The sequence below is a fragment of the Rhineura floridana genome, chromosome 11, assembly GCF_030035675.1.
Source record: "Rhineura floridana isolate rRhiFlo1 chromosome 11, rRhiFlo1.hap2, whole genome shotgun sequence".
Lineage (NCBI taxonomy): Eukaryota > Metazoa > Chordata > Lepidosauria > Squamata > Rhineuridae > Rhineura > Rhineura floridana.
In genome coordinates, this window is record NC_084490.1 from 30,072,507 (window position 1) to 30,144,595 (window position 72,089).

The 72,089-nt window shown below is 42.6% G+C and overlaps 2 protein-coding genes across 2 annotated transcripts; both read left to right on the plus strand.

Annotated features, from left to right (window-relative positions):
• Positions 1-7,657: 7,657 nt before the first annotated feature.
• LOC133367709 (olfactory receptor 14A16-like) lies at positions 7,658-32,489 on the plus strand. Its single transcript, XM_061591807.1, has 3 exons — positions 7,658-8,589; positions 14,672-14,691; positions 32,395-32,489. The coding sequence occupies exons 1-3, from the start codon at positions 7,658-7,660 to the stop codon at positions 32,487-32,489; spliced, it is 1,047 nt and encodes a 348-aa protein (XP_061447791.1).
• A 324-nt stretch (positions 32,490-32,813) lies between these two features.
• LOC133367710 (olfactory receptor 14I1-like) lies at positions 32,814-33,761 on the plus strand. Its single transcript, XM_061591809.1, has one exon. It carries the CDS (start codon positions 32,814-32,816, stop codon positions 33,759-33,761), a length of 948 nt encoding a protein of 315 aa, XP_061447793.1.
• The last annotated feature ends 38,328 nt before the right edge of the window (positions 33,762-72,089 follow it).

Sequence of the window (72,089 nt, forward strand, 5' to 3'; positions counted from 1 at the left end):
TGTTTTAGACCCATTTCCTATTACTTCCAGTCAACATGGTCTGTGGTCAGGGATGATGAGAGTTTCAATGCTTAACATATGACCTTACCGCCATGGGTGACCCTGCTAGGAGTACATGACTCCTGACAGCATGACTCTTATGATTCATTGGGCGTACAAGCCCACTCACCACTGCAAGGTGATGATCCAGCGTGGGGGAAAACCTGTAAGCCTGATTCAAGCCGTAGGTAATAGAAGAATAAATCCACTAATAGGCAAAAAACCTTGCGGTTTAAGAATGTACCTATAGCCCACAAATATTTCTACCAAACTTTAAAAAGCATGGAAATTGGGTAGCTATAGTGAATGCACCAGGGGAGCAGGAGTCCTGAACTCCTCTCTGAGATATTGGACTGCCCTACAAAGTTGTCAAAATGCAAACACAATTTGGGTTGGTCTTTCACAGTCCAATCCACTTGCTGTGTAGCTTGGAAGAATTTGGAAACATGTGCCTCTGAGCATATGGTGAGTGGTGGCAACACCTGCCATCTCCAAAGATGGAGTCTTATATTTTTGCATGTTTGTTGGTGTTCTTCTTACTTTGCTTCTTTCCTGTGTTACTAATGTTTCTACAGAGAATCTAAACTAGAAAATTTTATTTCCTCATTATTCATCCTAGAAATCTGTGTCAAATTTATTTTTATTAATTTCAACGCCTTTTTATTGGTCAATGTCATATGATGGTGAAGATAGCCTTTTTTGTTTCAAACTGGAGGTTATGGTCTATTTCTATTTTGGGTGCATTAACGGTTGGATCTGAAACTGCAGTTTAATGTAAAATCAGACTGATTACAATATGCTGGTACTTTAGCAATGACTCTAGTTGTTGGAAAAAAAGAGGATGCATGTTTTCAGCCTGCTATGTTTAAACCACTTTATTTAAGGCAAGGTGTTCACGATCAATTAAAAGCATAGAGCACACCTAGAATTTTGCTAGAATATATTTCACCTCCCACTGTTTTATCTTGTGTAAATTGAGACACTTCGGAGGTCCACTGGAGACTATTTTGCAGAAGTCAGTGCCATTATTCCACAATTATGTTTGGAGTTGTTTTAGTATAAATTTTGCAAAGTGTTGCTGTACTTCACATATTCATAGAAACAAAAGCAAAAGAAAATTATTTCCTATAGAAAACTTCACTAAAATTGCAAAGGAAATCAGACATATTTAAAGTGACCATCTGAACGATATCAACTGTCTTAATAATGTTGCTTCCTCCCGGCTAAAACAAGATCAGCACAGGACATATCTTCTTACTATTATTTGGGCTGATTCCAGGTGTTGCCACCACTCACTATATGCTCAGAGGCACATGTTACCAAATTCTTCCAAGCTACACAGCAAGTGGATTGGATTGTGAAAGACCAACCCAAATTGTGTTTGACAACTTTGTAGTAGTCCAATATCTCAGAGAGGAGGTCAGGTCTCCTGCTCCCCTGGTGCATTCACTATAGCTGCCCAATTTCCCTGCTTTTTAAAGTTTGGTAGAAATATCTGTGGGCTATAGGTACATTCTTAAACCGCAAGGTTTTTTGCCTATTAGTGAATTTGCCTGCTTTTTAATCTGGGAGGTAAGAAATGGGATCCTGTGCAAGTTTGCTGAGAATGGATTGATCATTTGCATGCTTATTGAGTTAAGTGGGATTTACACACACACACCAGGCAATCATGTTTAGGATAGGTGAAACTGACCACAGGGGATGGGGAAGGGAGGAGGGGGAAGAGGGAGGGGTGGAAAGGCAGTGGGGAGGACTGGGATAGGAGACATCAGGAGGGGGAGGGGAGAAGAAGGACAGATGTGGTTGTTTACATGTTTATTGAATTCAGTGGGATTTACTCCCATGCAATCATGCTTAGGATAGGTAAAAATGTGTCCTTACTGAGCATGCTCTGTGTTTTAATAGGCTTCCAGCCAAAAATTCTTAAATTAATTAAAAATCAACCAGGCATGTTTTTAACTTAAATTGCAGTAGGTGAAGGTCAGAGTATGGGGCAAGGTCAGTATTAGGATTACAGGTACTCTGTGAACATGGCTGATTTTTAATGAATTTCAACAGATTATGAGAACTCGCAGAAAAAAGTCCAAAAGGGCTCTGAGTTTTTTTCTCTCTTTTTAGACTTTGAACTCCCGAATCTCTCTGACTGTTTTGTGTATCGCCATGAAAATTGACAGGGTTGTTAAGCAAGCATTTCTGAGTTTAGAACTATAAGTTTTGTAAGGTTTTGTTTTGAAATGAGCTTATGGGAAGCCTCAGAATGGCATGGGGGGATGTTTTCCATTTTACATTGCGGAATGTGAAAAATCCCCGCTGACTATAGCATACAGCCACTCTTGCGGCTGTATAAATTCCCTTATATATTTTAATTCATCACTTTAAATGCTGGAAATTTCCTTTGAAATCCATTTCTTCAACAATAGCTACTTTAGAGTCAACAGTAGACTGTCCTTTTTGGTTTAAATCTTTTACCACAGATATCTGAATATAGTTTGATTGCAGTAGTCCAGGTACTGATGATTTCAATATTAGATTCCTCCAATGCACTCTATGTAGGGCTGCTTGTGTTTGTTCTGGAAACTGCATTTAGTGCAGAAAGCTACAGCATGATTGCTGACAGGAATGAGACTATGTCAGCATATGATACCCCTCCTCATAGAACTTGCTCTGCACTGACTGCCAATTTGTTAGCAGGCTAAATACAAAGTGTTTTATATTAGCATAGTGAGCTCTCACCAGTTTGGGTTCCATTTAGCCCATATGTACCCACTTGACTGCTTCAGTTTGTGCAACTGCCACATTTACAGCTGCGACATTATTTTCATTTTACTCTTGCAAGAAATCGATCCCTTAGTGTGACAGCATCTGCTCTTTAGAACCCCCTGCCCATTAATATTAGGCACATAGCTTTGCTATAGTGTTTTTTGTGCCTATAAACTTTTTTGTTTCAGAAAGCCTTCCTGACCACATAATTCTAACATTTTATTTCGCTACGTATAATGATTTTTAAGATTCTGATTTTATATATATTTTTTAAAAATTATGTTAACTTTTTAACATTCGCTTTTAATTGTTATTTTAATGAATATTTTGCATTGTCCTTTGTAAACAGCTTATAGGGTTTTTTTTCAAATAAGCGGTATACACATTTTGTTAAATGGAAATAGAATGAAGAAGGTGTAAGACTGCAGTAACATTCACATATTCACATGCGTATATTTATATGGATAATTCACTAATAGGCAAAAAAACCTTGAGGTTTAAGAACGTACCTATAGCCCACAAATATTTCTGTCAAACTGTAGAAAGCTGGAAAATTGGGCAGCTATAATGAATGTACCAGGGGAGCAGGAGACCTGACCTCTCTGATATATTGTACTGCCCTACAAATTTGTAAAAGTGCAAACAAAGTTTGGCTTAGTCTTTCCAGTACAATTCACTTCCTGTGTAGCTTGGAAGAATTTGGTGACAACACCTGCTATCTCCAAAGATAGAGAATTACATTTTTGTATGTTTCTTGGTGTTCTTCTTACTTTGCTTCGTTTCTGTGCTACTACGATTTCTACAGAGAATATAACTGTATTACTGTACAGTTACTGTAAACCGCCCAGAGAGCTTCTGCTATGGGGCGGTATACAAGTATAATAAAATAAATAAATATAACCTAGAAAATTATATTTCTCTCATTATTCATCCTAGAAATCTGTGTCAAATTTATTTGTACTTATTTCAAAGTCTTTTTATTGGTCAATGTCATATGATGGTGAAGACAGCTTTTTGTGTTTCAAACTGGAGGTTAGGCTCTATTTCTATTTGGGGGCATTAACAGTTGTGGTGTAGTGGTTAAGGTGTTGGACTACAACCTGGGAGACCAGGGTTCGAATGCCCACATAGGCATGAAGCTCACTGGGTGACCTTGGGCTAGTTGCTGCCTCTCAGCCTCAGAGAAAGGCAATGGTAAACCCCCTCTGAAACCCGCTTTCCATGAAAACCCTATTCATAGGGTTGCCATAAGTCGGAATCGACTTGAACACAGTCCATTCCCATTTTCAACAGTTGAATCTGAAACAGCAGGTTGATGTAAAATCAGACTGGTTACAATATGTTACTACTTAAGCAATAATTCTAGCTGGTGGACAAAACAAACTTGGCCTGCCCATAATGCATCTTTTCAGCCTGCTATGCTTAAACTACTGCACTTAAGGAAAGGTGGGCATGGTCAATTAAAAACACAGAGCACAGTAAGAATTTTGCTAGAATATATTTCACCTCCCACTTTTTAATCTTGTGGAACTGAGACACTCGTCATGTTCATTGGAAATTATTTTGCAGAACAGTCAGTGCCATTCTTCTACAATTGTTTTTGGAGCTTTTTTTTAGCGTTGGAAGTGTTGCTGTACTTCACATATTCACAGAAAAAGAAGCAAAAGCAAATGATTTACTATAGGAAACTTCACTAAAATTGCAAAGTAAATCAAACATATTTAAAGTGACCTATCAACTGTTTTAATATTGTTGCTTCTTCCCTGCTAAAACAAGATCAGCACAGCACATGTCTTGTTTCTGTTATTTGGGCTGATTGCAGGTGTTGCCACATACTTCTGAGTGCTCCCACCAAACATCTCCACAACACTAGGCTCTTTTCTTCCTACAATAGCCTTCTGGTGACTGTCCTGGCCTGAGGGCACTTAAACCCTTTTTTTCCAGAAGCAAGTTGGTTAGATTAAGTGTTCCCTACCCAGGCTCCATCTTTTAGCTAAGACTTCCATCTTAATTTACAATCAGAGAAATGTTTTTGTGTGATTGTATGCACCAAGCAACTGTGGTTGATGCTTAATGTATCATGCTTAATGACATCACTCGGGCCTACCCCATGATGTCTCTCAGACCCGTCCCATGACATTACTTGGACCTGCCACATGATATCACTCGATCCCTTGGGCCACCCCCAAAATCTCAGGGTTTGGGACTCTTCTGACCTGGCAACCCTACCCAAGACCCTGCAGGCAGCAGCAGGGATCAGCTTGGACTGGGAACTCCATGAAGTCCCAAGACAAAAGGCCATGTGGGCAACTGCATGGTTTGGGGGGGGGTTGTGCATAAGCTGTGTACTGGTTTGCTGTAGGAATTCTTCCTGATGGTTTTAGTATTGCCCTTTAAAAGGCTTTCGATTTGTGCTTTTTGCATGCTTGTGGTGATAAGGACTGTATAATGATTTCTAAGGAATGATGCTGATAGGTATTTGCACTGCTGTACTATGCCTGTCAGATTTTGTGCATGTGCAACTGATGGTAAATTTTGTAGTTCATTCGGCTGGGGGTCCTTGAGTAAATTTGAAGACATTAGCTTGCAGCAAAAAGGTAGGCCTTTATTAAATGTCAAGAGTACGCTTGGTCAGTCTCCCTCTGAGTGAGTGGAGTACAGCAGCATGGTACTACTTGCCTGGAGTTTTTATACACTTCACAGCAAAGAAATTAGCATTAATGAATCAGGAGTGTAAACATCAGTATTACATAGGCATTACAGTATTACATAGGCATTGCATAGACATTTCATAAGCATTGCATGAACATTACACTATCTACATTATGTTCTAGTCAATTTGGCAATGCACAGTACTTTACATCTTAGTACCTTTTCTCTATGAGTTGAGTACTCCAGCTATTGAGCTAACCATATTAGCTAAGCATTTTAGCTATTGTAATTTTTCCTACATTTTGGAGAGTACAGATATGTTCAGTGTCTGTTCAGTGTTATCTTAATTGTTTAGAGTACAGGCTGTTCCAAACAAACCAGCACAGTCAGGGAAGACAGTTCCAAGTTCAAAATGGGTTCTGGCTAGCTACTAAACTTATTAAAATGTTAAACTAAGCTATTAAAATGTTATAAACCTTTATAGCTTTATAAAAGAATATATTTGCTTATTGTTTGTATATAAAGAATTTCCGCAACACAACTGTTTGGGGGAACAAGGGAAAAATGTGTGTGGGTTTGAGGACTGCTGTGCTATAGTGGCACAAGGCAGGACAATGAAGCTCCAGCACTGAGGTTGTAATCTGCCTTAAATAATAATAATAATAATAATAATAATAATAATAATAATAATAATAATAATAATAATAATAATAATAATAATAAATTTAATGTTTGAGTCGCCTATCTGGCCAAAACCACTCTAGGCGACGTACAACATTAAATTCAACAATACATAATAATACAATACATAATAAAATACAGCGCAGTCAACAATAACCATTTTAAAAAGTCCCAAAAATATGTTGGGACTTCACTATCTTGGGCACTGCCAAGTATGAGGACTGGGTAAGCGGTCTGGATGTGAAACTGTGACCGGGAGCTCAAGAAAGAAGAGGAAGCCAAAAGAGAGAGTAATTAATTGAAAACTTGCTGCAAAGGAAAGGACTGTTTTTGTACTTGTGTTGTGTGGAAATGCATTTGTACTGACTATGCTTTTGATGATGTATATTTCAATGTCTTATTAACCTGTATCTGTTATTTCTTTATAGGAAAAACTGTTATTCTGTTGTTTGTTTGCAGACCTATGTCAGGGAAAGGAGGAGTGTCATGGGTTTGGGGTTGAGATAGATGATTTCTATGAGTCCCTTTCCTTCCTCTGATGTGGGACCCTGCAAATGGAGGTGAGCTCTGCAGCTGAGAAACCTGCTCTGTTAGATGAATCTCCTTTGTTAGTCTAACAAAGGCAAGTCAATGGGTTTGTCAAGTGCCCATTAACTGGAGAATTAGCCAGGAAGATCCTATTGTTATTGAAACTCTCCAGGAGAGCCCCTCCTCCTGGGACCAAAGTGTTGTGAGTTTGGGGGTTTGGGATGGATAATTCCTATGAGTCCCCTTCCAGCCTCTGATTTGGAGACTTGTGCCTGGAGGTGAAAAACTCACTCTGCTGGTCAGATGAGTTTCTTTTGTTAATCTAATAGAGTGGCCCGGTGGGTTAATGGGTCTATCAGGTGCCCATCAACTGGTGAATGGGCCAGGGAGATCCTTTTGTCATTGGAACTCTTCAAGAGAGCCTCCCCCCTCCTGGGGCCTAGGAGAGGCTTGTGTTTTTAATTGTGTCTGATAAAGACTGGGAACTGGAGGCAGGCAGAGAGACTGGCTCTCTGCACCATGGCTTTGGGGGTGCCTCGTGTAACCCTGATGGAAAAGCTGGATATTGGACGGGCAATGCCTTGAACCCCTCCATCCTAAGCTCAGGTTGGAATGTGTGTAAATAAATAAACCACATTTCGTAAAGACACCACAGTATCCGCTGACCTTCTTCCCAAGGAAACCAAACCCAGGGCGAGCACAGGGACCCCTGGAGATCTCACAGCTTGGAGATTGGGGTGGTGCGCAACAAAAGAGAGGCTTGTGTTTTTGCAATAATGTGTCTTTGCATTGAAATGAGCACTTGTGATATCAGCAAACAGAGCAGATTCAATTTACCAACAGATTATTTTGCAGTCACCACTAATTAGAAATTGTTGTCCAGTACTGGTGGATTTTATAGCGAAACCTGTTTAAATTAACCCATTCATCAGTATTGGCAGATTAACAGTTCTTGGCTTCTTCCTCCTACAGAAACTATGCAAGTACTGAAGAACAAATGAGCAATTTTACTTTCATGTCCACGTTTCTGCTGTGGGACTTCTCAGAACGACGAGAACTACAGATCTTATACTTCTTTCTGTTTCTAGCAATGTACTTAACAACTATAATGGGGAATCTTCTCATCATTGTTGCAGTAGCCCTTGACCATCACCTTCATACACCAATGTACTTTTTCCTAACAAACTTGGCCATGGCGGACATTGGTTCTGTTTCTGTCATCATACCCAAATCTATATACAATTCCATCATGAACAAAAGGTCCATTTCTTATTCTGGGTGTGTGGCTCAAGTCTTTTTCTACAGCTTCTTTGCAGCTTCAGATATTTTCCTTCTAACAGTAATGGCACACGACCGTTATGTTGCCATTTGCAACCCATTACAATATGAGGCAATTATGCACAGAGGAGCCTGTATGCAGATGGCAGTCACTATGTGGATTAGTGGTCTTCTTACTTCCATGTTACACACTTGTGGCACTTTTGCAAACACCTTCTGTTCTAATGCTGTCAGTCAGTTCTTCTGTGAAATCCCAAAGTTACTGAAGCTCTCCTGCTCTCAAATTTATTTAGTTGAAGTTGCCCTTCTTCTGCTGGCCTGTATTATAGCATTGGGGTGCTTTATTTTCATCATTGTAACATACATGCAGATCTTTTCTGCAGTGCTCAGAATTCCTTCAGTGCATGGTCAGAAAAAAGCCCTCTCCACTTGCCTTCCTCACGTCACTGTTGTCTCTGTACTTATATTCAGTGTACTCTTTGCCTATGCAAAGCCTCCCAGTAATGATTCTTCTGGTCTGGACATAGTCTTTACTATGATATATACCATAATTCCTCCCATGTTGAATCCATTCATTTACAGCATGAGAAACAAAGAGATCAAGACTGCTTTGTGGAAGCTCTTAGATTTGGGACATTCTTCTAAAGCTATGTTTAGAGGTCTATAAAAATGGGATTGTATGCTGTTATGTGTGTGAATGGTTGACCCTGCAATTGTTAACCGTGTATTAGAACCATTGGTAGAGCAACTGCAGAAGATTCCTGATTGTGAGGCAGACTCAGGATTCAGCCTCCCATCAGCCATGGGAATAAAAGAGCCAATAATGATTTGTGGGTGAAAACAGGCCACATCTTTATTTGATTACAACAAGTAAGTGGGGTGGATTGGCATCAGGTTGAGGATCTGCTTTCATTCCAACAGCCCTTGCTGAAGGAGTGTTTGTCCCCCAAATAGCAACTCGGGGAGCCACCCTTGGGTATTGCTCTGCGTTAGACCCCAGTAGGGCACAAGCCAATGCCCTTTTGATCCCACTGCACAAAGAGTGCTGGAGGTGAGTGAGTGCTGGATGAGACCTGAGCTAAAGACGTGATGCATGGGTATCCCACAAGAACCCTTATGGTGGCCCCTTTTGTGTCTGATCCTGTCCAATGCCATTTTTATCTTAAGTTGTAACAGAAGCAATCCACGCATAACAGCTAAAGAAGTAACCATTGAGGAATTTGATTCGGTGAACAATTCATATGTGATCCTGTCAGTCAGCAACCCTTTTAAGAAAACTCAGTGACGCACAAAAACCAAGGGTGGGTGGTGGGGGTAGTAGCTGGTGCATGAAAAAAGAGGCCAGCAGCAGCAGGGCTGAGGCCTTTAAAGGCTTTGGTCTGCCCCACCTCTATCAGTGAGCTCTTGTGGGATTGCCTAGGACCATAGGTGGTCCCCTGAGAACTGGAATGTCAGTGGGAAGATTATCTCTTGCCTGTTGTTGTCTGGGGTAACAAGCTGCCCAACAACTATGCCCCATGATTACAGCATGGGGCTAGCATTTCAATCCCCAACATCTTTAGGTAAGAAAATACCCTGTCTGAAACTATGAAGAGCCACTGCCAGTCAGTGCTGGCAATAATGAGCTAATTGGACCAATGGTATGAACCAGCATAAAATAGCTCCAAGTTCCATATTCCTAAATCTCTCTCACAGATTGCTCTTTGATTCCTCTACTTACTCAGTTTTGCCTCTTTCTCGTCCTCCTTTTCACAAACACAGCCTATAGCAATGTTTTTAGACCAGGATGCCATATTTCTAGCTTTTGAGTATCCCTGTGTACAGATTGGATACTGCTGCAAAATAAAGAAATATATTAATTGATGGACCAAAGTGGAGCAAGAGAAAGAAAAAGTGTCCTAACCCTATCTTTTTAAAGAAGCCTTCATCTGGTGACTGGCCTAAAAGTATGAAAGAAGCTATTTAAAACAGGCCTTGTTGCAACCTTAATATTTTTACTGGTATCAACATCCCTGTGGCATATATTGAGCCTTCCCAATTACATTCTGCAGAAGACGTAGGGTCCACTGACACTGGTGGTGATCTCTTCCACCTACCCCTGTCTTTTTGGATTAAGGGTGCTGAGTGCTATGGATAGAAAACAGCCATTTTGACATTTCCTCAATATCAGTCACGGTATTTGGTGCAACACCAACTCAGACTGTAGGTGAGAGGCATGAGAGTAGATATGGTCTATCAGAATTCATTCTCCATTACAGAAAAAGTCTTCCTTCAGAAAATGGAAGTCTTGTCCAAATGAAGAAAATAAAAAAGAACACAAACCTTGGCAAAAGAAATGCAAGACGACAATAAGGGATGCTAAAAAAGAATTTGAGGAGCACATTGCTAAGAACATAAAAACCAACAAAAAAATTGTATAAATACATTCAAAGCAGGAGACCATCTAGGGAGGCGATTGGACCCTTGGATGATAAGGGAATCAAAAATGTACTAAAGAACGATAAGGAGATTGCAGAGAAGCTAAATGAATTCTTTGCATCTGTCTTCACAGTGGAAGATATAGGGCAGATCCCTGAACCTGAACTCGCATTTGCAGGAAGGGATTCTGAGGAACTGAGACAAATAGTGGTAACGAGAGAGGAGTTCTAGGCTTAATGACAATATAAAAACTGACAAATCACCAGGCCCGGATGGCATCCACCCGAGAGTTCTCAAAGAATTCAAATGTGAAATTGCTGATCTGCTAACTAAAATATGTAACTTGTCCCTCGGGTCCGCCTCCGTGCCTGAGGACTGGAAAGTGGCAAATGTAATGCCAATCTTCAAAAAGGGATCCAGAGGGGATCCCGGAAATTACAGGCCAGTTAGCTTAACTTCTGTCCCTGGAAAACTGGTAGAAAGTATTATTAAAGCTAGATTAACTAAGCACATAGAAGAACAAGCTTTGCTGAAGCAGAGCCAGCATGCCTTCTGCAAGGAAAAGTCCTGTCTCAGTGTCAGGATGCAGGATCGGGGCCCTGGCACTTCAGAGGATGAGGAGGAGATCATTTTCCCAGAGTTGTGTGAAGAGGGGGAGGGAGAACTCTCAGAGATAGTGTTGCCCAGCAGCAGTGGCCTTGGAACTCCATCAGACACAGATACAGACTCTTCTCAGGAATTTCCCACGCTAGCCCCCCTCCCTGAGTCAGAGCAGTTAGAACAAGAAGGAGGGGGGATTCAACTCCCTCAACAGCCAGAGAAAAGCCCACATGATGTTCACCCCCTCTTTCCCCAATACCAGAGGTAGAATCTTCAGAAGAGGAGGGGGCAGAGCTTCCCCCTTCGCCACGAACCCGGAGAAAACAAAAACGAGCAAAGGGGAGAGAGAGGAGGGGTGGGGAAGAGAGCATTCTAAGGCGGAGTGAGAGAATTCGCACCAGAAAACCCCATTTATAAGGATAAGGGGGGGCAGGAATTCCTTGTTCTGTCAACTCTCTTGCATGTCGCTGGACACGTGTATTCTGTTCCTTCATGAGAAGGCGCAGCCTCTGTTTGGATATTACTCTAATAAAGACTGAACTGCTTTCACAACTTAGTCTGGTTACTGAGTCCAGTCCTGGACACGACAGATTGACAGAACCACCTACTTCACCCTCAACGCTCCCACCGCTTGAATGTGACAAGATGGAGAAGGGAGCAGGGGGAACAAATCCCACTTCTGAGATGGAAGAAGTGAGACAGCTGAGGACTAATGTGGTGGATCTACAGGCAGATGTTCAAACCTTGTTAGAGGCTGTCAGAACTCTGAAGACTGACAATCAGACCTTGAAAACCATGGTAGATCAGATGCGAGCAGCCCCTCCGGCCGCTGTGGTGAAGATTCCTATAGGATTACCACCAAAATATGCGGGACAGAGTGAGCAGCTCTCTACTTTCGTGGCTCAATGTGAATTGTATTTGGACATCAGAAATGCAGAGTTTCCTAGTGATGTGGCCAAAGTGGCCTTCGTGATCAGTCTCTTACAAGGAGAAGCTGCCAAATGGGTGACTCCGTACCTGGTCAGAAAGGATGGCCTTCTGGGAAGATATAGAGAATTTATGCAAGCCATGACTGAGATGTTCCAGTACCCTCAAAGGGCGAAGATGGTGGCCAGGCAGTTGGGCGCCTTGAAACAAGGGAAAGGCACTGTGTCAGAGTACACTAACGCCTTTAAAATTCTGTCCCAGGAAACTGGTTATAATGATGCAGCCTTGATGTTCATGTATAGGAGTGGACTGAGTTCTGAAGTCCTGGATGACTTGGCTAGAACTACCCCCCCAAATAATTTGCCTGGACTGATTCGGCTATGCCTGCAGATCGATCATCGGTTGGAAGGAAGGCGCTTGGAAAAGAAACAGGAGATCCAGAGATACTCAGTTTCAGCATCTTGCAGCAAGACCCTTTCAACCCCAGGAACATCAGGCAACGCGACCGAAGGACGGGGGGGGGGCTAGGCCGAAGCTGTCGGAAGAAGAAAAGGAGAGGCGTCGTAAAGAATGTTTATACTTCTATTGTTCAAAGCCGGGCCACGTGGCTAGAGATTGTGGACTGAAAGGGGGAAAAACAGACCCGGTGGGAAACTAACGAACCCAGTCCATGCACAGGCCTGTGGACTGGGGGCTATGTTGTACAAAGGGCCTCCGGTGGCCAATCCTCCTTCAAAAGGAGTCTTGGTACTACCAATTCAGATTATAACTTCCAAAGGAGTGATGTTTAACTGCACAGCCTTAATTGACAGTGGAGCAACCACAAATTTCATTGATGCAGAGTTAGCAAAGCGTTATGGAATTTCCCAATGGAAATTAGACACCCCCTTGCTGGTGGAGACCATAGACGGGAGGCCCCTGAAAGGAGGGGGGGTAGCGCGAACCACGGAGGAATTGAAATTGCAAATCCCGGGGCACGAAGAGTTCATTTTGCTGTAAGTAACAGACCTTTCAAACTTTGATGTGATCCTAGGAATGCCCTGGCTAGTCAAGCATGACCCAAAGATAAGGTGGAAGGACGCTGTGGTGTGGTTCACTTCTCAGTATTGCCAGGAAAACTGTCAGGCAGAAGGAACCACCGGCACGTTGGCAGGAGCAGTGCAGGAAGCCAAGAAATTAACCCTTCCCTCGAAGTATGGGGAATTTAGAGATGTGTTCAATGAAAAAGAGGCAGAGACGCTACCCCCCCACCGTCCTTATGACTGTGCAATTGATTTAATACCGGGGGCCAGCATCCCATCAGGAAGAATCTACTCTCTCACAGAGAAAGAGAGAGAGGCCCTGAAGGAATTTCTGGAGAAAAACCTGAAGCGAGGCTTTATACATCCCTCACAGTCCCCCGCTGGAGCACCCGTTGTTCGTGAAGAAGAAGGGGGCGGAGTTGAGGCCCTGTAATGACTACCGTGCATTAAATCAAATCACTATTTCCAACAGCTATCCGCTGCCCCTGATTTCGGAGTTGTTAGACCGACTGCGCTCTGCAACGATCTTCACGAAACTGGACTTAAGAGGAGCATACAATCTGATCAGAATGAAGGAGGGACATGAATGGAAAACAGGTTTTTTGACCTCTTATGGTCAATTTGAATATTTGGTGATGCCATTCAGACTTTCTGGGAGTCCCGGCGTGTTTCAAAAGTTCATGAACGAAGTGTTTAGAGACCTCCTGGATAAGTGTGTAATCTGTTATTTAGATGATATTTTGGTGTTCTCAAAGAACCAAGAAGACCATGATCAGCATGTGAAAACTGTGTTGGAAAGACTGAGAGAGAACCATTTGTATGCTAAGTTAGAGAAATGTGTGTTTGACTTATCGTCTTTGGACTTTCTTGGATATCGCATCTCAGCAGAAGGAGTGGAAATGGACCCAGAAAAAGTGAGTTGTATATTGGATTGGGGGCAACCGGCCACTAAAAAGGATGTACAACGTTTTTTGGGATTTGCCAACTACTACAGAAAGTTAATTCCAGGCTTTTCCAAGTTAACAGCCCCTCTCACTGAGGGGAAAAGGGAAATTTCAATGGGCAGAGGGAGCTGCAAGCGCCTTCGAAGAGCTGAAGGAAAGTTTTCATCTGAGCCCATCTTGCGTTTTGTCGACCCTACCCGTCCTTTTGTCGTGGAAGCGGATGCTTCGGATTTTGCCATTGGGGGGGGTTCTCTTGCAGATGAATGAGGAAGGAACGGGGCTACACCCCTGCACCTATTTTTCCAGAAAGCTAAGGGATGCTGAAAGGCACTACACAGTGTGGGAAAAGGAGTTACTAGCCATCAAGGATTCTTTTGAGAACTGGAGACAATACCTGGAGGGAGCTCAACACCAGATAGAAGTGCGTTCAGACCACAAGAACCTGGAGAGTCTACAGACGGCCCGGAAGCTGAATCAGAGACAGATACGCTGGTCGCAGTTCTTTACCAGGTTTAACTTCAAGATTACTTACCATGCCCATGCAAAAAAACAGAGAGCAGATGCTCTATCCAGGCAACCACAATACAAAGGAGGTGAAATTGACAACCAACCCCAGTACGTTGTTCCACCAGAGAAGCTGATGTTGGGATCATGTCAACCTTCTTGGGAAGAGGAGCTCAGAAAGGCACAAAAGGAGGATCCATGCATGCAACAGTATCTCCAGGAGATGGAACAGAGCCAGGGCCCAGAGGTAAACTTCCATTGGGAAGATGGGCTGTTGTGGTTTAAAGCTGCCAGATATGTGCCGAAGGGGGACCTAAGACTCAGGATCCTGCTTCAATGTCATGACTCTATCACAGCGGGGCACTTTGGCATCTTTAAGACCATACGGAATGTAGCCAAAGACTTTTGGTGGCCTCAAATGCACAGAGACATTGAGAACTATGTAAAATCCTGTGCTGTCTGTATGTGGGTGAAGACAGACATGGGAAGACCCGAAGGACTGTTGGAGCCCCTCCCTACTCTGAACGAACCCTGGCAGGATTTATCCATGGATTTTATAACTGATTTGCCGAAGTCACAAGGCATGATGGCCATATTGGTCATCGTGGATTCTCTTAGCAAGATGGCACATTTCCTCCCTTGCCCAATGGCATTAGAGGCTAAAGAAACAGCTAAGCTGTTCATAAAAGAAATTTACCGGTTACATGGGTTCCCAAACAGTTTAGTCTCAGATTGGGGAACCCAGTTCACAGCTAAGTTTTGGACAGCAGTTTGGAAGCAGTTGCAGACGGAGCTAAAACTGTCTTCTGCTCATTATCCCCAGATGGACGGGCAGATGGAGAGACTGAACGCCATGTTAGAGAGGTATTTACGTTGTTATGTTTCTTATCAACAGAATGACTGGGTTTCCTATTTGCATTTCGCAGAGTTCGCCTATAATAATTCCGTGCATACCAGCACTGGGCAGACGCCCTTCTTTGCTAATTATGGGTTCCATCCCAAAGCCTTCCCTAGTAGTGCAGCAAGTGTGCTTGTGCCAGCAGCAGGGGAATTTCTGCAGGAATTACAGGCAGTGCAGCAGGTGCTTAAACAGCAACTAAACAATGTCAAACTGGAGTATTGCTGATCAACATCGAAGAGAGGGGGCCCCCCTCCAACCAGGAGACCAGGTGTGGTTGTCCACTCGCTTCCTCCAGATGCCGGGCAAGTGTAGGAAGCTGCAGGATAAGAGATTGGGGCCTTTCGAAGTGGAGGCACAAATCAATCCCATGGCTTATAGACTGAAGTTGCCAGCTACTTTCAAAATACATCCTGTGTTTCATCGCTCCTTGCTAACGAAAGCAGCCCCTCCCAGCGATTTACGACCACTGGAAGTCCCGGGGGCACCCATTCTAGTAGATGGACAACCAGAGTTCGAAGTGGAACAGATTCTTGATTCCAGAAGGAGGCATAATCAATTACAGTACTTAATTCACTGGAAGGGGTATGGGCCAGCTGACAGATCTTGGGAAAATGAGAGGGATGTGCATGCCCCAGATTTAGTGAAAGAATTCCATCAACGGTTTCCCCATCGCCCTAAGCCGACAAGTGGTGGGGGGCACAGCATGAGAGAGGGGATGGTGTCAGGATGCAGGATTGGGACCCTGGCACTTCAGAGGATGAGGAGGAGATCATTTTCCCAGAGTTGTGTGAAGAGGGGGAGGGAGAACTCTCAGAGATAGTGTTGCCCAGCAGCAGTGGCCTTGGAACTCCATCAGACACAGATACAGACTCTTCTCAGGAATTTCCCACGCTAGCCCCCCTCCCCGAGTCAGAGCAGTTAGAACAAGAAGGAGGGGGGGTTCAACCCCCTCAACAGCCAGAGAAAAGCCCGCCTGATGGGCATGACATTCACCCCCCTCTTTCCCCAATACCAGAGGTAGAATCTTCAGAAGAGGAGGGGGCAGAGCTTCCCCCTTCACCACGAACCCGGAGAAAACAAAAACGAGCAAAGGGGAGAGAGAGGAGGGGCGGGGAAGAGAGCACTCTAAGGTGGAGTGAGAGAATTCGTGCCAGAATGCCCCCTTTATAAGGATAAGGGGGGAAGGAATTCCTTGTTCTGTCAACTCTCTTGCATGTTGCTGGACACGTGTATTGTGTTCCTTCATGAGAAGGCGCAGCCTCTGTTTGGATATTACTCTAATAAAGACTGAACTGCTTTCACAACCTGGTCTGGTTACTGAGTCCAGTCATGGACACGACACTCAGTAACCTATTAGAATTCTTTGAGAGTGTCAACAAGCATATAGATAGAGGTGATCCAGTGGACATAGTGTACTCAGACTTTCAAATAGCATTTGACAAGGTACCTCACCAAAGACTTCTGAGGAAGCTTAGCAGTCATGGAATAAGAGGAGAGGTCCTCTTGTGGATAAGGAATTGGTTAAGACGCAGAAAGCAGAGAGTAGGAATAAATGGACAGTTCTCCCAATGGAGGGCTGTAGAAAGTGGAGTCCTTCAAGGATCAGTATTGGGACCTGTACTTTTCAACTTGTTCATTAATGACCTAGAATTAGGAGTGAGCAGTGAAGTGGCCAAGTTTGCTGACGACACTAAATTATTCAGGGTTGTTAAAACAAAAAGGGATTGCAAAGAGCTCCAAAAAGACCTCTCCAACCTGAGTGAATTGGTGGAAAAATGACAAATGCAATTCAGTATAAACAAGTGTAAAATTATGCATATTGGAGCAAAAAATCTGAATTTCACATATACGCTCATGGGGTCTGAACTGGCGGTGACCGACCAGGAGAGAGACCACGGGGTTGTAGTGGACAGCACAATGAAGATGTCGACCCAGTGTGCGGCAGCTGTGAAAAAGGCAAATTCCATGCTAGGGATAATTAGGAAAGGTATTGAAAATAAAACAGCCAATATCATAATGCCGTTGTATAAATCTATGGTGCAGCCGCATTTGGATTACTGTGTACAGTTCTGGTCGCCTCATCTCAAAAAGGATATTATAGAGTTGGAAAAGGTTCAGAAGAGGGCAACCAGAATGATCAAGGGGATGGAGCGACTCCCTTACGAGGAAAGCTGAGGGGCGCTCAGCTGGGAAACTTCAGGTTGAAAAAGTGGCATCTCTGGCATAGGCAAGGGATGTGTGTCTAATGGAGCAGTCTCTGACAGTTCAGGTTGTGCTCCAGTAGGGGGGGCAAGATTGGGGGGAGTTGAATGGTCAGGGCCACGGGTCTGGGCACACTTTGAGCTCTCCTCACTGCTTGACCCCTCCCTCAGCTTGTTGCCCCAGTCCTCAAAGTTGGTGTCACCCTCATCAATGCCTTCCCTCCCAACCTGGGTCACAACAATAGGAAGTGGCGTGGACTGTGAAAGACCAACCCCAATTGTGTTTGCATTTTTACAAATTTATATGCAATAAAATATTTCAGAGAGTAGGCCAGGCCTCCTGTTCCCCTGGTGCATTCATTATAGGTGCCCAATTCCCCTGCTTCCTAAAGCTTGATTAGAAATGTCTGTTGGCTATAGGTATGTTCTTACATTGCAAGGTTTTTGGTGGTTTTTTTTTTACCTATTAGTGAATTTCTCTGCTTTTTAATCCGGGAGGTAAGAAACTGGATCCTATGTAAGTTTGCTGAGAATGGATTGATCATTTGCATGCTTATTGAGTTCAGTTGGATTCACTGTCATGCTGTCATGCTTAGGATAGGTGAAACTGTCCATGGCGGGAAGGGGGAGGGAGGGGGCAGGGGAGGAGAAAGAAGAATGAATGGAAGGGAGAATAACGAAGGAGGAAGGGAGAGAAAAGAGGAAGGCAAGAGGGAGAAGGAGAGGAGAGAGGCGGAAGGGAAAAGGCAGGTCTGATCATTTGCTTGCGTATGAGTTCAATGGGATTTTGTCAGGCCCAGGATGGGACTCAGGAACCAGGCTTGTGGTTGAAAGCAATTCAGTTTTTATTAAGGTAACATCCAAACAAAGACTGCGCCTTCTCATGAAGCAACACAGAGTTATAGATCCTGCGATGTGGAAGAAAGTTGACAGAGCAAGGGGCTGCTTTCCCGCCTGTCTCTTAAGAAGGGGGCAAACGGGCGTGCAGCCTTTCACTCCTCCTTAATGGGCCCTCAGTCACTGCCCTCCTTCCTTCCCTCCTCTCTTGTCTTTTCAAATGTCTTCGAGTACGCGGCGAGGGGGGAAGCACGGGCCCCTCCTCCTCTGAAGTCTCCGACTCCGGTATGGGGGAGAGGGGGGAGCAAGTGTAAAACTCTCCTGCGGCTTTTCTGACTTGGACAGCCCTCCCTCTTCCCCCGCCTGTTCTGAGCTTTGGAGCAGAGGAGGCGTGGGAACTTCCCGAGAAGCGTCTGAATCTACCAAGCCTTCAAGGTTCCCGTTGCTAGGCAACTCTATCTCTGGAATTTCCTCTGCTTCGTCTTCACTCCATTGTGGTGAAGTTATTCCCCCCCTTCTCTCTAGTTCTCCTGAATCCCATTCCTCTAAATCCCCGGACCCCAACCCTGCACCTCGACATCACCCCTTCTCTCAGGCTGTGCCCCTCCCCCCTTGACTGGCTTGGGGCGATGGGGAAAGCGTTGATGGAAAAGTTTTACCAATTCTGGAGCATGCACATCAGTTTCAGCTTCCCAGGATCTATCTGCTGGTCCATAGCCCTTCCAATGAATCAAATACTGCAATTTGTTGCGCCTTATTCTGGAGTCCAGAATTTCCTCAACTTCAAACTCAGTCTGCTCATTGACCAGGAGCGGAGCCCCTGGAGGCTCCTCTGGCCGTAAATCACTGGGAGGGGCTGCTTTCGTTAACAGAGATCGATGAAACACAGGGTGCATTTTGAACGTGTCTGGTAACTTCAGTCGATATGCCACAGGATTGATTTGAGCCTCTATTTCAAAAGGCCCCACCCTCTTGTCTTTTAATTTCCTACATTTGCCTGGCATCTGAAGGAAACGGGTGGACAGCCATACCTGGTCTCCTGGTTGGAGGGGGGGGGCTCTCTCCTGTGCAGATCAGCAACTCTCTTGTACTCCGTCTTGGCTTCATTTAACTGCTGTTTCAACGTCTGTTGCGCAGCTTGTAATTCCTTCAGAAAGTCTCCTGCCGCTGGCACCAGCACCCCTTCTGAGCTGCTTCGTGAAGATTTTTGCTGAGCGTAGGCGGTCTAGTAGCTCTGAAATCAAGGGCAGTGGGTAACTGTTAGGGATGGTGATCTGATTCAATGCACGGTAGTCGTTACAAGGTCTGAGCTCCCCCCCTTCTTCTTCACAAACAACAGGGGCGCTCCAGCAGGGGACTGTGAGGGACGTATGAATCCTCGCTTCAGGTTCTTTTCCAAAAAATCCTTCAGGGCCTCCCTCTCAATTTCTGTAAGAGAGTAAATTCTCCCCGATGGGATGCTGGCTCCTGGCACGAGATCAATTGCACAGTCGTAAGGGCGGTGGGGGGTAGAGTCTCTGCCTCTTTTTCATCAAATACCTCTTTGAATTCCTCATACTTCGAAGGAAGGGTCACTTGCTCGCTCTCTTGTACTGCCCCTGCTAAGGTGTTCTTGATTCCTTCGGGTTGACAGTTCTCCTGACAATATTGAGAGGTGAACCACACCACCGCCTCCTTCCAACCTATTTTGGGTTCGTGCTTGGCTAGCCAGGGCATTCCCAGAATCACCTCAAAGTTTGAGAGATCTGACACGTACAGCGAAATGAACTCCTCATGCCCAGGAATTTGGAGTTTCAATTCCTCCGTGGCGTGTGTCACCCCTCCTGACTTCAGGGGTCTCCCATCGATGGTCTCCACAGATAGGGGAACATCCAGTTTCCACCTAGAAATTCCATAACGCTTGGCTAACTTTGCATCCATAAAATTCGTGGAGGCCCCACTGTCAATTAATGCAGTAGAGTTAAACATCACTCCTTGGGAAGTTGTAATCCGAATAGGTAGAACCAACACTCCTTTGGAGGGAGGTTGGGTCATTGGAGGGCCTTTATACAATGCTGCCCCCAGTCCACCGGCCTGCACTTGGACTGGGTGTTCTAGTTTCCCGACGGCTCTGCCTTCCCCCCTTTCAGTCCACAATCTCTGGCCACATGGCCCGGTTTCGAACAGAAAAAACATAAACGCTCTTGGCGGCGTCTCTCTTTTTCTTCTTCAGACAGTATCGGCCTAGCCCCTCCCTGTCCCTTGGGTGTATTACCTGCCGTTCCTGAAGTGGAAAGGACCTTGCTGTGGGATGCCGAGGCTGAATATCTCAGGACCTCCTGTTTCTTTTCCAGGCGCCTTCCTTCCAGCCTGTGATTGATCTGTAAACATAGCCAGATTAGCCCTGGCAGGTCAGTGGGGGGGGAGGTCCTGGCCAGCTCATCCAGGATTTCAGCATTCAGTCCACTTCAGTACATAAACATCAGGGCTGCCTCATTATAGCCAGTTTCCTGGGACAAAATTTTAAAAGCATTAGTGTACTCGGAAACAGTTCCTTTGGCTTGTTTCAGTGCGCCTAACTGCCGCGCTACTGTTTCAGCTCGTTGCGGGTCTTGAAACATCTCGGTCATTTCTTGGATAAATCCTCTGTATCTTCCTAGGAGGGTATCCTTTCTCACCAGGTACGGGGTCACCCATTTTGCAGCTTCTCCCTCCAGGAGGCTGATCACGAATGCCACTTTAGCCCCATCACTCGGAAATTCTGCATTGCTGACATCCAAGTATAACTCACATTGAGACACAAAAGTTGCCAACTGATCACTTTGCCCCACATACTTTGGGGGTAATCCAATGGGAACCTTCACCGCCGCGGCTGGAGGGGCTGCCCGCATCCGATCGACCGTGGCTTGCAAGGCCTGATTATCCGTTTTCAGCGCCTTGACAGCTGCCAGCAAGGTTTGAACATCCGTCTGCAGATCAGCCACATTAGCCCTCAAAAGTCTCACTTCTTCCGTCTCAGAAGTGGGATTTGTTCCCCCCGCCGCTCCCTTTGACATCTTGTCACGGTCAAGTGAAGAGAGCGTAGAGGGTGATTTAGGTGGCTCTGTCAAGCTGTCAGGCGCAGGATGGGACTCAGAAACCAGGCTTGTGGTTGAAAGCAATTCAGTTTTTATTAAGGTAACATCCAAACAAAGACTGCGCCTTCTCATGAAGCAACACAGAGTTACAGGTCCTGCGACGTGGAAGAAAGTTGACAGAGCAAGGGGCTGCTTTCCCGCCTGTCTCTTAAGAAGGGGGCAAACGGGCGTGCAGCCTTTCACTCCTCCTTAACGGGCCCTCAGTCACCACCCTCCTTCCTTCCCTCCTCTCTTGTCTTTTCAAATGTCTTCGAGTACTCAGCGAGGGGGGAAGCACGGGCCCCTCCTCCTCTGAAGTCTCCGACTCCGGTATGGGGGAGAGGGGGGGAGCAAGTGTAAAACTCTCCTGCGGCTTTTCTGACTTGGACAGCCCTCCCTCTTCCACCGCCTGTTCTGTTCCCGAGAAGCCTCTGAATCTACCAAGCCTTCAAGGTTCCCGTTGCTAGGCAACTCTATCTCTGGAATTTCCTCTGCTTCGTCTTCACTCCATTGTGGTGAAGTTATTCCCCCCCCCTTCTCTCTAGTTCTCCTGAATCCCATTCCTCTAAATCCCCGGGACCCCAACCCTGCACCTCGACAGATTTACTCCCATGAAGTCATACTTGGAACAGGTAAAATAGGAGGAGGAGGGGGTAGGGGTCAGGAGACAGAAGGAGGAAGGGAGGGGAGGTGGGGAGGGGATTGGAAGGGGAGGAGGAGGGGTGAAGGAAGGGGAAAGGGTAAAAGGGAAGGGAGAAGAAAGAGGGGAGAATAGGTTTGATCATTTGCATGCTTTTTGAGTTCAGTGGGATTTACTCCTGTGCAACCATGTTTAGAATAGGTTAAACTGACCTGGGGGAGGGGCAGGTATGGGGGAGGAGAGGGAAGGGGAGAGAAGAGTATGAAGGTAGGGGTAGAGAGGAAGGTGGAGGGGAGAGGGAGGTGGAGGAAATTGGTTGGGAGTAGGGTTGCCAGGTCCATGGCCTGAGACTGATCCTGTATCTTTAGGAGAAGAGAAAGTCACCCAAGTACAGGTGTTCTTGCAACTCTGTAATGGGAAAAACCACAAGGTGGAATTGTGTTGGCATTTTAACCAATTTGTAGGACAGTCCAATATCTCAGAGAGGAGGTCAGGTCTCCTGCTCCCCTGGTGCATTCACTATAGCTGCCCAATTTCCCTGCTTTTTAAAGTTTGATAGAAATATCTGTGGGCTATAGGGACATCCTTAAACCTCAACGTTTTTTGCCTACTAGTGAATATACCCAGTTGATCACTGTGGCTCTGCAGGTGAGGGCCTCCTGCAGATACCATCTTATCAGGAGGTCCATTCTGCACAATATAGGAAACGGATCTTTATTGTGGCCACACTTATCCTGTGGAATTCCCTCCCCTTAAATATTACGCAGGAGCCATCTCTGTTATCTTTTTGGTGCCTTTTGAAGACTTTCCTCTTTCAACAAGCCTTTTAAGTTGAGACCTATCCCAGTCTGTGTCTGTGTTAGAAATGCTTTTTTAATATTTTTAACAATATGTTTTTAACCCTTTTTAATGATGTTTTTAAAGCCTTTTTTAAAATGTTTTTATCGTTGTTTTGTTTTTAATGTGTTTTAAGGTCTGTTTTTATGATGCTTTAGGGTGTTTTTACCATTTTTGTTTGCCTCCCTGGGCTCCTGCTGGGACGAAGGGTGGGATATAAATAAATAAAATAAATAAATAATAAATAAATAATGATAATTGTTAAATCATCCTGCAATGTTGTGTTTTTTCAAACAAGACATCTCAGAGCATTCTAAATCTTCATCCTCTTGCAGGGGAAACATGATGAAGATTATTATTATTATTATTATTATTTATTAGACTTTTATACCGCCCAACTAGCAATAGTTCTCTGGGCGGTGAACACAGAGAATGATGAGAGAGACTGACCCATGCAACCCACCCTGGCCCTGCCCCACTTTCACTTCTGCTGTCCTCAACTCATCATAGGCTGTTTCTCTCTGTCTCTGTGCTAAATGTGTTTGTGTGAATAAAAATACAAGGTGGCACTTGTGGTGGTAATGATGATGCTGGAGTGCTGCTGACAAACTCATTCAAGAATAGTGAATAGTGAAAGGGAGGGGAATAATTAAGCAGCACATTGGTTAGTCCAAGGCAAGATTATTTGTTTTCAATGTTTTTAGCTACTATAAACCGCCCAGAGAGCTTCGGCTATGGGGTGGTATGTATGTGTATATATATATATATATATATATATATATATATATATATATATATATATATATATATATATATATATATATAAATAAATAAATAAATAAATAAATAAATAAGAGACAGACTCAGGTGGTTATCTGCCTCATTGATATGTAAATAGGGAAATATATGGAATACCTTGATGATTTACTAAGCATTTAAGTTAAAAATTACACTTTTTGCCACAAAAACAAAAAGAAAAACAAACCCAGATCGAATCACACACACCCCAGAAAAGAAGCAGATTGAATCGGCAAGTGCCAAAGCAAGCAGGAACAAAAGAAGGCACCAGCCTAATTAGGGTAGTAATGCAACAAAGCCAAAAGCCTCCAAACCCTAATTGGGGTGGGGGCCCTTACTCAGGGGCTGGCCACCAGATCTAGACTTCTTCCCATGCTGTGCCCCTTTGAAGCCGCACACTCTAGGGCAACCTGTAAAGGAGTGGGAGCCAGCACAGGTGAAACATTCATGCCTGAATTTACAGGAGTGCCTTTAGCACTGAACTCCCAACAGAGCAGGGGGGGTTGAACCCCCTGCCCCGTGGACCATGGGAAGGCACCAGTGTGGGAGACTTACCCAACAAATGCCCACTGTCAATTCTGTCCCATTGAACAGGGCCACCATCATATACTGCAGCCACAATTCTGGGTCCTTCCTGTCCCTCTTCAAATTCAAATCAACTGCTGCCCTCATCCAAAAAGATTCATCAGAGGCCAGCATGCTGATCCCATAAAATCAGTGTGAGCTGTGAAAATAATATCCAGATATTTTACCAAAGTAGAAACCCACATAGGCTGCCACTGAAGCAAAACCCTGATGTAAATCAGAAACCCTGCAAACCAATTGCCCCATCAATCTTCTTCTTAAATTTCTCATTGTCCCTCCTGCTTATCCTTGTCCTTCTGTTCAGGCTCCTGATAGAGCAAGGAAAAGACAAGTACATATTCATCTTTCCAAATACACTCTATTGGTTGCCAGAAATAGATGAACCCCCAAAGGAGCAGATGTCTCACCCAATGGAATTGTCCCAGCCTGAACAGAGCATCTACAACCCTTTGAGCCACTCCTGAAACATGTGGTTGCCTGCATGCCCACAGGTTGCCTTACCTGTTTACAGGCATCCCAAACAGGCTGCTGTAATGAAGGGGAAACACCCTGCCCATGCATAGTGGGAATTGCTCCTGCCTAAGCAGGGTAAGTTCATTCCTGACCAGTATCCCAAGGCATGGACTAAGAACTCTTGCAAGGCCACCTGGGAAAACCCCAAGATTGACCCTGTGGAAGAGACTAATCTAACTCACCCAGAGCAGATTGAACAGCACCCTCTACTTCTGGGATCCCTGCAGCCACAGGTTCTACTTCAGGTACTGCAGTCTCCAGAGCAAACTGACCAGACAAACCTTCTAAGGCAGCCAGATGGTCCAAAACACATTCCAATCAGTATCACAAATAACCTTTTTAGTCTTCTTCTCCTGAACCACTTTAGTCCTTTTTTGTCTGCCCTCTGAAAATTGACGGTTCAGTTTCTCCAAAGACTCAATGTGTGCTAAAACTGACACCTTTATTTATTTATTGTTGTTATTGTTGTTTTCATCCCTGATGAAGGCCCACAACATTAACCAAATAAATTATTGTTGCTGTTGTCACTGCTGCAGGCCTGTTGTGGAATTTTCTCCTTAATGGAGTCCTTGTCCAGGAAATGACACTGAGGCAGGTTGAAGCTTACAGCTGTTTATTATACTTACAATTACAAGGAGCCCCGGCCAGCGTGCGCTATGGTGGGAGACTGCCTTCTTCCTCACATAAAGGGTCTTTTATAGGTTTGTACAAGGTACAGTCATGTGTCCCAAGATACCCAATAAGGGGCTTTACCCATTTCCCACTTCTACTTAGCTCTGTGATTCGCCAGGTAATTCTCCATTACAGGGAAGTAAGAATGCACATACTTATCTTTTGTCTGCCCAGTCCTGTTGCAACATCCGTCCCCTTCCATCTTATCGATATACCAATAACAACTACCCTCAGAGATGGAATTTTCCACTTTAGGCCCACAAAACTAACCAAATAAACTGCCCAAAAGTTGAGGCCTTATAAGGAGTGCTTAATCAAAGCCAAGCCCCCCACTGAAAGTCCAAGGCCTTCAAAACCCAATGCAAGTAAAATTAACAATCCACAGAATAGGGGGGGCGAAATTGCCCACCAAATGGCCTCCAATGCCAAAACCCTATTCAAAATGGCCACTGAGAGCAAAAAGTCTACCCAAAATGGCCACCAGAGCATGAGGCTTTCAAAATGGCCTGCAGAAAAAGGCTGGCTAGGCCCCAAAATGGTTACCAGAAACTAGGCCCTCCAAACGACAGCCAAAAGGCAGGCTTATCAGTTTAAGGAAAGGGGCTTATAATGCCCGGAACTTATACCACCAGGGATGATAATGCTCAACCAGTGGGCCTGCTAGGCTCCCAAAACAATGACCGCCACATCGACCCCAGCCCCCCAACTCCAAACCGTACAGGCTTGCACAATCCTGCAAAGTCTGCTGGCCACTGCTATTCACAACATGGCCACTGCCAACTGCAATTGTGCACCTCATCCAAATGTGATTGCGCTGCTCACTGCGATCACTACCTTTTCCCGACCTGGTCCACCACCAAACAGAGCACCCAAATCCAGGCAACAAAGCTTTGATGAAGGCATCCTGCCCCAGCTCTGTGTAAGGCTGGAAAGACACATGGGGGGGAGCAGGGCTTAAATAGCTACCCTGCCACACCCCAATGCCACACAACATGTGTGGCCAGGCTAAGGGAGAAGTTTCGAAGCCAGGCCAGGACTTCCCCTGACATGGCTGCAAAGGCCTACTATTGACAGAGCCCTCCGGATCAGTTGGCAAGGCAGGAATTGGTTATTTCTTGTGTGCTTGCCATCCTTGGCTCCTTTTGAAGGAAGGGACTGTCTTGCCTGAAGCTGGGAGACTCAGACTCGACAGTGGTGTTTTCTGTTTTTATTAAAGTAATAGACAGATGCAATGCAGAGTGCCTCATGTAACTAGCTATTCTTTCTAGGAACTCAGCTTATCCTTATCACTATCTAAGCATGACTTTGTGACTCCAAGATGTTGACTCAGCAACTGTTTTCCCCCAAGTCTTCCTAAGTAGGTTGCGAACGTGCGCACAAACGGAGGCTCCTCCTTAGCTGGGTGTATTGAATTTCCCGCCTCAAGTATCTTTGGGTAGGGGGCAAAGGTGGAGCCTCAACCAGTCTCTTGTCTTCCTCCTCCAACAGAGGGGGGCTGTTAACTGTCAGTTCAGGCAGGGAAAGTGGAAGTCCACACAGCTGGGAAGCACCTGACAGGTCAGACTGAGCTCCCGCAGGGAAGTCTGGAGTTATGGGGGCTGTGGTGTCAATGACAGGGGTTGGGGCACCCTCTAGGTCCATTCTGCTGCTGGACCCCTCCTCAAAAGATTCATCCCAGTCCACGTCCTCCTCCTCTGTCTCACCCTCACCCATCAACCCCTCTCGGCAGGGCTCACAATAGGGATATATTATAAAGCCAAGAGTCCTGTTACTGATCTTGCCCCATACCCTGACCTTCATCTTCCGCAGTTCAAAAATAATGCCTGGCAAATTTTTAATTAATATAAGAAACTTAACATTGGAGTCTATGATACTACAGGCATGCTGAGAAAGAACCAACTGTCAGTGTTCTAAAAGCCAGATTTGTGGCTTTATAACTACCAAGATGTTGCATCTTGATTATTATTTGGATATTCTGCTGGTATCCAAAATCAGGTTTTTCATGCATAATTTTAAAACAGAGGATGCTATTCCATCCATATTCTTCCATCATCACTTAGAGGCCTGGCATTTTCTTCAAATGCCTTCGGGACAGGAAAAGGGCCCCACTTTTTTTTAGTGAAATGGCCCTTCTGGATCACATTTCAGATATCATGCTCTATCCCACTCTTTCAAATAGGGGCTTCCCTCACCGAGCCTATCCTGGCACCTCAGCACTAAATCATTTGAAACTGTACTTGGATATCTGAGATAATGTTATGCACAAGTTTCACCCACAAATGTAACTGTTTTTCATGAATTGAGAAGATGTATATATGATCCAATAATTATTTGTTTAAATTTGCTAGAAACATAGAAGAAGCAAAACACAGCAGAGGAGATTCCACTACATTTTCTGATAAGGTATGCTGTACTCTTCGGAGTAAGATCCCCAAAGCCCAACAGACTTTAACAACCCCCTTCCCATGCATGTTATCACTATTTGCTGATACAACATTTGGCAACTATCATAAATACATATGCAATCTTTTAAAGGCAAAAATATCAGCCACATGTATTGTGTAAGTGCCAGAGGAAGATAAAAAGTACTTGGTTACAAGGATGTATGACCTTGACAGAGCTTGGAAAAGTTACTTTTTTAAACTACAATTCCCATCAGCCCAATCCAATGGCCATGCTGGCTGGGGCTGATGGGAGTTGTAGTTCAAAAAAGTAACTTTTCCAAGCTCTGATCCTTGCACATAAACAATACATTGCACCCTAAAGCAGCTGGAGGCGAAGTTGGATCTTACAATTAAAGGTATTCCAAAACTTTAAGGGGACTGGGTTGCTTCGTATTATTTTGCTGCAATCTAGAAGTGTTTGTCAACTTTTCCTTTTCCTGTCACCTATTTTCAAATGGTCTCATTAACATGAACAAGGGTAACCTGATACAGTTGTTGTTGTTATGTGCCTTCAAGTCAATCATGACATATGGCGACCCTGTGAATTGGCGACCTACAATAGCATCTGTAGTGAGCCACCCTGTTCAGATCTTGTAAGTTCAGGTTTGTGGCTTCCTTTATGGAATCAGCCTGATACAGTAAAAATGTTCAAAACAAGTATAATATTATATATGTGCAAATGCAGGAATTATTGTATCTCATGAATGCCCTGCAAAAATAATGTTTATTCTACGGAGTTGCATTTGTGTGTGATGATGGAAGAATGAATCCATGCAAATAGCATCTCCTCCTCCATGTCTATTCTGTGCTGCATCTCTGGGTGACTCAGAGCTGAAAAAGTGGGAAGACCCATATCTGAGGAGCAGAGATATGATGTCATTATCAATTTTAATCCCTGGCATCTCCAGTTACAGAAATAATTAGGTAGCAGGTCAGTAATGCGGACAACATATGCCAGAGATGGTGGGAATCTAATGAGTCAGAGTAGATCAGCCTTTCTCAACCTAGTGCCCTCAAAAAGTTTGGACTTCACCTCCCATCAGCATCAGTTAGCATTGGCAATGGTCCAAAACATATGTTAAGTATCAAGTCAGGAAATACTGGAGAAGGTATGATATGGGAAATGGTTGTAGCTCAGTGGAACATCCCATGCTCAGTGCTGAAATCTCCAAGTAGGACTGAGGAAGGCTCCTGCCTAAAACTCTGAAGAAAATGTCCAGACAGTGTAGACAGCATTAAACTAGTTGGGCCAATGGTCCAAATTGGTATAAAGCAGGTTCCTTTGTTTCTTTGAACTTCTTTCACATAGACTAGTATTGTATTTGAGGTGATATGGAAGTTTTGGGGTGATAAATGAATTCTGACATGCAAATTATACAGCCATGATAGTGCCTGTATACTATCGCCAGTAAGGAATTTTTACATTCCACCTTGTTAAATAAAAATACCCCCTCCCTTGAAAATACCCCCATCCCTTGAATTACTATGCTTTGATGTTATGCACAAAGTTCACCATCTCTTTGTTGACTTGGAGTATCTCCTTCAGGTTAAAAACCCTTTCAGCAGCTTCTGGGTTTGGTTACTCACTTCAGCCACCAGTTGCTAACATCTTAATGTTTCCCTCTCATCCACTGTTTGTAGTTTGTGTAGGTTGACTTTTGGGGTCTGTGTTTGAATTAGGGTTGCCAGGTCCATGGCCTGAGACTGATCCTGTATCTTTAGGAGAAGAGAAAGTCAGCCAAGTGCAGGTGTTCTTGCAACCCTGTAATGGGAAAAACCACAAGGTGGAATTCTCCCTTCCCCCTGCACAACTTTTAAAGATACAGAAGACCTCTTGGAGGCCTTTAAAGGCAAACTGAACAAAAGTTCTCCCACGTTTCTAGGATCAACTAACAGTTATTGTTTTTTTGAATTCAAGGCAAACTATACTTTTCTTGATTTCCTTATCTAAAGTTTTTTTAAAAAATCATAAGCCTGAAATTGACTGATACGAGGCATAGCTTAGGACCTGCCCTGCCCACTTGTTTGTTCAGCCACCATCTCTCTCATGCACACAAACTGAAATCTCCCTCATAAACATTTTTTTATGTGGTAGCTGTCACTGACCACAGGGCTATGTAGCACTGGTAACTGAGCAACAGCTAGCATCAGCGTAGCAGATAGGTATTACCAAGTTTGGGATAACCATGCTTGAGCCAAGCTGCTGTTAGACCACCACTATTGGAAGAGCTTTGTTGACTGTTGTTAGTCAGGAGAAGCAGACGGAGCCCAGTGTACATCACAGTCACTTCTTTCAGGCAACTGTTCTAAAGTGTACTGAAAGTGAATAGAGAAAAAAAATCTTACTCTCTCATAACACTAGAACTTGGAGACATGCAAAGAAGCTGATTGTTCAAATGTGACTGTTTCATGCATTAATGAGATGCATATTGCATGCACTAATTATTTGTTTATATTTGCTAGAAATGTAGAAGAAGCAACACAGAGCTCAGGAGGTTCCAACTGCATTTTCTGATTGGGTGTGCTGGACTCTTGGGAGTAAGATCCCCAAAGCCCAAACAGACTTTAATAACTCTCCTTCACAAGCATGCTGTCACTATTTGCTGATGCAACATTTGGTAACTATCATCATTACATATGCAATCTTTCAAAGACAAAAACATCAATTACATGTACAATGGTAAGTGCCAGATGAAGATAGAAAGTGCTTGATCACAAGGATGTATGTCTTAGCACATGATCAATACACTGTATCTTAAAGCAGCTGGAGAAGACATCTGATCTTACAACTAAAGGTATTTCAAAGTTTTTAAGGGAATTTGGTTGCATCCTATCATTTTGGCGTAATCTAGAGGTGTTTGTCAACTTTTACTTTTCCTGTCACCTATCTATTTTCAAATGGTCCCATATAATAACATAACAAGGGTCACTTGATTCAGTAAATAAGTTCAAAATAAATATAATATTATAGTATGAACCAATGCAGGAATTATTGTATCTCACTAATACCCTGCAAATGACTGTTTATTCAACAGAGATGCATCTTGTGATGATGGAAGAATGAACCCATGCAGATAGCAGCTCTCTTCCATGTCTATTCTATGCTGCATCTCTGGGTGACTCAGAGCTGAAAAATGGGGAGGACCCATATCTCAGGGGCAGATATATGTTTTCATTTTCAGTTGCAATCCCTGGCATCTCCAGTTACAGAAATAATTAGGTAGCAGGTCAGTATTGTGAAATATCTTTGCTAGATCGGGGAATACTGGATAAGACAATACTAGGCAAGATAGATAGGAGAAGGTTCATACCTTAGTGGTACATCCCAGGTTCGGTCATTGGAATCTCCAGGTAGTACTGGAAAAGACTTCTGCCTGAAACCCTGAAAAAAATGCCCAGCCAGTTTAGGTATTATTAAGCTAGTTGGACCAATGGCATGTACAAGGTAGGTTTCCATCTTTCTTTGAACTGCCTTCATATAGACTAGTATTGTTTTAGAGCTATTGGGTGATCAATGATTTCTGACATGCAAATATTCACTTTATGTTGTAGTCATCAGATTGTTCATGTCCATCACACGTCATCATTTTCTTGTCATCCAAATCACAAACTAGTAGCACCGCACATGATGAATCTTCCTGCTCTCATTGGGGTGGGGGGAGACAAAATATCCCACCCTTCCTCTGACATCTGCTGACCCTCTACATAAAATAGGATTTAAAAAACACTTAGAGCCACGTCCTGAGTTTCTTTGGGGATGGACCAGGGTGGGGATAAAAGACTGGCCAAATATGGGCTAACAGATCAGGGCCACATGGCAGATGGGGGAGCTGTGCACATCACTGGTAAAAAAGTCCCTAGGAGTCCCATTTTAGCTGGCACATCTAACACAAAATCAAATTGCATGTGCATGCCATAGAAAAAACCAGCTCCATTTAGCACATGCTAGCATAAAACATGGAAGTCAGTTTTAGGGAAGTCAGCTAGGATATGTGTCAAACCATTGAAATTTTCTCCGGGATTCTGTGGGATTGCTTCTCTGGGACCCATCCATGGGGATAGTTCCCATACTGAGAAGGTATGTCTGACCTTGAAAGATATTTGCTCTGGCATCCTTTTCTGTAATAGATATATCTTTTAATAAAGCTTATTGATCATCAGCACTACTGACTAATTGCAGTAAAGGCGCCTCTACTTTCTATGAGATCTGGTTTCTATAGAATGACTTGTGACAGGAATTTAATCAGTAATTTGGCCCAGTCAGGTACTCCATTAGGGAGTAGAGACAAAAATAACTTTAAGTTGCTAGTTCTGCCTGAAACTACAGCTATGTAGCTGCAGTTTCTATTTGAAATTTATTTCCAAGTGACATCGATGGGAGCTCCCTTTCCAAGTAAAAGAAATAAAGAAAATGGTCAGTTGACCACCTCATATGTCTATTAGCATGTTAACTACGGAATCCTATTTCCCCCTGCCGAAATCATGTAGACAAAGTGTAGTCAATGTCATATTCTCCAGATGATCTTCAGTTACAGTCTCCACCAACTCTGATCATCCTGGCTGCAGCTGATGGGAGTTTCAGTCTAAAAGCATCCGGAGTTTGCTATCCATGAAGCAGAGTATGCAGGAATAGAAAACATGTTAACATAATCAATCTTACTTTGTATTACAAAAACATTAATATTTGTTATATTGACATCAGCACTCTTGATAATTTGATAACAATACATATACCATTTTCAACTTACAAATTTGATTATTACAGCATCTTTGCTAATCACAATTGTTTGCCATCTATTGGTTTAATCAAGGAATATCTGGTGGATTTCATAGTCATAATTAATGAATCCTGTTTAAATTAACTGATAAAAATATGAGTAGTTTAACACGTCCTGGCTTCTTTCTTCTACAGACTGCATGTAAGTACTGAAGAGAAAATGAGCAATTCTTCTTCTGTGTCTACATTTCTGCTATGGGAATTCTCAGAAGTACGAGAACTACAGATCTTATATGTATTTTTGTTTCTAGCATTGTACTTCACAGCCATGACTGGGAATCTTCTCATCATTGCTGCAGTAGCCCTTGACCATCACCTTCATAAACCAATGTACTTTTTCCTAACAAACCTGGCCCTGATGGACTTAGGTATTGTTTCTGTCATCATACCCAAATCTATGACCAATTCCATTATGAACAATTGGTCAATTTCTTATTCTGGGTGTGTGGCTCAAGTTTTCTTTTATTTCTTTTTTGGAGCATCAGATCTTTCCCTTCTAACCGTAATGGCACATGACCGCTATGTTGCCATCTGCAACCCATTACAATATGAGACAATTATGCACAAAGGAGCCTGCCTTCAGATGGCAGCCATTGTGTGGTTTACTAGTCTTCTTTATGCCATGTTGCACACTAGTAGCACCTTTGCAAACACCTTCTGTTCTAATGCTGTGAATCAGTTCTTCTGTGAAATCCCAAAGTTATTGAAGCTCTCCTGCTCTGACTTTTACTTAGTTGAAATTGGGCTTATTGCTCTAGGATTTTTTGTGGGACTAGGATGCTTCATTTTCATCATAATAACATACATGCAGATCTTTTCCGCAGTGCTCAGAATTCCTTCTGTTCATGGCAAGAAAAAAGCCCTCTCCACTTGCCTTCCTCACCTCACTGTTGTCTTGCTGCTCATATTCAGTGGACTATTTGCCTATGCAAGGGCTTTCAATGATGTACCTTCTGATCTAGATATATCTTTTGCTGTGATATATACCATAATTCCTCCCACACTGAACCCATTTATCTACTGCATGAGAAACAAAGAAATCAAGACTGCTTTGTGGAAATTCTTAAATTTTGCAGATTCCTCTAAAACAATATTTAGAGTTGTTTGAAAATAGGATTGTGTCCTGTTCTGCATATGAATGTTTGGTCCTGCAATGTTTTACCTTGTAATAGTACTATTTCAATATTTGTAATTGTGTCATACAGATTGCCCACTGCCACCTCCACTTTTTTTCTCCGTCTTTATTTATCTTCACCCTCTTTTTAAAATTGTTTCTTTCTTGTATAATGGATATTAAAAAAAGGGAAATTCACATATATGACTTCTTACAGCTGCCTTTAAGGGATAGACTGGATGGGTGTTGTTATGTGCCTTCAAGCCAATTACGACTTATGGTGACCCTATGAATTAGCAACCTCCAATAGCTTCTGTTACAAACCACCCTGTTCAGATTTTATAAGTTCAGGTCTGTGGTTTCATTTTTGGAATCAACCTGTCTTTTGTTTGGCCTTCCTCTTTTTCTACTCCCTTCTGTTTTCCCCAGCATTATTGTCTTTTCTAGTGAATCATATCTTCTCATTATGTGTCCAAAGTATGATCACCTCAGTTTCATCATTTCAGCGTATAGTGATATTCTGGTTTAGTTTGATCTAACACCCAATTATTTCTCTTTTTGGCAGTCCATAGTACCCACAAAGCTCTCTTCCAACACCACATTTCAAATGATTTGATTTTTCTGTCATCTGCTTTTTTCACTGTCCAACTTTCACAACCATACATAGAGATTGGGAATACCATGGTCTGTATGATCTGGATTTTAGGTGTTCAAATCTTTGCATTCAAATCTTTGCATTTGAGGACCTTTTCTAGTTTTCTCATAGCTGCCCTCCTCAGTCTTAGCCTTATTCTGATTTCTTGACTATTGTCTCCATTTTGGTTAAAGATTGTGCCAAGGTATTGTATTGATAATCCTTGACAAGTTCAATGTCCTCATTGTAAACTGTAAAGTTACATAAATCTTCTCTTGTCATTACTTTAGTCTTTCTGACATTTAGCTGTTGTCCTGCTTTTGTGCTTTCCTCTTCAACTTTCATCAGCATTCATTTCAAATCATTACTGGTTTCTGCTAGTAGTATGGTATCATCTGCATATCTTAAATTATTGATATTTCTCCCTCCAATTTTCACACCTCCTTCATCTTGGTCCAATCCCACTTTCTGTATGATAGATGGGTCTAGGGAGTGATAAATGCTTCATTGGAGGAGGGGGAGGTACCATCAGCCTTGAAGTAGGAGGTGGTGCACCCCCTCCTTTAGAGGAACTCCCTAGACCCAGAAGTGTTACGTAACTATATCCCAGTGGCAAATATACACTTTTGGGGCAAGGTGCTTGAGAAAGTGATGGCAGTCCAGCTTCAAGGATGTTTGGAGGAATCTGATTGGAACAGTTACATTCTGGTTCAGGCTTAGGCTTTGCACTGAATCTGCCTTGGTCACCCTAGATGATGATATCTATGAGGAGACAGATAGGAGCAATGTGACCCTGCTTGGGCTCCTTGATCTCTCAGCAGTTTTTGATGTTGTTGACCATGGTATCCTTCTGGAGCATCCCAGGGAGGTGAAGTTAGGGTCACTGTGTTTCAATGATTCTACTCATAGCTCCAGAACCACTTCCAAAAAGTATTTATGAAAGGCTATTTCTCCACACTGTGGGAACTGTCCTGTTTGGTTCCATGGGGTTCCATCTTGTCCCCCATGCTATTTATCATTTATCTGAAGCCACAGGGAGCTGTCATAAGGAGATGTGGAGTGAGGTGCAATCAATATGCAGATGACACTCAGCTCTGCTTTTCAATTTCATCTGAATCAAAGGAGGCTGTTGGGGTGTTGAACTGGTGTTTGGAGATGGTGATGGTCTGAAGTGGAGCAATAAATTGAGGATAAATCCTGAAAAGATAGAGGTGTTATGTGTCCAGAATTCTCATGCTCAGGAGGTGGGAAGACATCCTATTATGAGTGGGGTTAGTGATGTGGCCTATGCTGCCATTAGAGCAAAGTCGAGGCAGACATTCACTCTATGCTGCTGTAATCTCTGGCAGTGGCCATTTTGAAGGACAGAGAATGTGTAAAAAGTTGCAGTTTACGCTGTTTACCCGAAAGAGCTGATGTATTCACTTGTATGGTCTGAGGGGGTGACTGTATCTGATTGGCTGTCCTGCTGTTTCTAGGGCTATGTCGTATGAAAAGCAATAAAAGGGTGGATTTAATGGCTGGGTAGCAGTTAGGGTGTGATCTCTACTCCAGTGAAGTACTCCACTGAGTAAACAACCTTAAAACAGGCTTTGGTTTCTTCATTGAGTCTCCCACAAAACAGAACCTGTTGTAAATTCCACTACATTGGTCTCCCTTGGAAGGGGTAGGTCCACAGCTTTGGGGTACCTTTAGATCCAACATTGTCACTGGAGACAGGTGGTTCAGTGGCTGGGAATGTCTTTTTTCAGCTCTAGCTGGTTTGACAGCTTCAGTCCTTTTTGCAAAGAAATTACTTTCAGATTGGATTATTTCAGTGTGCTCTACATGGGACTACCCTTGAAGATGACTCAGAAATTTCAACTGGCCCAAAATGCAGCAGCCAGTTTACTGGCTAGGGGTTCCTTTAAAATCCCCATTTAAATAGCTGCATTGGTCAACAGTTTGTTTCCAGGCCAAATTCAAGGTGCTCATCTTACTTTTCAAAGCCCTAAATGTCTGAAATATCTGGAAAGCCTCCTCCTTTCCTACAGACACTCTTGGCTGTTGAGTTCAGCAGATGAGGCCCTTTTGGTAGTTCCACCACCCTCAGAAGCTCAGTGTGGTGGTGGCCCATTAGAGGACATTCTCTGTTGCATCCTCTAAGTTGTGGAACAGTTGTGTTTCTGATAACTGTACTGTACAGTCTTTGGCAAATGCTGAAGATGCAGCTCTTTACACTGGTCTTTGACATCTGAGATGTATAGTTTTAGGACCCACCCTATTTCCTGTGATGTGATTTTAGGTGTTTTTAACTTTATTAATGCTGTGTTTTAAAACAGTTGTTACCCACCATGAGACCTTTGGTTAAAAGGTGAGCAATACTAATACTAATACTAAATACAAACACGTGAGTGGCTGTGTACTATAGTCAGCATGAACTTTTGATTGAACCACCACTCAACATATTCTCAGAGGCACGTTACCAAATTCTTCCAGGCTACAGAGGAAGTGAATTAGAAGCTGAAAGACCAACCCAAATTGTGTTTGCATTTTTTACAAATTTGTAGGGCAGTATAATATCTCATGTCTCCTGCTTCCCTGGTTCATTTACTATGCCCAATCTTCCTGCCCTTTCAAGATTGATATAACTATATGTTGGCTATAGGCATGTTCTTAAACAGCATGATTTTGGCCTATTAATGAATAGTACTAATATACCATATCATACAGCCACAAGAGTGGCTGTATACTATAGCCAGCGTGGATTTTTCACATTCCACAATGTTAAATTAAAATTTCCTCATGCCATTCTGATCCTTCCTATAAGCTCATTTCAAAACAAAACCTTACAAAACATATAGTTCTGAACTCAGAAACACTTGCTTAACAACTCTCTAAATTTTCATGGTGATAAACAAAACAGTCAGAGAAAACAAAACAGTCCGGTTAAATGCTGATTGGGTTTAAACAATAGACTGATTAATATCTGTCAGTCATGGACTGGCCAAATCTTGGCAAGAAAACAAGAGTTCAAACTAAGTTTACTTTGCCTGCTTCCATAGGCCCTTACAAGTCTGATTCTAAGGCCTATGGATTTTTAGGGTTCTCTGTGAGACTGGATCTTAGGGTCTCATCAGCCCTGCAGGCCTATGCTTAATTGTTTATTATTTTAAAACATATGCCTTCTAATATCTATGATTATATATGTGAATATATAAAATTCTCTATTACAATGGTGGCATAAACATTGGCCAGATCTGTATATATAATAGAAAAAAGTGGCATAGCCAAAGTTAGTATAGCAGACTGTACAACTTTAAACTGCAGGTGGGTTATATATTTTAGTGCTTTCCCACATTAAAAAAAATATGCATCAAGAAAATTAGAGCATAAGGGGAGATGTTCTAGTTTAGCCTGTACCTTGCGGTGCTTTTTCTGATGCAGGGTGTAATTTAAAAAACAAAAACAAAAAACAAGTATCTACAGTTTTAAGTGCTTCAGATTCCACACTGCTAGTTTAGAATCATTTGCAAGTCAATTTGAGGACAAAGTTGCTCAACTCCACAGTGACTTGGATGCCATTACTTCAGGAGATCCAGATGATGTGTTGCTTTGTTCCCGGTGTAATCAATATTTTTTAGGGTATGCATTAGAGCTAGGATAAGTCAGGAACACAGAAAGAATAATTCAGGAGTTTCAGCAATATTTTCTGATCAGCTATGCGAGACTCTTGGGAGAAATATCCCAAAAGCCAAAGGAGACTTAAATAACTCTCCTTATGCCATCACTATTTGCTGATACAAAATATGATACAACATTTTCATTACATATGCAATCATTTAAAGATCAGTTTTTGAAAAAAAAACATAAATGCTGTGGCAAATGCCATAGAAAGACTGAAAGTGCTCGGGGGAAGTGATTCACACATCATCAACTCACGGTATTAAAGGTATTTCAAAATGTTTTAAGTGGGGTTGACAAGATGATTTTGTTGAAATCTAGAGGTGTTTGTCTCTCTCTGTCTCCCATCACTTACCTAATTTCAGGTGGTCTCATATATATTCAAAACTGCTGAGGCAGCAATCATTGCACTGTTTGACTTAAAAATGAACGATGGAGACCTGGTATAGTAAAAATATTTGAAATTAATGTAGCAAATAAATATTGTACTATCCCTTGCATTCATGGAAAAGCTTACTCCCAAGGTTAGGATGGTGCGGGGAATTTCTAAGAAAGACACATTTGTGAGAAACTGGTACCATTTTATAGTTTATGTAAACCAGAGGGAGAATGGGCAGGACCCTCCACCACATTATGCTACCTTTCAGAATGCATGATGCTGGACACCTTTACCACACAGGCTGATGTGATTGCTAACCTATATGTGCTCATGATGCTTTCCTGATGCAGGTTTATGTCTGTCACCAGATGACTGCCCAGCACTAATATTTAAGTATGGAGTGCTTCTTTTTCTTTCCTGTATTAATATACATTACTGTAATAACTCTGCCACATTTTCCGTCAGTTAATGCCATTGTATGTGAAGGTCAGGAGTAGGGAGCGTTGAGTTTTGAGGGAGGGTCTAGGAGCTTGGTTTTCGTTTTGTGCTAACCCACTCATGATTTTGTAAACTTATTTTCATTTATTGTTGGTGCTGTGATGTGATATTTCAACAACTATTAATTATACTCTCTCATTGATCATGTAATGCCAACAGTTTTGTCTTTTGAAAATTCTGATAAATATTATATAAATATGAGCCACTGCATAATTGGATTCCACTAATGTCCTGCAAATTATTGTTATGTCAATAGCTGTGTGTGTGTGTGCATGCATGCATGCACATGCGCATGTTGATGGAAGAATGAACTGATGTTAGACTATAGCCTCTTCCATTAATAGGAAAATTTGCTACCTCTTTTTTTCTAGTTCACTAACAGGAAAGGGTGATATCATGTGAATTCATGCTTTCAGCAATAATGTATGTTATCAGTGATCTGTGGGATTACCTGGCTGTACTCATTCTATCTTGCATGCCATGGGAAGACAAATCCTTTCTGGATCACTATCATATACTAAATTCTTAGAGACATAGTTTGTCATGTACAGTAACTCTTCTGGCCTGTAAAATTAATCAGGTGATTTTGTGTTGTGACATTTCATACAGTTAACTGTTTAATTATCATGGTCTATATTTGAAATACTTGGTAGTCGTATATATTGACCTTATTCATACATGCATTTATAATCTGTGCTGCATCTCTGGGCAATTCAGATTTGAAAAATGGGGAGAATCCATAACCTAAGGGGAGAACATATCATTTGCATGTTGTAGATCCTAGTTTCAATCCTTGGCATCTCCAGCTAGGGTGGTTCACTTTGGAGGATGATGGATTTTAATGGATTTCTGATGTGTGTGTGGGGGGGGATTCCAGTGGAGTGTAGGAGCATGGTACCTTCAGTTTGTGATGACATACAGTTCTATTTCTCCATAACATCTGAATCAGGAGAGGCTGTGCAAGCCCTGGACCAGTGCCTTGATGCAGCGGACTAGACAAGAGCCAATAAACTGTGATTGAATCCAGGAAGATGGAAGCTCTGTGGGTAGGTTGTTCCCATGTCTGCAAGATAGGCCAACTGCCTGTTCTGGATGGGGTTGAACTCTCTCTAAAGGAGTAGGTACATATCTTGGGAATACTCCAAGATACATCTTTGTCGTGAGAGGCCCAAATGACCTTTGTGGCTAGGATTGCATGGCCATATCTGGATTGGGATATTCTAGCCACTATACACCATGCATTGGCAACCTCAAGAATGTGATGTGCTACATATAGCACTGCCCACGAGCCTGTTCTAGGAGTTCCAGCTTATGCAATTTGTGCAGCTAGAATACTAATGGGGCAGATAGCTAACAGTAAGTGACACCTCTACTAACAGATCTCCAATTGCTCCCCATATGATATTGGGCGAGGTTCAAGCCTCTTGTGTTGATATGTTATGGATTGAGGTTGAGATAGATGATTTATATGAGTCCCCTTCCAGTCTCTGATTTGGGACCCTGCAGCTGGAGAGGGCTCTGTAACTGAGAAACCTGCTCCGCTGGTCAGATAAGACTTGTTTGTGGATCTAATAGAGTGGGCTAAGGGGTCTGCCATGATATTGGGCCAGGTTCAAGTCTCTTGTGTTAATATACAAAGCCCTGAACAATGTGGATCTAGGATATCTTAAGCACCACCTGAGCCTTTATATCCCACCTTGATTACTGAGATCATCTGGAAGAGAGCTGTTAGTTGTCCCCTGTATTACAGATACCCAACTGGCTTCTATTAGAAGTTAGGCATTTATTGTCATTGGTCCCATGCTGTGGGGTTTTTTCAGGTGTCTGTTGAAGACCTTCCTATGCCAAGAGGCTTTTGCAACAGTTTAAAATTTTTGATGAGCCGGTCATTTTAATGATTATTTTGTATTATTTTTATGGTGTATTATCTTTTATCTTATATATGGCATCCTATTATAAAATATAAATAGGTGGTATGTAAATACATACATAAATTATATAAATACTGGTGAGACTGTGAGTGGCTTATAGATAGTAAGCCAGCTGGGTGGGTGTAGACTCACAACCAGGTTTAAACATTCTCCTTATGTAGTTTGGATTGAATGGGCTGTCTCAAACTCTTTGGAGATGGTGAGGGCAGTGGGAGTAGGTCAATATGTGTGAGAGTAGTGGTACAGGGTGACAACCTTTCATTACTTATATTCTTCTGATGTTCAGATGAAATATGGAATCCAAAAATTACATCTGGTTTTCATGAATAATCTCAAACCAAATCTGATGTATTAAGAGAGGGGTGTTATTCAATGTTTAGAAGCCTAGCATTTTCTTCAAATGCTGTGAGGACATGTAAAGCTCCCACTCCCCCCAGTGTGAATAAAATGGCCACTCTGGAACAAATTCCAGATCTTGTGGTCTATCAGATCTTCTGAAATAAGGAGTTCCTCCACACTAAATTATTTGCCAATTGCTTTTGGAAATAATTAAAGAAATGTGACATAATTCACTAACAGGCCAAAAAAACCTTGCAGTTTAAGAATGTACCTATAGCTAACAGGTATTTCTATCAAACTTTAAAAAGCAGAGAAATTGGGCAGCTATAGTGAATGCACCAGGGGAGCAGGAGACCTGAACTCCTCTCTGAGATATTGTACTGCCCTACAAATTTGTCAGAATGCAAAGACAATTTGGGTTGGTCTTTCACAGTCCAATCCACTTCCTGTGTAGCTTGGAAGAATTTGGTAACATGTGCCTCTGAGCATATGGTGAGTGGTGGCAACACCTGCCATCTCCAAAGACAGAGAAGTTTTGTATGTTTCTTTATGTTCTTCTTAGTTTTTGTCCTGTGTTACTACTGTTTTTACAGAGAATCTAATCTAGAAAATGATATTTCTCTTATTCATCCTAGAATTTCTCTCATTATTCAACCTAGAAATCTTTGTCAAATTTATTTTTATTAATTTCAAAGCCTTTTTATTGGTCCATGTCATATGATGGTGAAGACAGCCTTTTGTGTTTCAAACTGAAGGTTATGTTCTATTTCTATTTTGGATGCATTAACAGTTGTATCTGAATTGGCAGTTTGATATAAAATCAGACTGATGACAGTATGTTGCTACTTAAGCAATGAATCTAGCTGTTGAAAAAAAAAACAAGCCTGGCCCTATTCCCCTCACAGAGCTATAATGCCCAGAAGAGGGGCTGACTGTTAAACTACTCTGGTCACTGGAGCTCTGTCCTGGGAATAGGAGTCTCTTAACAACTCTGACCACCCTTCACAAACTTCCCAGGATTCTTTGGGGGAAGCCACAACTGTCTAAAGTGAAATAAATATCTGGGATGGGTATGGCCACTTTATTAGCAAAGCCAAACAACTGGTCTGGCTTTTAGAACACTGACAGTTGGTTCTTACTGAGCATGCCCAGTGCTATGATAGACTTCAATGTTAAATTTCTTACATTAATTAAAAATTAGCCATGCATTTTTTAAATTTTCAAACTGCAGAAGATGAAGGTCAAAGTATGGGGTACGTTTAGTAATAGGATTACAGGTACTTTGTGAACACGGATGATTTTTAATTAATTTCAACAAATTATGAGACCACTTGTAGAAAAATATCCAACAGGGGTCTGGATTTTTGTTTTATGTTTTGAACTCTCTCTGGCTGTTTTGTGTATCACCATGAAAACTTAGAGGGTTGTTAAACAAGCATTTCTGAGTTCCTTACTATAAGTTCTATGAGATTTCATTTTGAAATGAGTTTATGGGAAGCAGCAGAATAGCATGGGGATATTTTCAATTTAACATTGTGGAATGCAAAAAATCCATGCTGGTTATTATGCTGACAAATTGTCTCAAAACCATTACTTTGTGCATGATAGCAACCCTGGAATCTTAGATCTACTTTGTTCCACTAAGTACTATTAGCTCCCTTTTAAGAAGGAAGATGCTGAAACTGACAATTTGCTTATTATACCAACTCTGGAGCCATGGCAGAGATAGTTATCATATAAAAAGTGTGTGTGAATGTTTGTATGGAGAAATAATGTTTTCTATTAGTGTGGAAATGTTCCTAATTGGATAAAATATGTTTTGATAAAATTTAGAGATACAATTAACAATAGGAAAGTCAACAGTGATTATCAACATCAGTAAAATGAATTTGTATTCACTGAACCTGGTACACAGTGTCAGGTATGCTTTAACTGTTCATTAGAAAAGAGGCCTTCCCAATCACATCAAGCTAAAAGTTCTTCTGGGAAGGGGGAAGAGGTTTGCTTTTGGCTCTTTTTCCAGAACTAGCTTAGAAGGCTCTCTTCTTTCACACAATGCACAGGCTTTCTTTAAGCATGTCACATAAGTCAATTAAAAAAAAACACTCAGTCTGATGTGGATAAACAGACTGGGGAAGTTTATGTACAGAGAGGGAAGGACAGTTACCAAGAAACTGTCATGTTTTTTTAAAAAAACCTGGCTAAAATTATAAAATAAATAGACAAAAAAGCTTAGACATCAAACATTAAAAATCCAGAGTCTGAATAGCAATAAGGACCACCATGAAGGGGTTAACATTGAAATCCAGCCTGACAGAACTTGTCCATTTCTTCCAAGACCTTCCATGGTCTTCTTACCTTAATTCAGCAAGCTTCTCTGAAACTTACATTCAATTAGGTTGAAAATTCAAAAAGAAGATACCAGCCTTTCTGGGTCTGGCAACTTAACATGAAGACATTAAGATTATTAAAATATAGCATGTTGAGATGTTTATGTTATAGTTTCTGCTTATTCTGACTCCAACCAAAGGGCAAACACTTCCCATGGCTACTTCCACAATGTCAAGAACCAACTTGCAGATACTAGGGTTTGCTAAGTCAGACTCTAGTAAGGTGGAAATGGAATAAGAGGGCTAGAATAACTCTTGTTATGGTATACAGCCACTCTTGTGGCTGTATAATACTAGACATAAATCTCACCCAAGTGTGATCATTATGTTTTTCATATATTAACCACATATGTTGAAAATGGAAATGGACTGCCTTCAAGTCAATCCTAACTTATGGTGACCCTATGAATAGGGTTTTCATGGTAAGTGGTATTTGGAGGTGGTTTACTATTGCCTTCCTCTGAGGCTGAGAGGCAGTGACTGGCCCAAGGTCACCCAGTGAGCTTCATGGCTGTGTGGGGATTCGAACCCTGGTCTCCCAGGTCATAGCCCAACATGCTAACCACTATGCCACACACATATGTTAGTTATTCCGTAATGTTTGCTACAGAAGTAGAAACAATATTTTCTAATCAGGTTAGTAAGATCTCAAGATGCCAAAACAAATTTTCTTCCCATGTGATATGTAACTAAAAGCTGACGAAAAATTTGGTGACTATTATGCTTACATGTGCAGTTTTTTAAATTAAGTATAGGCAAAAATCAGCTACACGTGCTATGAAAAGTACCACAGGAAAGTTGAAAGAAAGGTTGGACTCACACGTCATCAATACATCATTCCCCAAACCACCTAGAGGGGGAATTGAATCTTACAGTTAAAGGTATTTCAAAATGTTTTTAGAGTGCTGGGCCCTGTCCTGTTATTTTGATGTCATCTAGAGGTGTTTTGTCAACTTTTTCTTTTCCTGTCACCCATCTATTTTCAAGTGGTCTCATAAATACTTGAAATGTTTAAATACTGAGGCAACCATCATTAAACACCCACATCCCCTCCCCCAATAGGCCAAAGATGTCCTGCAAATTTCTGTTCATTTGATTGAATTATATGTGTTTGATGAATGTGTGATGAAAATGAGATGTGTTTGGTTGAGCTGCACATGTCTGATGGAATAAAAATCAGTGCTAGATCACTGCTCCTTTTCCATTAATATGATAATCTACATGTCCTTTTTCTAGTTCACAAAAAATGGTGGTGTCATGTGAACTCATGCTTTCATCATTCATACATATAATCAATCATCTGCAGGGATAGCTGGCTACACTAGATCTGTGTTGCATGCCACAGGAACATAAACCCACTCTAGATCAGTAACATTCACTGAACTGTAAGAGATGTGCTTGTGGATGAACGGTAACCCTTCCGGCCTGTGAAATTTATCAGGTGAGTTTGTGTCATGGTTGTGCATGTAGTTAACTATTTAACTGTAGCAGTCTACATTCAAAATACTTTATTCCCTTAGATTTTGACCTTATCCATGCATATATATACTCTATGTTGAATCTCTCAGTGGCTCACATTGGAAAGGCAGCGAGGATCCCAAACAGTCAGAGCATATGACATATTGCAATTTTAATCCCTCACAGTTCCAGTTAAAAACATATGGTTAGGTAGCAGGTCAGTAACACAGAAGCTCTTTATCAGAGATGGTGGAGACCTAATGCCAGTCAGAGTGGATCAGCCAACCTAAAGCTGGTGCCCTCACATCCCATCACATCCAATCAGCATGGTCTGTGGTAAAGGATGTTGGGAGAAGTAGTCCTTCACATATGGTGAGCACCAGTTTGGGGAAGACTGGTGTAAACAATATTGGTCAGGGTGGACATGGGAAGAGCTGTAATTTAATAGTACAGCACATACATGCACACCATCCCAAGTTCAATCCTTGGTGTCTTCAGGTAGAGCTGGGAAAGACTATTAGCTAAAACTCTGGAGTGCTGCTTTGAGACAGTGTGGACAGTACTGAGCTAGCTGCTCAAATAGTCTTATCTGGTACAATGCAACTTCTTATGTTTTTATTTATCTATTTATTTATTATTTATTTATAATGTATATCCCACACTTCCTCCCAGTAGGAGTCCAGGGCCACAGGTTCCCTGTCACTCTGTGTTTGTGTGTTCGTAATTTGCAAACACAAGAAAAAATTCTTTCAATCTTAAGTGCACGCCAGTATTATTTCACCTACATTGGCTGCCAGTTGTTTTCCGGGCCCAATTCAAGGTGTTGGTATTAACCTTTAAATCCCTATATGGTCTTGGCCCAGTTTATCTGAAGGAGCGCCTCCAGTACCACAGATTAAGCCGCCCAACCAGATCAGCCACACAGGGCCTTCTCTCAGTCCCACCAACGAAAACAGCTAGGTTGGTAGGGACTAGAGAGAGGGCATTTTCAGTGGCGGCCCCCACTCTCTGGAACTCCCTCCCATTTGATCTTCGCCATGCCCCTTCCCTGGATATATTTTGCCGGGCATTAAAAACTTGGCTTTTTGGACAGGCCTTCAGGAATTCCGGGGAGGGCTAACTTTTTTGGGATATTTTATTATCTATTGATCGCCCTAACTGATTTCATGCTGCTGTGATTAATGATCGTTCTGATTTTATTGTATTTTATCCGTATTGTATTGTAATTTACTGAATTTTAGTTTGTACGTCGCCTAGAGTGGCTTCGGCCAGATAGGCGACACAAAAATTAAATTTATTATTATTTATTATTATTTATTATTAAGTTTCCTCTGAAGCTGAGCAACAAAAATGTCTAATTTGCGGGTATAGTTGGGAACTGAAGAGGCTAACCATATTCATTTAAATAAAGCCAATTAAGTGCTTAATAGTATAAAAATGATTTGCAGAGCAAAGTGCTGGACTGAACTCTTACCCAATTGGGTGAGGACACCCTGCCATGGAAAAGAAGATGGTCTGAAGCCAATCCCCTTCTCTGGGCCCCATCCCTGCAGGATGGCTAGGGAGGCCTTCCTGCTCCACCCCCCCCAGGCCACACAACTCTGAGTGGTTGTTACAGGATAGACCGAAATGTGAACCTTATCCTATCAACAGGCTTTACAACCCAAAAGGCAAGCCTCAAATAGCACAATTGTGACAGTGACAAAAGGAAATGTGTGTCCGATTCTGGTTATAATATCTTCTTATGAAATGTGTTACCATGTACAAAGACATCACAGATTTCACTAAAGTGTTAAATCTAACCAATTTATTGCATAATAAATTCCTGAGGAAGGTGAGGGAAACCCAGCAGAATCTACACCTTGCTGCTGTGGCCTCCTGGAAAACTCCATCTGCAGGCTTCCTCAGGTGTCAACTGCTGCTCCCTGCAAGGCCTTGAGTTCCAGATGAAGCCAGTTGGGGCTAACGAGGAAGAGAACAACTGCTCTTTAGAAAAGCCACATCTATTCATTTGTTTTAACTTTTTTTTTTTAAATCAGTATCAGGCTCTTTTTAACATGTGTCAGGGTAGGAGTAGTCAGGGACCTGCCATTGAGGTAATATTCGGCAGGGGAGGCAGACTGGCCATTACAGGGGAAGGGATACAAGATATCTTCATGCTTGCATCCCTTCTGGTCCCCCTTCCAAGCCTTGGGATATTGGTAACTATGCTGGGAACTCCCTGGATCTTACTGTCCTGCTGATGAATGCAAGGTTTGTGACTAAGAAAACCACTTACTTATTTATTTGTTTATTTATTAAATTTACTTCTGCCCCACCTTTTGGCCAAAGGCCCTCAAGGCAGCTTACAAAGAAAAATAGACACAAATATAAAAATACCACAATAATATAATATAATAATACAACACTTTAATTCAGGATTTAATCCTGGATGAATGCACTGACCTTGCTTGTATTACCAAAACCTGGCTAAATGACCAAAACGGAGTAGGTCTCTCCCAGCTTTGCCCATCAGGTTTTGTGGCACTCCAGCAGCTTAGATCCAGGAGATGGGGAGGTGGGGTCACAATTGTCTGCATGGAATCTATCTCCCCTGGCAGGTACCCTGTCCCTAACACCTCTGGCTTTGAGTATGTGTGCCTAGTGTTGGGTCAGGGAGACAGAGTGGGGATTCTGTTGGTGTACCATCCACCCCGCTGCCCAACAGTGTTCCTCCCTGAGCTGGTGGAGCTGGTCTCGGTGTTGGAGTTCCCAAGGCTGATTGTCCTGGGTGACTTCAACATACATGCTGAGGTTAGATTTGCAGGTCTGGCTCATGACTTCATGGCTGCCATGACAACCATGGGGCTGTCTCTGATATCAATTGGACCAGCGCATGTGGCGGGACACACACTTGATCTTGTGTTTTGTTTGGGACATGAAGAAGGTGATCTGAGGGTGGAGGGATTCTTAGTGACTCTGTTGTCATGGACAGATCATCATCTCACAAGGTTTAGACTTTGTGCCCCCGGTACCCTTTGAAGGGGTGAAGAGAAGATTAAGATGGTCCACCCCTGGAGACTCATGGATCCAGATGGTTTCCTGAATGCTCTGGGGGATATTTCCAGCATGGTTGGTGATATTGCCGAAGCCTTCGTCAATCTCTGGAATATGGAGGTAACCCAGGCAGTGGAAACTATTGCTCCAAAGTGCCCTCTCCCACCAGGAAAGGCCCATAATACACCTTGGTTTACTCAAACCGTGGGCCTGATGAAACGGCAGGGACAATGGCTAGAGCAACAATGGAGAAAAACTCAATCTGCTTTTTACTGAACACAGGCTACAGCTCATTTTCGAGCTTATCATGTGGCGGTGATGGCAGCGAAGAAAGTTCACTTCTCTGCCACCATTGTGGCTGCTCAGCTTCATCCGGCTATGCTTTTCCAGGTGATCCGGGGTCTTTTGGGCTCTGGACCTATATTAAACTCTGAGCCCTCAGTCGCTTGTTGTGACATGTTTGTGAGGCGCTTTGCAGATAAAATTGCTTGCATTCGGACTGACTTGGACTCCTCATTAACTACAGTTGTGCCAGATGTTCCAAGACTTCCTCTGGTCATTTTTCTATGGATACTTTTCAGCTTGTAAAGCCTGAGGATGTGGACAGGATTCTGGGAGAATTGAGGCCCACTACTTGTTCTCTTGACCCTTGCCCATCCTGGTTAGACAAATCTGCCAGAGTGGGAGTGGTTGACTGTTTGGAATACCCTACCCCAAGAAACCCACTCTGTTCCCTCCCTGATGGTTTTCTGGAGACTTCTGAAAATGATCTTGTTCTGGAGAGCCTTTGGGAGGGACTGAGGGTAGAGCCTGACACTGATTTTATGCCTTCTATGTTATTGTTTAATATATATATATATATATATTGCATTTTATGTATTTTAATTGCATTTTATGTATTTTATTTTATTTTTTTCTGCTTTATTGTGCACAATCTTTATTATGTACATGTTCGATTTCATTGTAAGCTGCCCTGAGTGCCTTATTATAGGACAGAAGGGCAGGATAGAAATATTTTAAATAAATAAAATAAATAAATAAAATAAGGTTTGGTGGATGGTGCACTTCATCTGATGCATAAACTGTAATCTTCAACTTGCAGGCTGTATACATTTTTAGGTGGGGATATTGGATACAGATGTTAGGCGGAAATGAAATGCAAAAAGATCAAGCAATGTCAATCACCTAAAAGCAAATAATTACAGTGACTGGATGAAAACCTGTAATCCTGATTCAAGCCATAGGTAATAGAAGAATAAAATTTCCATATATTTTTAATTCATCAGTTTAACTGCTGGAAATTGCCTTTGAACTCCATTTTTTCAAGAATAGTTACTTTAAAGTCAACAGTAGACTGTCCTGTTAGGTTTAAGTGTTCTCCCACAGATATCTGAATATAGTTTGATTGCAGTAGTCCTGGTACTGACAATTTCAAGATTAGATTACTCCAGTGCACTTCTCTAAAGTCAGGATCGTTCAGACCATGGTATTTCCAATCTCTATGTATGGATGTGAAAGTTGGACAGTGAAAAAAGCGGATAAGAGAAAAATCAACTCATTTGAAATGTGGTGTTGGAGGAGAGCTTTGAGAATACCATGGACTGGGAAAAAGACAAATAATTAGGTGTTAGAACAAATTAAACCAGAACTGTCACTAGAAGCTAAAATGATGAAACTGAGGTTATCATACTTTGGACAAATCATGAGAGGACATGATTCATTAGAAAAGATAATAATGCTGGGGAAAACACAAGGGAGTAGAAAAAGAGGAAGGCCAAAGAAGAGATGGATTGATTCCATAAAGGAAGCCACAGACCTGAACTTACAAGATCTGAACAGAATGGGTCATGACAGATCCTCTTGGAGGTCGCTGATTCATAGGGTCGCCATAAGTCATAGTTGACTTGGAGGCACATAACAACAACAACAATGCACTTCAAGTACAGCTCTGCTTGTGCTTGGTCTGGAAAATACATTTAGTGCAGACTGATGTGGCATGATTGCTAACAGGAGTGAGACCATATCAGCATATGATACCCCTCCTCACAGAATTTGTTCTGCGTTGACTGCCAATTTGTGACAAGGCTAAATACAAATACTCTATTTACCCGATATGTACCCACTTGACTGGTTCAATTTGAGGAACTGCCGCATTTACAAATGCCACATAATGTTCATATTGCTCTTACAAAAAAACGATCCTTTGGTGTGGTAGCATCTGATCTTTAGAGCTCCCTGCCCATTAATATTAAGCAGATGCTTTTGCTGTATTGTTTTTGGTGCCTGCTACAAACATTTTGTGTTAGAAAACGTCCTCAGGCATGTAATTTTAACCTGTTATTTTACTATGTATATTTTTTTTAAGATTGCTGATTTTATTTACATGTAAAAACGTATTAACTTCTTTCTAATGTTTGTTTTTAACTGGTATTTTTAATGAATATTTTAGATTGTCCTTTGTAATTAGCTTAGGGTTTTTTATGAAATAAGCACTATACAAATTTTGTTAAATAAAAATTGAAGGTGTAAGACTAGACTAACATGCACATATGCACATACATATGTTTATATACATATTACATTGTTTTCAGGTTAACCAAGAGGACTCAAGAGTTTGGGGACATGGAATCTTGATGCTAGCAGCATATCATAACAAAAAGCAATTAGGAACTTACAACATAAGCAGAAGTAAAGCAAAATATAGAGAACCTGCTTGGGCAAGAATTTTGAACAGAAAGTTGATGAACACTTTTTTAAAAAAGTGTGACAAATTTCTAAATGAGGAATCTAGTGGCAGAACTTGGTAAACTATGTTGTAACAGTAAGACAAGGAGGTTGGTGAGACAGGCAAAGATATGGGGAGCCAATCAGAAAGATACACCCCAAGTTGGATGGGGAAAGGGGATAATAGACTAACAGCAGATAGATACAAATGCTAGAGAAAGGAGTAAGGTTGGAAGGTACTAAGTAAGCATGGGAGAAAAACATGTGTGTGTGTGTGATTTCCTATTCTTCTATTAATTCTGTTGCAGCTGTGGCTTAATAAAACATGCACATCTTTGGAAGTCTGATCTATCACTCCTTGATTCACATGGGATGACTCCAATGAACTCCAGCTTTGCATTCTGCAGGAGGGTAGTAGGATCCCTGTTGGAGGGGAACAAGGGGAGGGTACCTTTGACCCCAGGGACAAACTTGTGCTGCCAAGGGTTCCAATTTAGCCCAGGAGGCCATTTTCACTAAACCATGTCCACTTTTCCATATGCACCCTACATCACCCATCAATCAAACAGGCGATTGCCATCTTACCACACCTTGCTGCAGCACCATGGAATGAAGATTAAGCTTTCTGTGGCTAACAACTGAGCTTGCTTCTGAAATTCCTGCCAGAGACTCTGCCACTAAGGTGGTTGCTAAGGACTCTCTGGGCAATCTGAAATAACTTTACTGCCTACTAAATAACTTCTCCTTTCTTTCCTCCCCTCTCAGTTCACTACCTTGAGAAAATTGATTTGCATTTTTTTTTACTTTTTATTTGTGGACACAAAAATCATTTTCATTTTTAAACAACATTGGGACTGTATATAGGCTTTTCTGCTGTGTTTCACATTGCTTTGGAAGCGGAATTTGTTTTTACTAGGGACTTTAAAAAGGCTTTAAAATTGTACAGTTTAGTAAAGTTCTTGGACATATGTGCTTTCTTTCTCGTTGTTTTATAAGCTACTTTTTGTTGTTATTTGGGAACAGTATTTAAGCTACGTATGGGATTGTATGTGTTGTAATTTGTTTTATTTAAAATATAATAGCCAACCCCCTCTGTCCTGACACATAATCTTAGAGAAATAATAATAATACACATGCTCCTCAAGCATTGAATACATATTTTGGGACTAACAAGCCAATGCACTTACCTGGGAGTAACTCCCATTGAACCAAATGGAGTTTATTTCTGAATAGACGTATTGGATTGCAGAGTAAGTCTGCATTTTCTAAATTTCAGGTCTGATGAATCCAATAGTACTGTTATAGGACTGGGGGGTTGGTTTGGATGATGTCTAGATTCCCTTCAAGCCTGTAATACTATAAGTGTAAGGTTGGGATCTGTAGTGAAAGGAACTTGCTGAACTCATGTCTCTTTGTTAATGTAATGGCTTCACCAAGTCTGTTAACAATCCTGTCTGTATGACCAAAGAATAAACTTTTTTTACCCACCTTTTACCATGTGGTTCCAGGGTTGGTTACAGCAATAAAATATACAATTATGAAAACAGACAGGTCTATTACGATTGTTAAAGTCGTACAACTGTAGAATAAAATAGTATACATTCAGAAAAAAAGAGGATCCCACAGTACAAGATATTTTTACTGTCAAAGGTCTTTAACGTACATCTTTAACGTACTGTGAAAGCTACATAGTGTACTTAGACTTTCAAAAATCTTTTGACAAGGTACCTCACCAAAGACTTCTGAGGAAGCTTAGCAGTCATGGAATAAGAGGAGAGGTCCTCTTGTGGATAAGGAATTGGTTAAGACGCAGAAAGCAGAGAGTAGGAATGAAAGGACAATTCTCCCAATGGAGGGCTGTCAAAAGCGGAATCCCTCGAGGATCAGTATTGGGACCTGTACTTTTCAACTTGTTCATTAATGACCTAGAATTAGGAGTGAGCAGTGAAGTGGCCAAGTTTGCTGACAATACTAAATAGTTCAGGGTTGTTAAAACAAAAAGGGATTGCGAAGAGCTCCAAAAAGACTTCTCCAAACTGAGTGAATGGGCAGAAAAATGGCAAATGCAATTCAATATAAACAAGTGTAAAATTATGCATATTGGAGCAAAAAATCTGAATTTCACATATACGCTCATGGGGTCTGAACTGGCGGTGACCGACCAGGAGACAGACCTTGGGGTTGTAGTGGACAGCATGATGAAAATGTCGACCCAGTGTGTGGCAGCTCTGAAAAAGGCAAATTCCATGCTAGCAATAATTAGGAAAGGTATTGAAAATAAAACAGCCGATATCATCATGCCGTTGTATAAATCTATGGTGCGGCCGCATTTGGAATACTGTGTACAGTTCTGGTCGCCTCATCTCAAAAAGGATATTATAGAGTTGGAAAAGGTTCAGAAGAGGGCAACCAGAATGATCAAGGGGATGGAGCGGCTCCCTTATGAGGAAAGGTTGCAGCATTTGGGGCTTTTTAGTTTAGAGAAAAGGCGGGTCAGAGGAGACATGATAGAAGTGTATAAAATTATGCATGGCATTGAGAAAGTGGATAGAGAAAAGTTCTTCTCCCTCTCTCATAATACTAGAACTCGTGGACATTCAAAGAAGCTGAATGTTGGAAGATTCAGGACAGACAAAAGGAAGTACTTCTTTACTCAGCGCATAGTTAAACTATGGAATTTGCTCCCACAAGATGCAGTAATGGCCACCAGCTTGGATGGCTTTAAAAAAAGATTAGACAAATTCATGGAGGACAGGGCTATCAATGGTTACTAGCCATGATGGCTGTGCTGTGCCACCCTAGTCAGAGGCAGCATGTTTCTGAAAACCAGTTGCCAGAAGCCTCAGGAGGGGAAAGTATTCTTGCACTCAGGTCCCCCTTGCGGGCTTCCCCCAGGCACCTGGTTGGCCACTGTGAGAACAGGATGCTGGACTAGATGGGCCACTGGCCTGATACAGTAGGCTGTTCTTATGTTCTATACAATGAAGATGCTAGCTGAACTTCTCTGGCGATGGGGACTAGGGACGGTAGAGAATTTTACAATATTCAAATGTGAATGTGAACTCTACAGCTTTTTAGTCATTCTCCAAGCTGGCAAGCAATTATTTATTTATTTATTATTTAATATATATCCCACCCTTCCTCCCAGCAGGAGCCAGCTGCAGGCATTACCAATACAGGTTTTTTTTTTAAGAAGACAAAATTAATGACACTGTTTACAGGACATATTTGATGGTGATCTCTTATATTTACATTCATTTCTTTGTTGTCATGTAGGAGTTTGCTAAAATGTGTGTTTCATTGCACTCTCTTTTATTGAGGTGCTGATGGTAACTTTTTTTTATGTGTGCTATCCTGTCAACCCCCCATATTACATGATAGTGTGGGGGGGGGAGAAAAAGAGAGGTTTAAGGTAATAATGCTTAATGAATAAATGATAAAATAAACTTTAGAAAGAATTATTCTCTGAGCTTCTCAGAGTCACAGTCTCACACTGTCATATAAAACTAAGGTTATTCTGAAGTAAGCACGTATTCTTCAGGTTCATCTCTCATTATCTATTCATCAGTTCATCATATATTAATATAAGGTTTACACACACACACAAATATTGCTGATTTATATTAATAAATAAGCTTAAAAGGAATATCCTTTTTTAAACAAAATGATTTTTAAAAACACATGGTATTTTCTTTGTAAAATGTGAATGTAATGTATATTTTTGTTATAAAAAATCTTACTCTAAATAAGGGATCAGTTTCATTTCCTGCTTTTATGTGTGTTCAGTCATCTTTCTGTTGGCTTCTACTTAAATATTATTCCATGCAATAATGGGAAATGTGGTTTATTTTCCCTCAGGAAAAGTAAATAAAGGGGGCTTTTTTAACAAACATTTTTAGCAGTTATTGCCCTTGCCAGCTTTTCTTCTGCATGTGGCCATTCACAGCTGTGCAGGAGAAAGGGAGGGTGAGGGAGAGGATGGGATTTGATATTGGGGATGTCTTGCTAATGATTCCCACAAAATGATTGTTTGCCCCCACACAAGGAAGACTTGTGACACCAGACTGGTATAATGTTATATTTATTAAAATATAACATCGTAAATCAAATGCAATACAGCCAATTATTCAAATATCCATCTCTTCGGGCAGGTGAGGCTAAACCTAACAACGAGGGATTACAGCCTCACCTTCTAAAGGCATCTATTCACGTCATTATGTAACCCAAGAGTTAAGGACGTGTGTGAATTCCTCCCTCCTTGCTCTTGGATCCAGCTGTGTGGTTCCCACCTCCACACCATGGCCCCGCCGTACAGGCGTTCACCCTGATGCGCAAGCAGGTCCCACAAGGACACAACCCAGATCGCCACCAGACACCAAGCCCTGATGGTTCCCTGTGGAGTGCCCCTTTTTCAGGATGCCTTAACCGCCTACTTTTAACCCCCATATACCTCACCTGCCCGAATTCTATGCCAGCCAAAGCAGACGCATCCCAACCCAATCGAAAAGCCAATTGAATTAAACCCGAGCAGTATGGAGTAGGCAAAACGAAAGGGATTCTGAAATCAGGATCCCCCCCCAAAAATTCCTACTCGGCCCCATTCAGGCGACCAGCAAAGCCCATGCTGACAAGGGAGGGAGGGTGGGTGCCGCAAGGCAAAAAAGGCAAGCGCGGGAAGGATGGAACAGCCTTATATCTGCTGCTCCGCGCCTTCATCTATTGGTTGATTGATCTCACGTGGCTCCTAACTCTTGATTCTAGAATGTTCACAAGCCTTCCCTGTAATTATGGTGAGGGCAAATATGCCCCTTATAAGGAACGCCATTGCCCCCACACAAGGAAGACTCGTGACACCAGACTGGTATAATGTTATATTTATTAAAATATAACATCGTAAATCAAATGCAATACAGCCAATTATTCAAATATCCATCTCTTCGGGCAGGTGAGGCTAAACCTAACAACGAGGGATTACAGCCTCACCTTCTAAAGGCATCTATTCACGTCATTATGTAACCCAAGAGTCAAGGACGTGTGTGAATTCCTCCCTCCTTGCTCTTGGATCCAGCTGTGTGGTTCCCACCTCCACACCATGGCCCCGCCGTACAGGCGTTCACCCTGATGCGCAAGCAGGTCCCACAAGGACACAACCCAGATCGCCACCAGACACCAAGCCCTGATGGTTTCCTGTGGAGTGCCCCTTTTTCAGGATGCCTTAACCGCCTAATTTTAACCCCCATATACCTCACCTGCCCGAATTCTATGCCACAAGAGGGGATCAGCTTAAGCTTGGTCCCCTCCACCCAATGAAGATAACCCCTTAATCCCCCCATAAGATCCTCCAAAAAAAAAAATGTCACACCCTTGCTCAGAAAGATGAACACCATCATCACGAAACAGATGTGGGGCATGGAAACTAATCCTTTCATGAAGAATAACTACCCCACCCAAGGACAAAACTAGCACCCTTACCTTCCCATTTCCTAAATCTATCTATCTTATTGGGGTGCACTGCACCCCTCCAGATCCTTCTAACAAGCATTGCGGACCATACAATTATAAGATTGGGATATACGCGGATAAGCCACGTGAGATCACGCATAACTTTCAGCAGCAAATCCAACGCAGGACGCTGCGCCAAATCATTTTCTCCCAAATGAATCAACACGATGTGTGGCCTATTAGCAGAGGACATGATTCGGCACATGGCATGCAACAACGCATCCCATAACATGCCCCTCTGTGCATCCCACTGAACCGTAGCTGAGGCCGACAGCTGCAGCTGTGTGCCCGGAACAGAGGAGGATGCCCTCCGGTGAGCCAAAAACAAAATTGAGTGGCCACACAAGACGATCCTCACAGGAATTGTGATGTTTGTCAAACCTATGGGAAACAAAAAACAAATTCCTCTGTTAAAACCTGACATAAGACTTGAATGCATCGGAACGCCACCTGCCAATCGCCTTTAAATGTATATCACTTGTACTCGTGCCCATGAGGGCCGCGGCAGTAGCCGCACCAATCCGGAATGAATGCAGTCCATAGACTCCAACAGCGCAACCACTGGCCAACAAGGCCCGCCGAACAATGGCCCAAAATTGAAACTGAGTCAGGGCAGTTCCATCTGCATGTAGAAACAAATAATGCTGGCCCGCTGGCCAAATGGATAAGAATTGCCACATTGCAGACACAGGGCACAATACTGGGACCTGGCATCGTTGTAAACCACGATACTGCCATGGCCCGTTTGATCGGTCTTAGAGACACGCAGGGAGAACCTCACTATATCCGCACCTAATGTGCAATCGCCAAAGCATAAGGCTCGATTAGTCACATCACGCTTAGAAGGGGCCAGTATTTCACTAGGGCAAAAAGCACCATAAAACATCGTCAGAGTTACTGCGGCGAACAGGTGCGACTCATACTGAGATGAGCATAAAGAATTGAATAGTGCCAGGATCTGGAGGAGGACATCGGGCGTGATTGGCCTCCTCCAGCTAGCGGACCTGGGAGCAGAACGCGACCAACCCTCAAGGACCTTTCTGACCCTAAAATCTACAGAATGATTCGGCAGCCCCCTTGCCTTGGAGTTAAAGGCTAGCGCCGAGAGGTGGCCGGCGATAGTAGAAACAGAATTATTGTGCCCTTTTAAATGTATCATAAACTGCAATAGATGCTCCACAGGAATAGGCCACTCCAACTGCAGCTCCGTGCCCATGCGAAAAGTCGAAAGGAATGCAGCCCATAGTCTCCAACATCGCAACCACTGGCCAACAAGGCCCGCCGAACAACGGCACAAAATTGAAGCTGAGTCAGGGCAGAACCATCTGCATGTATAATGAGATGACGCTGGCCAGCTGGCCTGAAACACAAACATTGCTGCATAACGCAAAATGAGCATAAGTCAGGTACCTGGCAACTATAAAGAAGTAAAACTGCCATGGCCCTTTTGATCAGTCTTATAGACTTTTAAGGAGAACCTCACTAAATCTGCACCTAACGTGCAATCGCCAGAGCATAAGGCCCGATAGGACACATCGCGCTTTGAGGAAACCAATAATTCACTAGGGCGAAAAGCACCATAGAACATCGTCAGAGTTACTGCGGCGAACAGGTGCGACTCAAACAAGATGAGCACATTGACCTAAATAAAGGTAGGATCTGAAGGAGGACATTGGGCGTGATTAGCCTCCTCCAGTCAGAGGCCCTAGGAGCGGAACGCGACCAACCCACAAGGACCTTACTGACCCTAAATCCACAGAATGATCCTGCATTCCTCTTGCCTTGGATTAAAGGCCAGCGCCGAGAAGTGTCAAGCGATAGTTATGACAGAAATAAGTTTTTGCCCTTTGAATACAGCATAAATAGCAGAATACTTCCAGAACATGTGCCCACGATGGCAACTGTTGCAGCTGCTCCTGTATGAAAGAAATGTAATCCTTAAACATAATGGCCTTGCGAACAACATAGCAATAATCAAAACTGAATCAATGCATAGCCATTGATACATGAAAAGATAGTACTGGCCCACTGGCCTGAAAGAAAGAAAGGTCCCTCAGCGAACCAGGGACAGAGAGGGCAATGGGCAGCCCCTCAGCTTCAACACTCAATCACAAGCCCACTGGTCCGACTTAAGCATATGCGCTGACAACAGCACAGCAATATAAGCGCAGGGCTCAAATAGTACAATGACTTGCCCAGAAAGCTAATTTTACCAGGGCAAAAGGCGCCCTAAAATTATTGGTAAGGCCACTGCCCAGGATAACTGGCCTGGAAGAGGGGGGGCACTAAGAATCATCGAAGGCAGGAACATCAACAGTATAACAGGGGCCACATAGGACCAGGCGGTCTCAGGGTGGAATGCGACTAGCCTCATTTGGTTTTCATAAAATGGGTTCTTGAATGCATTTGGCCTGAAAATTAAAGAAACAGACAAAAAAGGAGGCAGGATATATTCCCAACGGTAATGTCCTGCCCTCCTTAGTAGAGCATGGGCTGCAACAAGGTGTACATCATTCATACATGGGGGGGGATGGCCTCATAGGATCAGGCGGCATTCGGGTGGAATGCAACTGTACTTTGTGGAATAAATGCATGCACAAGGCGCATAGCTCAATTCACGTTGAGGTTCTGGGGATTTACACATAACCATAGCCAAGTGCTGCACTGAACGTATCATGCGGATCAGAAGGGCAGAAGGTCACATATATACCGCAAGCACTGACGGAAAATAGTCCAGAAAATAAATTCTGTTGTGAACCCCAAGCACCTTAAAAGCAGCCAGCCATTATTCGGCACACCCAAGATCCTGAATTGACACCAAAATACCAACCACCGACTGCATCAAAGCTTACCTACAGTTCAAGCTACAGGAGCAAGTCCTTTGTTCTTGAAGAAAGAATGGCCGTTGAAGTCACATCTGGCCAGCAGCACTTGCACAACCCAGTAGAAGTGATCAGGATCTAGACGACAGCCTGGCCATAACGCAAAAGCCCACGCAACCTATGCAGGTTTCCCACAGAAGGTTCTTCTTCATATGATGTAAACAAGAGCTGTCATCCCGACGTATGAATGAATGCGAATCGAACAGGTAGCAGCGCCTAGTATGCACGAGACTGCCATGAAATAGATGTGATTGAAGAGGGTACCTGTATCTTGTGAAACAAGCAGTATACTATTCATATTTTTGGAATAAAGTTAAATTGAATTAAAAATGCCTTGGAAAAGCTTCATGATATAGATTTACCAAGTGCTAAAGGAGCAGTTTAAGCAAAAACCAATAAGCTATCATTCCTAAAATAGGCATATTGTATATTTCATTTAGCTATTTCAGGGATAAAACAAAGCATTCAAAACTACAGGCAATAGAATGCCTTAAGCAACCAACATATTAAAACATTCCTGCTACCCTTCTGCTATAGAAAAACTATTGTTATAAGCTTATTAACTACTAGAGATCCATAAAGAAATTACAGTTAAAACTTAATCACTCAAAAAGCCAACAAACACTGATTTAGCAAACTTATATATATATATATATAATTATTTACTTATTTATTTATTTATTTATTTTTCCATTAACCTTAACGTATTGGCTCTCAGAAAGCCACAACAATAAGTTCACCTGGCTGTAGAGCGTTTCCTTTATGCTTGCCTTGCATAAATTACCTTTCTCTGAATCACACTTATACATATTTTGAAGCCACATAATAAGTCTGAGATGTGGGATTCCAATGAACTCACCTTAAAATACATTATCTATTGCCCTTTAGATGATATTACATAAGCATCTATACTTTTCTCCATGCACAATAAATGCAACAATTATGAAGCTAATTGATCAAGAACAGCATTTTAAAACCAAAACATGAATTTAGAAGTACAAACAGAATTAAAATGGGGAGGGGGGTAAAGAATGAAACACCAATCAATTCCCAATACTTATGATAATTAACATTTTATGCCAAAGAAAACCCCAATATATATTAAAACAACTTACAAATTAATTAACTATCAATATAATGCAGATATTATTTATATGTATATAAAACTGCTAAAAAAGAAATAATTTTTAATTTTTTTAAAAAAATTATTTATGTATTTATTTATACTTAATTCAAAATCCAATATGAATTCCCTTAATTTTTTTTTTAAAAATAAACAACTTATTTAATTATAATTAATTAACTATATAGCTGAAATACTAATAATGAATTGAAATATTTATTTATAACTAACCCAAACCAACCACTTGATCTCTAAACAAGGACAATATTAAATAAAACCGGAGAGGATATTATATAGTTAATTAGGAAACAACAAAGACATGGAAACAACTCAGAAGCGGGAAATTCAAATAGGAAAAACAAACGGCTGGAAGCCAGCTAAGGAAAAAACCTCCCGCGCCGCCTCACAGCTGATCCAGCCACACAGCTGATCAGCGGAGGAAAAGCTAAGGGGGGGTGTTTTAAAATGCCCTACTTGCTTCACCACAGCGTTGAACCCCCGAGGAAGCAAGGTAAAAAGACACTGAAGTGACGGACTCCGGCTACCAAACCGGAAGCAGGCTCCACGCAGCAACTTTATCAGCAGCACGTGATACACAAAAGCCGCACGCGCACGCCGCTCAGCCTAAGCACAGCACACTCAAGCCTCCGCGATCAGGCGTGGCAGGCCCACAATGCCAAGGGCACAAAAGAAAAACTAACCGGGCACACACCGCACCACGAGGCGGTAAGAAGAACGGGATTATTTATTATTGTAATTTTATTTTATTTTTAAGTAAAACAGGGATCACAGGAGTAAAGAATACTAATCCGCCCTCCATCCCCTGCTAACGCTAGAGAGGGGATTTTTGGAGAGGGGAGGAGAGGGGGGGTTGGGTTTAAATTTATTTATTTTTATTTATTTAATTACGCTTTTAAACCGCCCTATAGCAACAAGCTCTCAGGGCGGTGTACAGCAAGATAAAACGACATTTAAAAACAAACAAGTGTGGATTAAAACATGCAATATAAAACATATTTAAAAACAAAATTAAAATACAAGTAAAATAAAAATACAGTTACAGTGAAGTTTAAAATAAAATTAAATTAAGTTTAAAATGCCTGGGCGAAGAGGTAGGTTTTTACCTGGCGCCGAAAAGATAACAAGGAAGGCGCCAGGCGTATCTCATCTGGGAGGGCATTCCATAATTCGGGGGCCACCACTGAAAAGGCCCTAGATCTAATTGTTGTTCTCCGGGCCTCCCTATGGGTTGGGACCTGGAGAAGGGCCTTAGATGTCGAGCGCAGTGAACGGGTAGGTATATAGCGAGAGAGGCGTTCCATCAGATATTGCGGTCCGATGCCGTTAAGGGCTTTATAGGTAAGAACCAACACTTTGAATCTGGCCCGGAAACATATAGGTAGCCAGTGCAGTTGGGCCAGAATTGGTGTTATATGGTTGAATTTCTTCGTCCCCGTAAGAACTCTGGCCGCAGCATTCTGCACTAGCTGAAGTTTCCGAATCGTCTTCAAAGGTAACCCTACGTAGAGTGCATTACAGTAATCCAATCTAGAGGTTACCAGAGCGTGAATTACTGAGGCGAGGTTCTCCCTGTCCAGATAGGGTCGTAGTTGGGCTACCAGTCGAAGCTGGTAGAACGCATTCTGTGCCACCGAGGCTACCTGAGCCTCAAGTGACAGGAGCGGATCTAATAATACCCCCAAACTACGGACCTGCTCCTTTAGGGGGAGTGTAACCCCATCCAGAGCAGGTCTGACATCAACCACCTGGGCAGAGTACCCCCCCACCAACAGCATCTCAGTCTTGTCAGGATTGAGTTTCAGTTTATTAGCTCTCATCCAGTCCATTATCGCGGCCAGGCAGCGGTTCAGTACATTGACAGCCTCACCTGAAGAAGATGAAAAGGAGAAGTAGAGCTGCGTATCATCAGCATATTGCTGAGAACGCACTCCAAAACTCCTGATGACCTCACCCAGCGGCTTCATATAGATATTAAAGAGCATGGGGGACAGAACTGAACCCTGCGGGACCCCATATTGGAGTACCCAGGGACTCGAGTAATGCTCCCCAAGCATCACCTTCTGGAGGCGATTCCCAAGATAGGAGTGCAGCCACTGCCAAGCAGTGCCTCCAATTCCCAAATCCGTGAGTCGCCCCAGAAGGATACCATGGTCGATGGTATCAAAAGCCGCCGAGAGATCAAGGAGAACCAACAGAGTTACACTCCCTCTGTCTTTCTCCCGACAGAGGTCATCATACAGGGCGACCAAGGCCGTTTCTGTACCAAACCCCGGCCGAAAGCCCGATTGAAATGGATCCAGATAATCAGTTTCATCCAAGAGAGCCTGGAGTTGGTGAGCGACCACGCGCTCTAGAACCTTGCCCAGGAATGGAACATTTGCTACCGGTCTATAGTTGTTAAAATTATCAGGGTCCAAGGAGGGCTTTTTTAGGAGCGGTCTCACCACTGCCTGTTTCAGGCAGAGTGGGACCACTCCCTCTCGTAAAGAGGCATTAATCACCTCCTTGGCCCAACCAGCTGTTCCATTCCTGCTAGCTTTTATTAGCCATGAGGGGCAAGGGTCCAGAGCAGAAGTGGTCGCTCGCACCTGTCCGAGCATGTAAATGTAAAGAAGGGATTCACCCCCCCCCGCTTTCTGGGAACACTGTCTGAACAATTAAGTTAAGTTATAAATGAAAGCAATAAAATTTGTCACCAAATACGATCACCAACAATCAGTCACAAGGAGAATCACGAGGCAGCAAGGACTATGGCAGTCTCTCAGCCTTTCCCAACGTGCCGCAAGGCGAAAAAGGCAAGCGCGGGAAGGACGGAGCAGCCTTATATCTGCTGCTCCGCGCCTTCATCTATTGGTTGATTGATCTCACGTGGCTCCTAACTCTTGATTCTAGAATGTTCACAAGCCTTCCCTGTAATTATGGTGAGGGCAAATACGCCCCTTAAAAGGAACGCCAAAATCTTTTGTTTTCCACCCCTGGAATACTGTAAATAACAAAAATACAGGTCAATAAAATAATCAAGAAATAAGAGGCTATGACACAAGTATCAGGAAAATGGAAATAGGTATTGTTATTTTTGCAATAATAATAATATTTTATTTGTGAGTCGCCTATCTGGCCGAATTAACGGCCACTCTAGGCGACGTACAATTTCACAGTAAAATACAATAAAAGCCAATGAGGACCACAACAATAATTAATAATACCATATTAAAAGCTAACCCACCCCAGAGGTCCCATAGGTCTGTCTGAACAGCAAGGTTTTTAAGGCCCGGGGAAAACCTATCAAGGAAGGGGCATGGCGAAGGTCAAAAGGAAGGGAGTTCCAAAGGGTGGGGGCCATAATTGAAAATGCCCTCCCTCTGGTCCTCACCAGCCTCAGTATCTTAACTGTTGGGACCAAGAGAAGGTCTTGTGTGGCTGATCTCGTTAGGCGGCATAATTGGTGATGCTGGAGGCGCTCCTTCAGATAAACTGGGCCAAAACCATGTAACACAGGACAAAGTATGGACCGATAATGAGTAATGTTAATACAAACAAAAGAGTAACAGCCAGAACTACCAATAGAGCCGACTCTGCAGATCTTACACACCAGAGAAAGTAAGTAGAGATAGAGACGGTGTTTCAGATATTGGGGGACTAAGTTCTTTAGGTATTAAAACAACAATGTATCTGTTGGATTGAAGTGAGCATTTGTGATAACAACAAATATATCAGATTCAATTTAAAAAACTATTATTTTGGAGTCATTACTAATCACAGTTGTTTGTCCACTAATGGTGAATTTTATAATGAAATTGGAAGCCTGTTTAAATTAACCCGTTCATTGGTATTGGTGGATTAACAATTCTCGACTTCTTCCTCCTACAGGAAGTATGCAAGTACTGAAGACAAAATGAGCAATCTTACTTCCATCTCCACGTTTATGATGTGGGAATTCTCAGAACGACGAGAACTACAGATCTTACACTTCTTTCTGTTCCTAGCATTATACCTGGCAACCATCATGGGGAATCTTCTCATCATTGTTGCAGTAGCCCTTGACAATCACCTTCATAAACCAATGTACTTTTTCCTAACAAACTTGGCCATGATGGATGTTGGTTCTGTTTCTGTCATCATACCCAAATCCATAGTCAATTCCCTCATGAACAGCAGGTCCATTTCTTATTCTGGGTGTGTGGCTCAAGTTTTCTTCTACTACTTCTTTGCAGCTTCAGATCTTTCCCTTCTAACAGTAATGGCACACGATCGTTCTGTTGCCATTTGCAACCCATTACAATATGAGACAATTATGCACAGAGGAGCCTGTATCCAGATGGCAGCCATTGTGTGGATTTATAGTATGTTTTATTCCATGTTACACACTTGTAGCACCTTTGCAAACACCTTCTGTTCTAATGCTGTCAATCAGATCTTCTGTGAAATCACAACATTACTGAAGCTCTCCTGCTCTGAAATTTATTTAGTTGAAGTCGGACTGGTTCTGCTATCCTGTATTATAGGATTGGGGTGCTTCATTTTCATCGTTATAACATATATGCATATCTTTTCTACAGTGCTTAGAATTCCTTCAGTGCAAGGTCAGAAAAAAGCCCTCTCCACTTGCCTTCCCCACCTCACTGTTGTTTCTATACTTATTTTCAGTGCAGTTATTGCCAATGCAAGGCCTCCCAATAATGCTTCTTCTGGTCTGGACATAGCACTTGCTTTGATATATACCGTAATTCCTCCCATGTTGAATCCATTCATCTACAGCATGAGAAACAAAGACATTAAGATTGCTTTATTGAAGCTCTTAGATCATGCTTCTAAAACTCTGTGTAGAGGTCTATAAAAATGGGATCATATGCTGTTCTGTGTGTGAATGGTCGGCCCTGCAATTGTTATCCTTGCATTATAACCATTGGTAGAGAACGTAAAGGAGATTCCTGATTGTGAGGCAGACTCAGGATGCAGCCTCCCATCAGACATGGGAATAAAACAATCAAGAAAAGTTATGGGTGAAAATAGGCCACAACTTGATTAGATTATAGCAAGTAATTGGGGTTGGCCTTTCATCAGTCTGAGGATCTCTTTTCATTCCAGCAGCCCTTACTGAAGTAATGTTAGTCCCCCAACTAGCAACCCAGGAAGTCACCCATGAATATTAGACCCCAGTATGGCAAAGGCCAATGCCCTTGGGATTCCGCTGGGCAAACAATGGGGGTTAGTGAATGCCAAATGAGACCTGAGCTAGGGTGTCACCCACACTTACCCCACTAAACCCCTTACGGGGTCCCCTTTGTTTCTGATCCTGCCCAATGCCGTTTCCATCTTAAGTATTGACAGAAGCATACCTATTATGCTTTTCAAAGCATATTAAAATTAGCTCAGTGATGTACTAAAATTGAGGGCAGACAGGTGGGTGGGGTATCTGATGCATGAAGAAAGAGGCCAGCAGCAGCAGGGCTGAGGCCTTTAATGGTTTTGGTCTGCCCCATTTTTTTCAGTGAGCTCTTGCGGGATCACCTGGGACTATTATTAGTGAATTTATCTGCTTTTAAACAGAGGAGGTAATAAATGGGATCTTGTGAAAGTTTGCTGACAATAGATTGATCATTTGCATGTTTGTTGAGTTCAGTGGGAGTTACTTCCATGCAATCAAGCTTGAGATAAGTAAAACTGACCATGGGGAGGGAGACCTGGAATGGGCAGGGGGAAAGGAAGAGGGGAGGAGAGGAAGAAGGGAGAACAGAGGGAAAGAAGGAGAAAGCCTGGTCTGATCATTTGCATTCTGATTGAGTTCAGTGGGATTTACTCCCATGCAATCTTGGCTAGGATAGGTAAATCTGACCATGGGGGAGGAAGAGGGGAAAAATAAAGTAGAGGGAAGGAGGAAGGGGGGAGCAGAAGGAATGTGAGAGGGAAGGAAGGTATTGGAAGGGGAAGAGAGAGGTGTGAAAGAAAAGGGAATGAAGAGGCAAACTGGAGGTGAAAGAAGAGGGAATGAAGAGGCAAAAGGGAGATGATGGGAAGGAGCAGTAGGGGATGGCAGGTTTGATCATTTGCACGCTTATTGAGTTCAGTAAGATGGCAAAACTGACCATGGGGGATGAGGAGCAGGGAGGAGGGCAGAGGGCAGGGGAAGGAGGAGGAGAGAGAAGGAGGGGATTGGAGGGGGAGGGGAAGGGAGGGTGAAGGAAAGGGGAGGGGAGGGGCAAGAGGGAGGGGATAGGAGGGAGGAGGGAGGGCGGACAGGTTTGATCATTTGCATGCTTTTTTAATTCAGTGCGATCATGCTTGAAATGGAAATGGACTGCCTTCAAGTCGATTCTGACTTATGACGACCCTATGAATAGGATTTTCATGGTAAGCAGTATTCAGAGATGGCCTTACAATTGCCTTCCTCTGAGGCTGAGAGGCAGTGACTGTCCCAAGGTCACTCAGTGTACTTCATGGCTGTGTGGGGATTCAAACCCTGGTCTCCCAGGTCATAGTCCAACACTCTAACCACTATACCACACTGACTCTCTGCAATAATGCTTAGGATATGTGAAACTGACCTGGGGGAGAGGCAGGGAGGGGGGAGGGGAGGAAGGAAGGGTATGGGAGGGAAGGGGAGGGATTGGTTGGATGGGCACTGGGCAAAGGGAAAGCCCCTTTCCTTTCCAAAAGGAAAACATTGTGAACAGTATCATTGCTTTTCAGCATTTTTCCCACCTTTTAATTCTACAGCAGGCACATGTAGCCTCCCACCCAAATTTAAACAAAACCTGTCTTTGGCCACCTCCACACCAGACCTTTATTCCATTTTAGACAGGCATGGCTTCTCCCAAAGAATCCTGGGGAGTGTAGTTAGTGAAGGGTGCTGAGAGTTTCTAGGAGATGCCCTGTTCCTGTCACAGAGCTTCAATCAGAGCAGCTGACTGTTAAACCTCTCTGGCCACTAGAGCTCTATCAGAGGAATAGGAATCTCCTCTCAGCACCCTTCACAAACAACACTTCCCAGGATTGTTTGGGGGAAGCTAGGACTGTCTAAAGTGCAATAAAGGTCTGGAATGGGTGTGGCCCCCTGATTAGCCAAGTAGCTTTGAGTCTGGCTTTTAGAACACTGATAGTTGGTTCTTACTGAACAAGCCCAACGTTAGCATTGAGATCAATGCAAAATTACTTAAATTAATTAAAAATCAAGCAGGTATATTTTAAACTTTTAAACTGCAGAATATGAAAGTCAGAGTATGGGGCAAGGTCAGTAATAGGGTTACAGTTACTCTGTGAAAGCGACTATTTTTAATGAATTCCAACAGATTATAAGAACTCAGAAAAAAGTTTGAAAGGGGTCTGTTTTTTTCTCTCTTTTTACACTTTGAACTGTCTATTCTCTCTGACTGTTTTGTGTACCACAATGAAAATTTAGAGGGTAGTTAAGCAAGCATTTCTGAGTTCATGACTAGAAGTTTTCTAAGGTTCTCTTTTGAAATGAGTTTATGGGAAGCATCAGAATGGCATGGGGGTATTCTCAGTTTAACACTGACGAATATGAACAATCCATGCTGACTATAGTATATAGTCTGTATAAATGCAGACCGTATTCATGTGGATGTATAAATACATTTATTGATGGGCCAAAGTGGAACAAGAGAGAAAATGTTCCCTAACCCATTTTAAAAGTAACCTTCATCTGGCAACTGGCCTGAAACAATAACATGAGCTATTTTAAACAGGTCTGGTGACAAGCTTAATATTTAATTGGTGTCAACATCCCTGTGGCACATATTGAGCCTTCCCAATTACAGTCTGTAGAACCCTTAGCGCCCACTGACACTTGAGGTGTGTTCTTCCATCTGCCCTTGTCTTTTTGGATTAAGTATACAGAGTGCTAGCAGTGGATGGATAGAAAACACCCATTTTGACACTCCTTCAGTATCAATCATGGTATTTTGTGCAACACCACCTCAGAGTACAGGTGAGAAGCAGGGGAGTGGATGTGGTCCAGCAGGAAACCCCTCCTTCTTGGGGCAAGACTGAAGGGCTAGCCTCTGTTGTTGGTCTATAGAAACAGATTCGAGGTATTGGTGGTGTATCACCCACCCTGCTTCCCAGCAGCTTCATAATCTGGGCTTGTCTAGGTTCATTTCCAGTGTGGTGCTGGACGAGTCTATGACAATTGTCCTGGGTGATTTAATATCAATGCTGAGGATACCTTGTGTTATGCTTGGGATTTCATGAGCTCCATGGCAACTGCAGGAGTTCCTCATTGGCTTGACGCATAGAGCAAGGCCTTCCCTTCTTTTGGCATTTCCTTCAAGTGATGATGGGGGCTGGTCTGGAATCAGATGGGATAGAAACTGATCCATATTCATGGTCAGACCACTTCCTAGGGAAGGGTAATTTTGCTTCACTGCATTTGACTCCACACTGCCAAACTTAGAGAAATCTGCAAGACACTTTGAGTATAAGGTTGCTGAACTCCATGGCAACTTTAACGCCATTACTTCAGCAGATCCACTTGGTATGTCCACTGCTACTTCTGACTCAGTGTCATGTGATCATTTTCAATAGATGCAGCCTGATAATGCAGAAAGAATAAATAACCTGGTGTGTCCAGAGTGTAGTTAACACATCATTGCAGAACAAGGTGGTATCCACTTCCTATAAAGCTGTGCTGTGTTCTGCTCCTTAAATGTCCACCCTAAATCACTACTGGGCACTTGCAAATACCCTTTTTTGGGGGGGGTAAGGTAGTGAAGAGGGTAATGGTGGGATAACTTCCAGTGTTTCTGGATGACATTCAATATCTGTGTAAGTATGAGCTCAGTCTTTCTTTTCGAACTGAATCAACAATGGTTACTCTGATGGATTACCTTTACAGAAAGAGGGACAGGGGGAAGTGCAACCCTGTTATCTTTGACCATATCAAAGATACTGACCATGGTATCCCCTTGGACTGACTGTATGTGATGGGAATTGGAGGCATTGTCTTACAATATTTCCATTACTACTTGTATGGAAGAATCCCGAGTACAATTGAAGAAGTGCTCTTTGACCACCTGGCACTTGAATTATGGGGTTCCATAGGTCACTATGTTCACACCAATGCTATTTAACCCCTATAAACTGTGTTTGAATTCTAGAAAGATGAAAGGTCTATGAGTAGGTTGTTCCCATATCTGCAAGATAGGCCAACTGCTTCTTCTGGATAGGGTTGAACTCCCTCTAAAGGAGTAAGTACATATGTTGGGAATACTCTTAGATTCATCTTTGTCAGTAGAAGCCCAAGTGGCCTCTGTGGCTATGATTGCCTTTTACCCAGCTTTGAGTGGTACACCAGGTATGGCTGTATCTGATCGGGATTATCTAGCCATTGTACTCCATGCACTGGTAATGTCAAGAATGTGATATTCTCTATGTAGCACAGCCCACAGGCCTGTCAAAGGGCCTCCAACTAGTGAAAAATGTGCAGCTAGATTACTGATGGTGGAAGATTGACAACAGCACGTGACACCTCTATTAAAGCACCTGCAATGGCTGCCCATATGATATTGGGCCAGGTTCAAGTCTCTTAATGTTAATATGCAAAGCTCTAAACAATGTGGGTCTAGGATACCTTAAGGACCACCTGAGACTTTATATCGACCTTGATCACTGAGATTATCTGGAGTTATGCTGTTAGATGTCTCCTGTGTTACAGATGCCCAACTGGCTTCTGTTAGAAGTTAGGCATTTACTGTGGTTGGGTCCATGCTGTTGGGGCATCCTTGCTTTTGATGTTTAGATGTCTGTTGTAGACCTTGGTATGCCAACAGGATTATGCAACAGTTTAAATTGTTTTATTGGTCTGTCATTTTAAAGATTATACAGCCACAAGAGTGGCTGTATGCTATAGCCAGCATGTATGTTTTGCATTCCACAATGTCAAAACAAAACCTTACAAAACTTCTAGTCCTGAACTCAGAAACACTTGCTTAACAACCCTGTAAATTTTCATGGCAATGAACAAAACACTCAAAGACAATTGAGAGTTCAAAGTGTAAAAAGAGAGAGAAAAACCAGACCTCTTTTGGACTTTTTTCTCTCAGAGTCCTTGTAATCTATTCAAATTAATTAAAAATCAGCCACATTAACAGAGTACCTCTAATCCTATTACTGACCTTGCCCCATAGTCAGACCATCATCTTCTGCAGTTGAAAAGTTTAAAAAATGTCTGGCTGATTTTTAATTAATTTAAGAATCTAGCATTGAATTGAATGATAATGTCAGGCATACTCAGTAAGAACCAACTATCAGTGTTCTAAAAGCCAGACTCACAGCTGTTTGGCTTGCCTAATCAGGGGGCCACACCCACACCAGACCTTTATTCAACTTTAGACAGTCGATTTTTGATTTTCGATTTTCATATTTCTACACCGCCTTCCGGCCAAAAGGCCCTCAAGGCAGCTTACAAAAGAGCACCAATATAAAAATACACCAATAAAACATCAATAATATATCAATAAAACATCAATAATACATCAATAAAACAATAAACTATAAAAACAATTTGTAATACATTTCAAAGTTAACACAAACTACCTCCCCCCTCACTTTGGCAAAATAGGTATTATAGACATTGGGCTACTTTGCAAGGCTAGCCACACTCTCTCAGTCATAGTTCTATCCCCATAGTTCTGGGTGTGGTGTGGCCCTCTCAGCCCATGGAAGCTTCCCCCAAAGCTTCCTTGCTTTCCCCAAAGAATCCTGGGAAGTGTTGTTTGTGCAGGGTGCTGAGAGGAGATTCCTATCCCCCTGACAGAGCTCCAGTGGCCAGCCTGGTTTAACAGTCAGCCGCTCTGATTGAAGCTCTATGAGTGGAACAGGTCATTTCCTAGCAACTCTCAGCACCCTTCACTAAATACATTTCCCAGGATTCTTTGGGAGAACCTATGCCTGTCTAAAGTGAAATAAAGGTCTGGTGTGGATGTGGCCAGGGGCAGCTTTGGTTTAAATTTGGGTGGGAGGCTACATGTGCCTGCTGTAGAATTAAAAGGTGGGGAAAATGCTGAAAAGCAATGATACTGTTCACAATGTTTTCCTTTTGGAAAGGAAAGGGGCTTTCCCTTTGCCCAGTGCCCATCCACCCAATCCCTCCCCCTCCTCCCTCCCTCCCTCCCCCTCCCCTCTCTGCCCCTCCCCCAGGTCAGTTTCACCTATGCTAAGCATGATTGCACAGGAGTAAATCCCACTGAACTAAGAAAGCATGCAAATGATCACACCTGCCATCCCCTCCTCCTACCTCTTATCACCTCATTTTTGCTCCTTCCCTCCCCTTCCCTCATTCCTCCCTTTCCATCCCCATCCCCTTCCAATATCCCCTCCCCTCCTACTCTTTCTTCCCCACCCCTCCTCCCTCCTTCTTCCCCACCCCTCCTCCCTCCTTCTTCCCCACCCCTCCTCCCTCCTCCGCTCCCATGGTCAGTAATACTTATCCTAGGACTAAAACCTGGGAGACCAGGGTTCAAATCCCCACACAGCCATTAAGCTACCTAGGTGACCCTGGACCAGTCACTGCCTCTCAGTCTCAGAGAAAGGCAATGGTAAATCACCTCTGAATACCACTTACCATGAAAACCCTACTCATAGGATAGCCAAAAATCAGAATCGACTTGAAGGCAGTCCATTTCATTCTGAAGCATGAAAGCACAGGAGTAAATCCCATTGAACTCAATAAACACACAAATGACCAAACCTGCCCTCCCCTTCTTCTCCCTCTCATCACCTCTC

Coding starts and splice junctions, on each gene's coding strand:
- LOC133367709 (XM_061591807.1), top strand. CDS start 7,658: ATGAGCAATTTTACTTTCATGTCCACGTTTCTGCTGTGGGACTTCTCA. Junction 8,590..14,671: donor GGACATTCTTCTAAAGCTAT/GTTTAGAGGTCT, acceptor GGGGGACCTAAG/ACTCAGGATCCTGCTTCAAT. Junction 14,692..32,394: donor ACTCAGGATCCTGCTTCAAT/GTCATGACTCTA, acceptor CATATTCTCCAG/ATGATCTTCAGTTACAGTCT.
- LOC133367710 (XM_061591809.1), top strand. CDS start 32,814: ATGAGCAATTCTTCTTCTGTGTCTACATTTCTGCTATGGGAATTCTCA.